Source organism: Erithacus rubecula, assembly GCF_903797595.1.
Source record: "Erithacus rubecula genome assembly, chromosome: 6".
Classification (NCBI taxonomy): Eukaryota; Metazoa; Chordata; class Aves; order Passeriformes; family Muscicapidae; genus Erithacus; species Erithacus rubecula.
The window spans coordinates 30,954,919-31,027,007 of record NC_136688.1 but is presented as its reverse complement, the minus strand read 5'-3'; positions in this window follow the sequence as shown (position 1 = coordinate 31,027,007).

Below are 72,089 nucleotides of genomic sequence, written 5' to 3'. Positions count from 1 at the left end.
GGAAGAGTGAAAGATGTCATATATCTAAACTCCTGTAAGGCCTAACATATAATCCCACATGACATTTTTATCTCTAAATTGGAAAGACATGGATTTGACAGATGGACTATACAGTGCATAAAGAATTGGCTGGATGGACACAGGCAGAGAGTTGTGGTCAATGTGTCTATGTCCAGGTGGAGGCCAGGGACAAGTGGGGCCCCTCAGGGTTCTGTCTTGGGACACTGCTCTTCAATATTTTCATCAACACCACATGAGCTGAAGTGTACCCTCAGCAAAGTTGCAGGTGACATGAAGCTGAGTGGTGCAGGGACGCAACAGAAAACAGGATGCCATCCAGAAGGACCTGGACAAACTTGAGAAGTGGGGCCATGAGAACATCACGAAGTTCAACAAGTACTTCAAGTGCAGGGTCCTGGACCTGGTTTGGGGGAACCCCACATGTGAGTAGAGACTGGGAGAAGTCAATGAGAGCAGACATGCAGAGAAGGAGTTGGGGTTCTCATGGATTAAAAGCTGGACATGAGCCAAGAGTGTACACTCAGCTCAGAAGGCAAACAGCATCCAGGGCTGAACCAAAATGTGAGCAGCCAGCATCTTGAGGGAGGTGATTTTCCCTCTCTGCTCTGCCTTTGTGAGACCCCACCTGGAGTGCTGCAACCAGCCCAGGGGCTCTCTACACAAGGACATGGAACTATTGGAGTGGGTGCAGAGGAAACCGCAAAGATTATCAGACGGATGGAGCATTTATTTTACAAATACAGCCAGAGAGAGCTGGGGTTGTGCAAACTGCAGAGGAGAAGGCTCCTGGGAGATTACATTGGAACCTTAAGGGAGCTGATAAAAAGGGGGGAGAGGGATTTTTGATACAAGCAGGTCACAGGACAAGGGGCAATGGCTTTAAGTTGGAGGAGGACAGGTTTAGATTAGATGTTAGGAAGAAATTTTTTCCTGTGGGCAATGAGGAACTGGAACAGATTGCCCAGAGAAGCTGTGGATGCCATATCCACATGTTCAAGACCAGGGTGAACAAGGCCCTGAGCACCCTGATTTAGTGAATGACATTCCTGCCAATGGAAGGGAGGTGGAAACTAGATGATCTTTAAGGTCCCTTCCAAACCAAGCCACTCTACAATTACATGACACAACCTGCTCTCATGTAGAAAGACACACAATATAAAATTCACATAGTATGCAGTATGAATGTATCTAAAAAATCAAATTATCAAGAAAGAAAAATGTGCTTCTGTTTTGCCCTGGAGTTGGCTAAGTGTGTCTTCATTCTATCAGCTTCAGTTAAAGAGATGAAAATTTTTAGAGGTACCTGGGGGGAGAAACCATGTAAACATATGGGTTGTAGCTTTAGATCTGGAAAGTAGAGGGAAGATATTTTGATATCATGCAGTTAGTATGGCATTCTTTTCCCCCCACAATTTGAAAAAAAAGTAGAAAGCACTTATCTTCGTCAAGCCCATCTTGAACACTGGCAAATATCATTGAAACAACTGGCTGATCATAGCAGACATAAAGGAAAAAAGGAATTATTAATACAAGTCTCTGACCAATGATGATGTCAAATCCATAACTTTATAGAATTTGGTATGAAACTCAAGAAAAAGCAAGCCTGAGGGTTATCTATGTTTAATTTCAAAGCAGACTGAATTTTCTAGCTTCCAGTCATTTTACTGAACTTCCATTTACATTTCTGTATTTTGGTAAAACAGTCGTTATTCAAGTACTTGCAAACACAGGAGTGTGAAGAGACCTAAGATCAATGTAGATTAAAGCTTATGTGAAATTTATGAAGACTCATTGACCCAAAATCCAGGTCCTCAGATTTGAGGCTTACTAAGGATCTTCATTGAAATATCTTTCATATTACCGATCATAGCTATTTTTCTTCACTAGTGTAAAGACCATTATTATTTTTTCAGATATATACTATTTTTGTCTACATCATTAGTGTTTCAGAAGAAAAGGCAATATAGGGTTTTGTTTGTCCATAGGTAGATGATAATGCATTGGACAAACATGTTGTTAAATCAGGTCATTTACTGCTTTTTTGGGAGGAGTGGGAATGCTCCTATCCCACACCACCATTAAACTGACCACAGACTCTAAACATAATCATAAGGCCCTTACTCATCAAGAAAGCATGTTAGGCTGTTTGAAAGATTGTAAGTGAAGGTACTGCTGTAATCCTCAACATCTCATCACCAATCCCCAAATTCCTTTATGATTCAACTAATTGCAGGTGAAAAAATAGTTTAGTGTTCTTTCTCCTGCCGATCCTTATTTTACTTTCCCCATTTATCCAAGAATGACCAGTGGAGAAAATTTTCATCAAGGGCTGTTTTGACATTACTAGCGTTTGAAATCATCTCATCTGTATGATTTGTTCTCTGGTCTCTGAAAATCTGTAATGAATTTGTCTTACAGAAAACCTTAATTGATCTTCTGGGATGTGTTAATTTGCTTCAGTTCTTACAACATATTTACTTATTTCAATGAATTTACCGCAGTAGACAGAAAAAGCTATTTACTTCTCAAATGTGTAATTGATTTTTTTTCTTTTTATAGATAAATGTGATTTCTAACTCAAAACCTATTTCCACAGACATAAAATATTTTCAAAAGTCTATTTTGCTTCACAACAAATGCATTTACTTCTGCTGGTGTGGACATAGTTCTACAGACTTCAATTTAGGTCATGTAGTGGAAAGTAGACTCAATTATATTCAAGAGGACAACAGACACCCCCAAAATACTCCAGGTCAACCAGGATAGCAATGTCCTGTCTCATGGAAACAGTGCCCTTCTCATGGTCAAGAAAGGTCACAGTTGATGTCAGTACAAGTTAAAACAAGGTAAAAAACATTAATAGTACATTCTACTACAAATAAATCTTGCTTTTAAAAAAAAATCTTATTTTGCTTGTTTTGTAAACAGTTATTTTGTTAAAAAAGGTGACCAACAGGGCATCACACAACCCATGCTGTGAACCAGATTCACAGAACATTATGTTATAGCAGAGACAAAGGTGCTAAACTAAGGAGCAGTTTTCTCACACATGCTATGCTTTCCAGGAAAGGGGGGTATCAAAAGATTCTCAGGAGGATTTTTTCTTCTTGCTTCCCTACTAACAGATTTTTAACAGAGCGCAGTGTTTTTCAGATATAAGTGACAAAAAGCATGCACAGGGATTCTCTTTAATTGGTAGAAATTAGTTGTTTCTCTATCCATACATTTTAGCACATAAATCAACTATTTTTAGGAACTGTTGGGAATGTAAAACTCTCTCCTTTTCTTCCTCTCCCCCCCACTTCTGCTGCCGGAGAAAGACCAGTTTCCTTTAGACATCCATTGCTTGTTAAATTCATTCATTCTGATAGGCTTGGCTAGTGTCCTTAGACAAAATATCTTAACGTACACATGTTTTTAAGCAATCACTTGCTTATCTTAATAACATCACTAACTCAATTTGTTCTTAGAAATATATGGAGACCAAATACTAATGTAATAGAAAGTGGAATTAAAAACAAGGTGCCAGGACTATGTTACATTGTTTGAAGTCCTGGTTTTGTCATGCTTTCTCCATCTCTCTCCCCTCCTCACCTCACTGGAATTCACAGCTGTTTCAGAGCAGTGTAAGTAGTTCCTTTGTTAGGTACTAATGACCTTTTCTTGATTTTGTAACTTACCAGAAGTTAAGCAACTCGTGGATGCACATGTGCATCCTCTCATAAGATCCGTTTTCTCCAGCAAAATGCATTGTAATTTTATGCAGTGTTTAATCATTATTCCTATTTTGCAAGAATATCAATAAAATGTGTTATAATGTTTAAATAAAAGACATTCTCAACCAAATGATCTTAGAAAGCATGTTTAAAAAGATGTCAGCTTACATTTTTACAAGTGATAGGAGCAACCCACACCAACTGGATGCAAACCACACAGATGGCTAGCAAGTTAGAGTATTTACAAACGCCTTGGATATTTTAACATTCGCACTCTTTCTACCTGCCACAGCAAATTTGAACTAGATTTTCCAGCTGCTGTCAGATCCAAATGCAAGAGTGTCCTTCATTACAAGCACCCCTACCAGGAATCCTTGGCAGTATGTGTCTATCTTCCCTGTGTATTCTCTCCCCTGTAGCTTGCAATTAGTTGATAGAGTATAAAAAGGAGGACTGCAGAATGATAGAAGTGCATATGCTTTGCCTTGCCTGGTGGAGTATGAGGGGTTTTAGAGGCAAGTTGGATGTCAAAAATGAAGACAACCCCTCCCTTGCTTAACGGAACCAAAGCCATTCAGGAAACTGTGCATGTTCAGCTTCAGGCGTGTAATTATGTAATAGACTACAGTGATGAGTAACAAACAGCTTGTATTTCGGTGTGGCAGAGGTAGTGCAATACAATGTTTGAAAACATGGTTTTCTCAGTCCCATCCTAAATCACCACCTTCCCCTACCCTGCTTTGCATTTCATGCAACCTTTCTGATTAGGCTGTGCTTTCTTCCTGCTTTAACAATTATAACAACTTAAAGAACCTAAATTAGGCCTATCACTGTTGTGTAGAGTCATAGCATTCTGATGGTATATATGAGTGTTTTAAAAGCTGTAATTGTTTGGGTTACTAGAGGAGTCTTATTTTCAACCAAAACCAAGTTTGTTGACTTCATTACTTTTGTAAACAGTTCTTCCAACAACTCCTTTACTTCTGACATGTATCATCAGAACCTTCTGCTGTTGGCAAACCATCATTTAATGAAACATCGGGAAAAACGCTATAACATTCATCTAAATGAATCTCTCATGTCTAAATGGGTAATATTGAAACATAAATATTTTTGCATTTGGGAGACTTTCCCTTGAGAAAACCACACATAAAATGGAAGATCTGTGAGTAATGAATGACAGTTTCTTAAAAGTTAATATTTTCTTTAATCTATTTCCATAACAGGAGAAAAGAAGAAAACACAGTGCTAAGCATAAGGTGTGCTTTTGGGATTAGAGAAACAATCTCTGCTAGTATGTATATCTCAGACCACAGGGAACAATACACACACCACAAACACATTTTTATTTCATTTAATCAAATACAGAGGTGTCTGAAATATTTTTTCCATGTTATTAAAAGGATTGAAGGTTCCTTACATTTTCTTTTTTCTTTTTTTTTTTTTTTGAATAAAGAAAAGTAAAACTGCCCTAAATGCTGGACTAGACTCTGTGATTGTCATGTAAGGTAATGAAACCATTAAATGCACAGTATTAAGAAGAGACAAGATGCAATTAGCCAAGAAATTACTCTGATCTCAGTGACATTTTCAAAAAATCATAATACAATATACATTGCAGGACATGATTGACAGTCTAATCCAGTTTTGATGGAACGTAGTCCACATACTGAAAGTAAAGCAGTACACGGCCAGATAAAGCTCACAGCTGTGAATCCCTGATATGTCCTTACAGTCTTGTCACCCAGGAAATTCCTCAGGTTTAAAAGATGATGAAAGTATCGACCATTAATGACAGGATCATCTCCTACCCTGAAATAAAATGTACTAATCCCTTTTGCTAGGTCTATGAATTCCTAATATAAATTATATAAACTGTAGTAATTCATCTCTGTTAGCACAGTTGTGTTTGGAAATTGTACAGCAGTCTTTGCCCTATTTGAAATGCCAGATGAAAGCAAGACATGTTCGTTTAAGCTGCAGCATAAAGTAATTTAACACAGGAGACAGAATAACTTCTGGATAATGAGCAGTATATATGTAAAAGAAGGAAGTTCTGAAGTTCTAAAGTGGCCTGATGGATTTATGCCTGATCTTAGAAAGAGGCCAAAAATGTAAATATAGGAAGTATTGTTAAATGCAGGTGCTTTGTTAGACATTTGTAAGATGATTTAATGATTGAGTCATGCAGAATACATCCTCTACTTCAAAGAGACATACAATGGTCATTTATGTCTTACAAATAATTTAGATGGTAACCTATCCATCATTTTAAAATAAGTAATGTGGATCATACTGGATTATACTGCAAGGCAGAAAAATAAAAAAATTAATCTGAAGTGACATTTACAAACACATTTGAATTTCTGTAATCCATTTTTGATAGTACATGGGCTGCACATGTCTATCAAGCTGGATTTGCAACCATGTGCTCATGTGTCATTGACACCTATGGCATTGGCTAGACAAACAGTCATTGATGAAGTCAGATAGTTAACCATCTAAAGGGCATTCAAGGCATCTGTAAATATTGCATAGCACAAGGCTAGATCTTGGATACTCTTCACATAAGTAATGGCAGTACAGAAATGCAAGGTTATTAAAAGAAATATCTGGGATCCATGGATGTAAAATTCTTAAACAGCAGTATCTACTGGTTTTAGAGTAAAGCCAGTAGAGAGAGAATATTTTTAATGAATAAGATTTTCAAAACTCCACATTTGTTCTAGATGTAATTTTTCAAAAGGATTCCATGTTTGGTAGCCTTTTGACATCGTGCCTCTGACAAAAGTCAGCAGTAGAAATCATTGCACTGCACATGCACACAAAGCAGACTCCAATGTTATAAAGGGCTCTGAGAGCACTTCAGGAAGCAGAACATGAGAGAGTCAATTCTTTTATGTCTGGCTAACATTGCTTTTGCCAGTTATGTTCAGAATCATTGCAGTGAGATCAAAAGCTAACACTACACTTAACTTTCCACAACTTGTGGGATTAAAGATATCCCACAGGTATGATGGACTACAACTGATTCAAACTCTTCAAATTTCAGCAGGTTTCAGCATAGCTTGAAATATGAACCAAACCAAAACTGATTGCATGCCATTCTCAAATCACCCAGAGAGCCCAAAAACCAGTCAAAAGCAGCAGAAATCTATTAGTCATTGGAAATGTTTGAATAAAAATTCAATAGATAATGTCAGACCAAAACCCAGAACTCAACTTTGAACATCTACCCAAGCTTACATGCAAAGAGGTGACTAATGCATTATGCCACTTTGTGAGTCAGACTTAGAAAAATACTGCATTTCTATCCTGAAGATTTGATTTATTCAAGCTGGATAGTACTAGAGGTTAATACAACTAAGGTGTAAGTAGCTTATATTAAATTCAGGGGTTTGTTTGAGCATTTTTAAAGTTTACTAAAAGCTGCAATATAATGTTAAATTCTATCTAAAAGATGTTTGAATCCCAAATAGCCTCTGGATAATTTTCATTTGTCTATGTTCTATTTATACCATTCAACACAGATATATATTTCTTATTATCTTATCTATCGAGATCTTGAACATTTGGAAATACTATTGACATAAAGCAGAATTAGAAAGCACAAAATACAGCATTTAATGACAAGATTTTATTGCAATAGTGCACATACAAGAATACACTTTAGATTACTATCATAACTAATATATTGCACTGCTGATAAGAAAACAGTAGAAAAAGAATGCTTTATAATTCAGCATCTTGAAACTAAGAATGTGATGATTATCTTTGATTTCACTAAATTTGGTTGTAATCAGGGGTCGTCAGAAGCTCCTGAGGATCTCTGCACATCACAGCAAATGACCCTAGTCCAGGAACACTGCAAGTTACAAAAGTGTATATAAAGCAGGAGTGCTTATACTGCTCACAATATCTTCCATGAGTCTACCATGAATTACTTAGAACTCAGCAAGGCTTCCTCAGGGAAGATTTTTCTGTTTCTGTTCTGAGTCAGATACTGTGCAATCTTTACTCACTGTTCTAAATTAGCTGTGAATGTGTCTTGCCTACACTGCTTCATGTCAGTAGGTTCTGTCTTTCTCCTTTTTTTTAAATGAACAAAAACTGAAGTAGATTTCATTCCAAATCAAGGAAAAATGAAAGAGCACCTGTATTTCAAGGTCTAGTTTTTTTCTTGTAATATGGGTTTTCCCAAGTAGAGAGGCAGAGGAATGAAAATGAATGTCTTGTGGGTTTGAATAGTAGGTGCTTTTATGTTCAACAACAGTACAATTGTATTCTTTGTTTTTAAGTATAACTGTCTTTATTTGAGGTAAATGAAGATTATCGGCCCAAATTGTTTCAAATTGTTTTTGATTACCTCTGCTATAATCTTTAGATGAACAGATATTCAGAGCTGCCTTTTTCTTTTCCCATGTGCACAATATGATCACGGTTTTCTTTTATTATTACTTAGGGAATATAATAAAAGAGAATAACTTTTATTTTAACTGTTTCAAAAGAAAACAAATATGTTGAGCTTTTTAAAAATAACAAATACATTAACATTTTTGGATGTTTTCCTAGGTTTCAGTGCTTTGCCATTTATATTCAATTTTTAGGCAATCAGCTTCAATTCTGGCATAGTAATTTATTAGAGAATCCAGAATCCTTTGAAAAAAGTCAAAACTGATGATGCCAGCAGACTCAACATGAGAGTATAATGCAAATGCAGTTAGTCTGCTGTATGAGCATTTAAAGGGAGAGAAGAGGAAGATGCTGTGAAAAAATGAATATTTTAGTGTGCGAAATGCTAATCGTGCAAACTTTGTTTTTCATATTTGTCTTGGTAATCTTAGATTTTTTAATACATATAATATTATATGTTGTGTTAAATCCTAAAGTTCTTTTAAATATAATTGTTCACACTGCAAGTTAAAGGACTGAATCTCATTTTGCATGTGCAATTCCAGCAGCAGCTACACTAGATATCCTTTTTATATTTGTGTATCTTTTTATACAACTTTTTATATTTTTCTGCTTTTATTAGTCTTGTATGATCTGTTCTTACTTCTGCTGCAAAATCACAACAGCTAAAACCATTATTTGTAAGTAGTTTTATAAGACCCAAATTTCTGGTATTAATAGTCTGATAATAAAGAAAACTATAGATATTGCTACCATCAGTGCTGAACTAAACAAACTTACTCCAAGGCTAAATAAAGGACAATGAGAAATGTTTATATTTTATTCAGAAGGTAATACCCAAAATCCTAAGTAACTCCAAATGCTATTTTTTTGCTTAAAAACAAAGAATTATGTATTTACTGTGTTCTGAAGCATCAGTGATGTCACATATTGTACTATAGACTTGTTGATGTAATATTTAAGGTGGGGAAAAGACTAGTGATGGTCTCTAGCCAAACACAGGTATTAATAACAATTCACAGGGTATAGTGCCTGACACTTTCAAAGCTCTGCATAGTCATATGAAAAACATTAGAAAAATATGGAAATAATAAATCACTCTCAGTCTAAAAGGATCCTGTGTGCTTCTACAATTAAAAGAGCATAATGGAAGACCAGAACACTGTGTTTGGAGAACACGTGTGTGGTGGGGGAAACCTTGTTCGCTTAAAGGCAATGTTTAATATTTTTCAAGCTTTGAAATCACTTTTTGTCACATCTGTTATGGCTAATTAATTACTTTAATTTGCTTTAAGTTGTGTACTTGAAGATGAATAATGCACAATAACAAGGCTGGCTTTGGGAGGAAGACCCTTGGTAGTCTATACAGTGTGCTGCCTCATTACGGAGCTAGTTATCCGCAGGAAGTCTGACATTGAAAGGTACTACACGTCCCATAACACCCTCCCTTAACTGTGATGATTGTAGTTTCTCCCTAAAAGTGATGATTAGGAGAGAGAAAAACAAAACTGAAAGCCATATGAATATTTCATGTAAATGTAAGCAGGCACTTACTGGACGCAGACCTTGATTGATGCCAGAGTGCCTCTAAATGCCTTGACATTGAAGGGTTTAGACTTCCCTTTCCACAATGACTGCTTCAAGAGCTGCAGTTAATAGAGGAATATAACTGTATTTCACTGAAGAGCTCTTTATTACTGGCTGATATTAAACAAGTCCACAAGCCTTACGTTTGAGTAAGTGAATCTAGATACAAGAGTTAGTGGATATCTAAATGAGAGAAGATAGTTAAGGTTTCTTCTCCCTCTCTCTTCCTGTTCTGTAGCTCAATTGCTTGCATCAGTTTTAAATTCCTTCCTATGAAGAAGTGAATCAGCAACATATGAGGAATCAGCCATAAATTGTTTCGGAGCACCTCACCAACCTGTTCAATAAAGCACCAAATGGAAACGTCTAAACAACAAGGAGGCAGGTTTTTCAGCCATATTGAAATTAATCTAATTATTCAGATTTTAAAACTTAGAATTTAAGATTTTTTCCCAACAAGGGTTTTGAAATGCTGCTGAAACATTGGTCAAAGAGAAAAATATATATTCTTTCAAGGAATGGTTTATCTTTTGTTTTCATAGGGACACAAATATTTCTGTGCATATGGTATGTAAGAGCCCAATTCAGTCATACTTTTGAAGTGGCCTCTTGGTAAGAGAGGGGCCTTTCTAAATGGAATAGTAATGTATGCAAATAGTTTAGAAGCTGAAATCGGTGTTGTAAAGGAATAGTCTTTCAAAATCAGTCAAATGAAGGAACCATATTTTGAAAGTTGACAGTGAGATGTTTCATGGTGAGTGTGAGATGATGATCATAATATGTGTTTACAATGTTTTATTAATAGACAAACCACCCTTTTAAAAAAGCTCTGTGACTACCATGCAATTTCATCAGGATTGTGGACTACACTTTGCAAATAGTTTTTTAATTTTTTTAAAGCCTGATTCATAAAATGCCTTATTTACAGCTCTGATTAATTTAGGCAGAAATTTTAATTAATATGTTAGTAAAAGAAATGGAATGATTCCTCACCAGGAAACATCCATCCTTCTGTTTCACACATTAAAAGGCACTTCTGTTTATACCTTCTGAAATCCAGTACAGCATCAACAGAAGGACTGTGGGATCACATTTTCATTCCCCACACTGGTTCCCTCAGGTGCATATTGGACTGGATTGTCCCTTCCCAATCATCCACACCCTATGCAGGGGTGTATTCTTAAAGCTCTATCCTTCTAATAAGATTGTTCCTCAGGTGGTTTGAGGAAAGAAACAGCTAAGCTGGTTTTGTCCACTATTGTCACAGAAGTTTAAGTAAGTTTGCCATACAGGTTTTTCACTTAATTGCTAACCATACTAGCAGAAGAAAATAATTTTTTTTTTCCTTTTAATCATTACAGTATATCATCTCCTTTCTGCTAGATTTGGGCACTTTCACTTAATTTGTGTTTTCATATGAGATATCCAGTAGCTAAAGATAAAATAGAATTAAAATTATATTTTAAACTCTTTTTTTTTTTCTTGTGGCACACTGTAAAAATTAAAGCAAAAATGAAATAGTTAGGGTTTCTTCTAAATGAATGTGTTGGACTTTGGTTGGCTATAGGATATTAAATTACATGTAAACAGAGATTTTTAGCTGCCTTTATCTTATTGATAACATCTAGTTTTGATTTCTTCTGAAATAAAGGACCTGCATTCATTTCTGTTGAAGTAAGTACGACTTTTACCTATTGGTCTAGCAGCTACTGGCTTAGTTATACAGGCTAGTATATTTTCCAAATTCTCACATATTTGCCTCTTACTTTAGGAGTTTCCGTATTACCTAAAGCAGAATATGAAGAGAAGAGAAGAATATCTCCAAGGTAAAATTGGAGGAGATATCACATGACAGCCATTGCAATGTGATTTCTATTTTACAATAATACTCTTAAATTGCTGATAGTGGTATACCAGTTAACAAGGTTCTGAGCACATTCCAGCTGTGAGTAGTCCTTATGTGCCTGCTCCTGCCCACATCTGATTTTGTGTTACTGAGCTGACCATGTATTTTCAGAACACTAAAGCCCATATGCACACTTATGCCCGTAAAAAAATGTCATGCAACACTGATTTTTAGCTTGTGCAGGTGGATCATGACCACAGAATGAACTAACAGAGCAAAAGTAAGCCTTGGTAATGTTACAGCCTGATTGCTTCTAAGGAGGTGTAGTGTGCCAGTATTTTTTATGCACTAGTGAGAGGGAAGACAAGACCAGGAATACAAAGCTGCATGGAAGGACTTGAAAAACGACAAGTTAATGAATACTGGATCACTTTGTTATTAAAAATAAAAGCAGATTTAATCTTAACATTTCATAATCAGTCATGCATCTGACTTTAATAACTGTAAACTTGGACTCACATCTTTGTGCACGAAAACTAAGGCTCTAATTACCTACAGATGCAGCCTGTTCCCGTGTGTCTTGAGCAAATGAGTGAAGCCACTCCTGCTACCTGCTGGAATGACAGGTAGATGGTTATTCAGCCAAGAGCAGTAGAATTTTGATGCCACTGTTAGATATTTATGAAAAGAGATGCATTGAATTTTATCTCAGTAGATCAATTTTCAGGACAGAGTTCTTAACAGTGTATTCATAGGCTGGGTACAAAACCAATTTTATCTGCTTCACTGGTGTGTGAACTGTATAAGGAAAGACATCTCTTTACTCTCTGATAGCTTATCTTCCCTGGTGACCATTTATGCGTGCTCTTGTAAATATACATATTTTACAGAAAAAGCTCTTTAAACTATCCTTCGAGATGACCTTGAAATAGAAGCATTTGGATCTTCCAGGAAATTAACACGAAAGTCTCTTTTGATAATGACTGGTAGGGTGGGAAATGCCACTCAAAGCAGAAGTAATAATCAGTGCTGCAAGCTATTTAATAGTACAGGCCTATAACAGAATAAGATTTTTACAAGGACACGCACAAAAAGAAAAATATGCCTACTCTTCCATCCAAAGTTTCTTAGGAACTGATAGATTTTTTGAAAATTGTTTGGCAAGGTGGGGCTACTCTTTAAAAATATTTAAAGTAAACAACAAGAAAAATAATCAGTGGGGGTTTTTGTCCTGCTGCATACATAAATATTAAGTAAACTTAGTTATATTAATAGAGAAAATAATGATACTTTTGCATGTGATACACTGAAAGCATGAAAATATTTATCATGGCAACATAAGGAATTTTTTATTATATCTTAGTGTGTAGTTCACTATCTTTATTTCATTCCCTTTTTTTTACACTTTGTTTTCTCACTTTTCCACCAAAAAAAGCTTCTTAGAGATGAATTCCCCCAATTAAAATTACAGGTTTACACATTGTAAATATGTATGTAGAGTGAACATTGACATCACCTCACTTATATCCACTGCTTGACTTCTAAATAAATCCATATATTCTCCTTTAATCTATACATAAACAGACTTATAACTTCACGCTCAAATTTCCTCACACAGATGCACACTATAAAAATACTCCTCTCTATAAATGTCTTCAGGCATACGCACTCTTGTCCCTAACAAATGTATGCTTTGCATGTGCACGTGCACATTTCACAGAGCACACTTCCCTCTGTTCCTCGCCAGCCCACATCAAATGCCTCTAGTTGCTTTTTCTCATGCTGTCTCTTCAAAGATGCCTATATAAAAATTCTCTCATTTCTCTATGTCTATAGCTTGTACTATTCATAGAAATATTCACTTTCTGCACACAAGCACACACAATCCTTGCAGCATGTACATGTGCAATCTTTTGTAGTGGCAGCTTGATTAACCATGGACTCCTGTTAAAATTTTATAGGTAGAACCTTGAAAGTCACCCCTGCAATACAAGGTATTCCCTTTTAACTTCACTAACAGTGTCAAAATAACTCATAAACAGTTTAGCAAATGCACAGCAAAGAAACTAAAAGGTAATTGACACAACAATAACTCACTTATTGCTGTTTGGAATTTTAAATTGACACCATTACTGTTAATTTTACTCATTATCAACATTTTTGAAAATATGATAAATCAAAGACATGTTGAGCAGTGACTTTGGGACAGGCACCCAGAGAAGAACATAGAAATATTGCTTGAAGTTGTGGGAGAGACAAAACTTTGACTAGAACTCGAACTTGCAAAAAATGCCTGGAATAACAAAGAAGACATCAGTACATGAGCAGCAAGCCAAAGTACAAGATGTGGGTCCATGGCTGAACAAGTTAGTATAAGCTGACAGGTCAATTAAACATGGTACAGAAAAAGCTGAAATACTAAAAGCTTTATGTGCTTTGGTGTTCAAGGGTAAATTTAGCCTCTGGGTCTCAGTGCCAAGAAGCAACAAGAAAACAGTGAACTAGTTAATGAAGAAGAGAGTTAAGAGCTATCTGCAGCTTTTGAACATATGAAAGTTTATGAGATGGGTCTGAGGGTGCTCAGTAAGTTGACCAAAAGTACAGAAAAGTCCCTCTGTTTCACTTTTGGAAGGTCATGGAGAACAGGTCAAATTCTCAACGATTGGAAATGCTCAAATATATCCCTGTGTCCCAAAGGGGAGATCTAGGAAATAACAGAGGAATCAGTTTCAATCAGGCACATTATGAAACAGCCACATTATGAAACAGGCCCTCATGGAAGCTGTTGTCATAAACATGGAAGACAAGACAATTGGGAAGACACAACATGGGCTGGTCAGTGGCAAATGATTGATCAAGTGATTGGCATCAGTGATGGAGTAACTTGCTCAGTGGATGAGGGCAGAGCAGAGATTGCCTGGCTTCATTTCAGCAATACAATTGGTGCAGCTTCCATAGAAAATTGCACTATAAAAGGATCCTAGCCTATAAGGACTATGTCTTTCACATATAAGAGAGTGGTAGCAACCATCTAAGAAAGGAAGCAAAATCCATGATTTTGTGTCAGGTCACTGATATATCACTGATATATTACATCTACCTAAACAATTTGTTAAAATTTTCTAAATGTTTTCTTTTCTATTCTTATTTTTAATAAAAAGCTGTGGAGTTTTCATGCTATTCATGAATATAGATACTAGCAAATGTACTAATCAGAAAGAAAATATTGGGGGAAGAACACTAGATAGTTTGTTTGCTTTTATCAAAACAGCTAGCTATTAATCACGTGATAATATTTTTATTTTTAGTGAAAAATTCTGATATATCTAAGGTGAGTTGATGGGAATCCATCAAATTTAATTATGATTTGGTTGGCAAGGCTTCTTTAGCTGGGGATAAGACACAACAATTCATAAAAACCAATAATCTGGTTATTGAGGAGCAAGGGATTCATACACAAGTTTTTATGCCAAATCAGTCCTCAAAGAAGGACTTTTACTTCTATATGTACAACAAATACATTTACAGTTGTTTAACCCAGAAATAAAAATATTTTGTTTCAGCTGGTTCTGACTTCAATAACTCCCCATGAAAGATAATGGTAGCTCATTCTCAAAGGGTAGGAATAAACAGCCCTACTGCAAAAACAGGCACTAAGAGAAAGTGAGTTTAGGTTGTCTGTGCTGCTCTGAGTCTTGTTCAGTTACAAATACCCCTTTCTACTGATCACACTTCTTCTCTTCAAAATGCTTATTAAAATCTTCTTTCTTGCTTACTTTTCATTAACATCATTGTTTTTCAAATTTCTGAAGTAAAACTCTCACTTTGGCTATTTCAGTAACAAAGCTCGTTGACTATCAATGAAGACCAGATTTTGGCTCAGTTTGGACTAATGGTTGCACACTGGGTTCTATAAGCTTTCAGAAATGTTTTGATGCTGGCCTCAGACTAGGCTTACACTGTGCAAAGTAAGAGCAGAATTTCAGTCAGCTTAACTTAAAACACTCGAGAGATAACCATTGCAGCAACATTCAAACAAAGGTAGAGTGTCTCTAGATGAAGCCAGAGTGTATGAGATGTATTTTCTCTAGAACTAAATTCTGAAAGATTTCATATTTATATTAATTATGAAAGCCCATATTTTTAAAGTCTGAATCCTTTGTGACATTCAGAAAATTATTAAATTTCCATAACTAGAAGCGATGAACACCACTTTAAACTGTAAAAAAATTACTGCTTTCTGACATCTCTATTTTGAGATGGCATCAGCAAATATTCAGGTATAGAGGCAGAACAGGTTTTCTTCATTAGCAGTTGCATGGATTATCATAGACTAACTGTCATTGCTGTGTTATTTGGAAATTTGTTTTTAATCCAGCAGCACCATATTGCTAATGATTGAAACATCTACCAGAGGCATCTTTCCTAACAGCAGAGAAATGCCATGAAATTGATTTTAATTAGCCTTTGGAAAAAAAGGAATTATGTAGAATTCAAAATCCATTGTTCAAGTCATATGCCAGCCAAGCTGTGTAAGAGGTTTATACAGCTAACTGGACATTAGGGACCCATGTTTGTGTTCAGAAATGTACTAACCATTTAATAGAAAAATGTAAGGGATATGTTCACTTACAGCATATCTGTCTAGGTAGTGATTTAATTATGATTGTAATTGTAACCAAGAAGCAGACAAAAGCAGAGGCCAAATTCTGTTTCCAGAGCAAAGTTCAAAAGGACTATAGGGATTTTTTTCAGAGATGAAGAACATTTATCTGCATCATATGTTAAGTATGTCTGCATCACTGAATGTGAGCATTCTACAAGAATATGGTTGAGATATTCTTAAAATGAGGTCCATCCTCTGCTGAAAAATAAAAATCAAAAAGCAAGTTGTTGACAGATATGTCATGCCAGATCCAGAAACCAAAACCAGATGCTTTATGTATTTTAATTTTTTTAGTAGCCTATGAGAAAATAAGCAAATCTCCATACAAATGCTTTTCTTTGGTTAAATGGCATGTATCTTTAAGTACTAAAATGTTGACATTAAAAGTTGAATAGGAATCAACTTTTCTTGCTGAACTACAGATGTAGGAATAATCTGACCACAAGGAGTGCAACATTAAGAATTCTGACATACACAGCTGAGCTTAAAGAATTTTAAGTTTTTAAGTGAAGATTTAAAAAACTTTCTTTTAAAAATACAAGACAGTGCAACTGCTTGAATGAAGAAAATGTTCTGAATTGCAATGGAAGAGCCAACTTAGTAAGATTTTTCTCATTGAAATGTCATTGTTATTTAGGAGAATACTGAATACACAAATTAAATTTGTTGCATTTATGTTTAAACAATTATTTCCACTTCTGATGGTTCAGAAACTCTGATCCCAGTTTTTTCTGCATATTTTGCTACAGGGTCTTGCTGGAACTATGTGGAAGATTCGCATTGGATAACCAAAGCTAAGTTCAAGATTTATTATGTTTATTAGCCATAGTTCCTGATAAACAAAAGTCAGTCAATTATGCAAGAATTATGTCTTGTGATCTGGTGAGAAAAAAATTTAGACTACTTCATAAGAAAACCAATGAAGAAAAAAGTTAGACAAGGACAGAAGGCAAGTAAAAAATAGAAGGCCCAGATAGAGGTTAAAATCATCACCCAGTAGAGTGAAGATCCAAGTATTTAAAGATGGTAATTTCTTCTGATCTGGAAAGTCAATTGCATACTGAGACTATTAAAAGCAGTTTTAAAAGTTCAAGTTCTGAACATCCCCAAGGATGGGATTTGCTGAACCTCTCTGTACAACCTGTTTCAGTGCTTCACTTCTCTTACTGAGGGCTTAGTTTCCCATAATACCCAATCTGAATTCATCTTGCTGCTGCTTCCAATTGCTGTGATTCATCTTTGTGCCCATACCTCTCTCCTCTGACAAGTTTTTCTTCCTTTCTGCATAACTCCCCATAGGGCACAAAAGATTGCAAAGAGAAGCCAGTGAGCCTCTAACTGCATATATGGGTACAAATCATACAAGTGTGTGTACATGGCACATACTCCAGTCCCATGCCTGTCCTGGTGGCACTCTGCTGGGCTCTCTCCTGTTTCTCACTCTCAAGGGAACAAAACAAGACACTGCACTCCGGGTTCAACCTGGAAAAGGTTTCAGTAAGGACTTCCTCAGTAGGTCCATTTTTTTTCTTGAAAGAGTCCTATAATATCCTTGAATTAAGACAACATTGTGAAGTCATTTGGTATCAGCACCTAAAAACATTCAAGGCAAGTAAGCCTGTGCTCTTTCTACAAACTTTGACACAAATGGTCTTTCTATCATTTTGATATTTTACTTAGCAAAGCTTTGGGAGGGATGTAACAGAATATCTGATTTTAGAATAATTGATTTTTTTTTGCTTTTTTTATTGAAAAGGCTGTCTTCTTACAAAAGCATTTAATCCAATATTCCAACCAAGGGTAGCCCTTTTTAATATAACACAGACAGGCAGCTGCTGTTTTAAAATTCAAGTTTTAAAACCATCTGCTATCAGTGACATCTGCCCATGTTCCAATTGGTAAATGCTCTTCCTTTTTTTATGGAACGATGCTGCTTTTTCTCACCTATTGCAAAAATATCATACAAGCCTGGCACTATAGAAGAGTTTCCCATTCATTTCTATTGCAAGCCCACAGGAACCCGTGGATAATGTCACTGTTTGGCAGCTGGCTTTGCATATTTACATATATATGGAGAGATGGATTTTCTTTTCAGTGTTAATTTGAAAAGGAATTTAGAGGACTGACACACAGAACTTTGGTAGTAGTTTAATTTAAATTGTTGGAGCAAAATAAAATAGCAATGTATCAAGTCAGTCCTCTTAGGCAGATTTTTCCTTGGAGCAAAAATGACCATCTTGGTAAGTCAATAAAACAGGTCTCAGTTCAGTCTGTGCAGACTCTTTGGAAGCAGCCCAGTTACACAGGTGAAACTGAGGCATCCCTTAGGACTTAGAGCTTCTCCTGAAAATAACAAGGGAAATGCTTCACCAGTGTTGCACAATGCTGCAAGATAGGGCAAAATACATTTCTATCACAAGGCTTATATCAGTATGACTTCTGGTTGCAGAAGCATTTTAGTCCAAAAATGTTGGCATCAAGAAGCACATAAATCACTGAGAAGAGGAAGCAAAATTCTCAAACACTGTAGATCAGAGCACTTCCATGATATTATGAATGAAAGGGGAGGAGATTGGGAAGGTGAAGCAAAAAAACCCAAAAACCTAGTATCTTTATTTTGATTGTGTCAGTAGTCATGGTCCTACTTAATTTTACCTTAGGAAATAGATAAAAAATTACACAAATGATGAGTATTTCACCCAACAAAGACAATCAAAGCTTTGATGCCAAGATCTCTTCAAGCTGCTTGTGAAAACCCTTAAGAAGGTGATTTATTGGCCTATCTCATATTTTCAAGATTCAGCTTTCCAACTTGCTCTACCTTTCTAAGAACTCTTTAAAAATCTTTCTTCTGTTTGCTAATTTGATAATTAAATTTAAAAGTCAATGTATTACTTCCACTTCTCAGTGTTTTACCTCATATTGCAAAGACTGTAGTCAGAGGTGAGTAGAGTGTACAAACATTTTCAAAAAAGAAACGGTTTCTGCCTAAATTTAGACCTCTAAAAGAACCTTGAGTATTTTAGACTATATAACAAATTACAGGTTTTACTTTGTTGACCTGACAAAGGCAAATTATGAACAAGTCCAGAAAAAAAAAAATCACAGCAGGAAAGATGAAAGACCCCTGAGTGGGAGAGGTACTAATGGCCTTTACAGTAATGCAACAGAAAGAAACTTAATTCAAGAGAGCTTTTCACAATTCTTTTAATATTTCTTTTTCTTTATCACAGCATAATACCTGGCTTGACAACAGAAATGTTAACATTTGGGGCTCTATTCTTCAAAATGTCATGCTCTATTAACACTGTTTTTCTCTGGGATTTACCCTGTCAAAGAAGGAATCACCAAGGAGTAAGGTCTATGGTTGTCTAATCACTAAATCCCTCTTCTCAATGATGCACAAATGACAAAGTACTTTTGGTGCCATTTCAAGACAGAAAGTTAAAACAGGTCAGTCTCAGGGTAGGGTAGTAAGAAGCTTTTCCTGCACATGCCAGGTGTTTTACATGCAAAACAAACACAAAACACTCAGGTGTTTAAAAATAAAAAAGTAAGTAAGCCATAAGTGCGTGAGGGCAGCTCTTCCTGCTGTCATCTTGTTAAAGGCATTTGGCTACGTGTAGTTGTAGATGAAAAGTTCCTCACACAGACACCCTTGTTTTACCTGCACTGGTGATATACATTAACATGGGTGCTATTCTTGCTGCTCTTTCCAGAATGTGCAGCTGTGCTTTGCTGGAGTTCTTCCCTATGCAAGGCATGCCTCACACCCAGGCAAGGAAGGGGATGAGACTCCTGAGTGGATCACTCTGAGGCCCCAGTATTGCCTTGTGGCTGCTCTGTGCTTGCACTGTCACATACCTGGGCTGCACACACTGCTAGGCTTACACAGAAACTGGCTGTGAGACTGTCCTGCTCAGGAGTATCTGCATATTAACAAAAGGACCAGTGAGGTAGGGCACCTTGTGTGCTGGGCTTTGAAAGGACTGAGGGAGGCTATTTTTGCTGGCAAGTTGAATCTCACCTTTCTTCAGGCTATGCACATCCAGTATTTGAACTGGCAACTTGGGATGAGAATTTAACCTGATCTGCAGCACACGTGGAGGAAAAAAATCGCAGCAGAAGTGAAATTAGGAGGAATTTATTAATGATGGAGAATGTTTTATAGAGTGCTGAGCAAGTACTGGGTTTGAAAAATGGAGTTGGAAATTTTACTTTTATTATCATTTGACTGAGTCATATGGGATCACGTTTAGACAGAGGCTCTTGTTCTTCCTCCAGTAACTATCAGATATTAGGAAAAATGGGAAACATGGATGTGAACCTGTGGGGGAAGCCTATGTGTAAGCAGATACATGCAAAGGTAACTTTCTTCAAGATAGGGACATAATTGTGAATACTATCTGCTTAAAACTTATTCCCTTTCCATTTCAATCCTTTAATTTTCTATCTTTCAAAATATTCCTTCTCCTTAAAACATTTCTTTGTCTGCAATCTAGAATTCAATAGTTACATGGAGGCTTTGAAGGTTAATTTTTGAACACCTAATTTCCCCTACTAAGTAGCAGTAAGAATCTCTTTCTTACATCACTTTTATACTGGAAAAATGCTGAGCAACAGTCAAAGTACTTCCTGTTTTGTATAAGTAAGAAGCAAATTGGACCAGCTATTTAGATGCAAAGATACATCTTAAGGAGAATATATTGGAATAAATGGAGAGACTCTTAATAAGGGAAGAGAGGTTGCACTTAATAGAAAGAGCATATAGAGACCCTGACTGTGGCTAATGTGCATAAAAAATTCAGCCTGTCAGATCCTCACTTTTCTAATTCAGTAATCTAAATAATTTATTTGACATTTTAGCTCAAGATGACCTTTCTTGGGAAAAAATTACTGTTTTAAACTTTTAGCAAGTGCAACCACTGCAGAGGAATGCTGTTGAAGTCTGCATTTTCCCAAACGAGTAAAGGTTAATCTTGTACAGCTCGAACACATTTTTGACCCTTTTAAACAAGTTCACAAAAGTAATTTAATTTTTTTAATATAATTTCAATTATATTGCAATATTTGTGTTAAACGAGCTTCCTCTCTTCCTCCTATTTTTCTTTTTTCTGTTGCTCAGAAGCCATTACCCATGTGTTCTGATGGATTTAGGCAAAGGGCTTGTTTTGAATGACTAAAGGTGCATTCTACCGAATGTTACTTGTAAAGTTCTATATAAATCAAGTGAAAATATACGATAGATTAATAGGTGAGTAGGTTAAAACAGCCACTAGTAATAGCAAAAAAGATGACTGTCCAGAGGTTCACAGCTCCCAGATTGGTCACTTGACTCAAGTAATCAGCCTCTGAGCTATGCCACAAAATATGATTATGTCTGTCTGTCCCTGAATTCTCTTCCTCTTACTAAACAATTCTATATTTTGCAGAGGGCATTTCAATGGTTCTACTAAAGGACATTTAGTGTAATTTTACTTGGCCATTTCTGATAATTCATCTAACTTTCCGACAGGTCACTAAAAAAATCTTTCAAAGCAAGGATTAATATACCCCCAATTGTACATAATAAAGGCTATAATTCTCTCAGGGTGTTCAGGTGACTTTATAGGGGTACATTATTTATTGTCAAAAATGTGAATTTCCTAGAATAGCTGAAATATCACAAAGGTTTCAGAGTCCGTGCAAAATCTGCAGTGCAGCTGTCAGCTGTGGGGGGACCTAAGTAACCAGCTATCAAAGAAATGGATGACCAGCTCTACTAAAGCCTCTCACGAGATAAAAATGCAGGGTTTAGTGTTGTGTTCAAATTAGATCTTCTTCCCCACATTATTTTCCTCCCCTAATTTGCATCATTTGTGTGATTTTAGTTCATCGTATTACTCATACTGGTGTGCAACTGGAGTAGTTTCAGTGTAGTCAGTATAAAGCTAGTGAAAGTTTGATGTCAGAGGAGAAGCAGTACACTCATCTCTGCTGTGATATTCTCTCCTCATGTCTCACTGATGTCAGTTAGTGCTTTCTTTTCTGACATAACAGTGGGGGTTTGATCTGATACGCCCGCACATACCAGTCAAAAACTGCTACAGAAACAGGGAGCTGATTGATCAGTGAGGCTTATGTTCCTAAGGCATTTTGGCAGTTTTAAAATCCAATGTAAATGTATTCAGCCTCTTACAGGCTTTCAGTATTATTAACTCTTAATTAACAGTACTGGGATTATCTATTTGCAGATAGTGTTAGAATTGCAGATGCAACTTAGTTTGCAGGAGTTATGATGTCAGGTGTGATACTACATGGAAGACTCTGAATCACTTCCAGGGACAGCCTGTCACTAGAAGTGGTGTGGCTGTTCTCATGCCCCACATGGATAAACCTAGTGAACCCTTCAACCCTTGGTACCATGCTGAAGCATGGAAATTCAGCCTACACTGCTCTTCCACACATTCCAGTAACAGGAAGCACCAGGCAAAGCCACCCCAACACAGCACAAGACAGAGTTTGTTAAAGCTCTGGCTAATTCATGAACAGTAAGAACACTGCATCTGTGCTCTTGTGTTATTGTTCTTCAGTGCATCTATTACAGTTGCTCCATTAACCAGGAAAATGGAGACTGGATTTACATGGGAGCTAGCCATATTAACTTAAGGCATACCCACTGGCTGCTTTAAGGCATCTAAGTCTGCAGAAGGCAAGCTACTGGATAGGCAGCATTTTATGCACTGCTTGTGTTTCTCTATCTCACATGCTTTTCAGCCTTCTCGAGCAGATGACCAGAGAGCAAAGCCTTGTGCAATGGAACAGCACCAGGCTGCATTTTGTGCAATTTGTGTAGTGTTACTGCACCATATTTGTGGCACGTGGATGGTTTGCACTTCATCAAAATGTAAAATGTCATGGAAAAAGATGAATAGTAAGATTCACAGCTATTAGGTAGTGATCACTCTACTGTTAAACATGTCCAAGAAAATCTTCTATTGCACAGTTTTATTCAGCACTATTCATTCTGAAAACTTAAAAAGGGACTGATTTTGAGTAAATTAAATTGGACTAATAGGATTAAATTGAGAATTCAACACTGAACATGTATTACTAACAGGAGAAAATGTATTGAGCACTTTACTGGGTAAGACTAACAAAAGGGAGCTGAGAGCAGTAAATTGCATACACTGCCATATGAATTTCAGTGCTGTTTGGCTTGATTGCAAAGTGAGTGACTGTATGAAAGAGCACTGGTGTACTAGTTTCAAGAAAAGGGGAGTCCTGCTCTCTTGCCAAAGCTGACCTGAACATGATGTCATTGATTTCTAGTTGCTAGTCCTGGTTACTTGTTCTGTTAATCTTGTACCATCTTTGTGTCTTCCTTTCTACATGTAGAAATAATGTAGTATTATTTCCTAAATCAATGGATACTATTAGATTGTATTAGAAGTCTCATTAATATTTAAAGTGTCCATAAATAAACATTAAGTCTCAGACAAGGTTTAAGTTTAAAGTTATTTGTTCTTTAATTTTAGAATTGTGTTTTTTACTCATGATTGAAGTATGAAGCCACTGTAGCTCTCTGTTAGGTAAATACCATGATAAGAGCACGACTACTAATTTTTTTTTGTCTAAGCTCTGACAGGTTTTTTTGTCATGTAAATGGTTATCCTGTAGTCCATAGGGTGAGATCTTAATGATTTCTGAGGACCTCGAGTCTGGATCTGAAGCAAAGATTAAATGCTTGTTCCTCTCATTACCAATTGTCTATAACATCTAGATTTTCTGTGTTGTAAACCTGTTGCTGTTTCTTACAGTATCAAGACTCAGGGAATGACTTCATGATAAAATGATAATGAAATTATGTTTAAATCTCCTTCCTTTTTTCCATCCTCATTATGCAAATTACATGTCTTAAAACTGTCTACTTATCACTTATAAGTTTGGCTAGTTCTCACATGACTTTTCTTGAAAGATGTTTCTAAACATCTTATTCCAAATTGATTTTCTTTACCCTTGTTTATTTCTTATGCATCTGTGATGACCATGAGTTAAGTAAAAATGTCTTAGGGACTTGGTGGTGATGTGGCAGATGGTGATATTTATTCTGAAGTTATTTAATAGACATCTCAACAGTCTTCACTGGGAAATACATGGAGAAAAAATACCAAGATATATAAGGACTGGTCTGTAGTTCTTTTGGATACTGATGGTCAGGAGCACTTCTTGGTATTCCTGTATCCAATTAATTTAGCTGTGCAACCAAGACGCATTGAGGAAGATGCCATTATTCAACAGGTTTATTTGAACACACAATGAAAATACGGAATTCTCTACTGACCTGCCATTAGTTTCCATGCAGTGTTGGACTCCTCCCATTCTTAGAGGAGATAATAAAAAATGCAGATAAGGCCATTTGTCAGTTGAAAAAACAAGAACAAAATATTAGCATTTGGTACATGGACTCACAAGAAGGAAGCCAACAAATCTATTCTGTCCCACTGCACAAGAGGGAAGGATTTAGTCCTGGTTTGTAACAGGGACACTATGCATTTCTGAACATCCATTAAAATCTCTATTGTCCCTTAGGTGTAGGGCAGAGATATGACCTTACATCTGAGGGCAGTATAGTGCTCAAAGGTCTGGCATGAAGGACAGTTAAAAGCACAATAGATTGTTATCTGCTGCTCCCCAAATCATTTGGTTAAGGTCAAGAAGCTGCTAGTAAACACATAGTATGATTTCCTAAAAAGGCATCTCATTCTTTATGCCACTGAATGGCCCCGTGACACAAAAAGGTCAACCTTAGTGACCATTAAACGAGCAGCTACTTAAGGCTGAAAAGCAAAACTGCTTTCCAGATGCAGCTGGGGAAAGGCTGTAACCAAGAACTCTGAGCAGTCCTGATGTCTAGGAAACACAGGGGCCTTAATCAGATTCTGAATCCCAATAGTGTGGTTTGAGCTACACATTGTATGTCTACATTGTATATTTCAAACAGCTTATCAGGTTAATATTGTACAGTATTAAAAATGCTGTTCTGTGTCAAAATGGTCATAAAAGTGATAGGAATCTGAAAATCGTCTTAGATCCAGGCTTGTCATATGACAGTGTCTCCTATAATGTGAAAATTCAACAAAAGAATATATTGCTCAATTTTCAGACACTGTGTTGTTTTTATGAAACCATAGTAAAACTAATTTGTGGCTCAAATTCCCAGAATATTCATAAGTAACATGTCTGTGGAGTACAATAGGGACATTCTTGCATTTGTGCTGTTCATCAGTAAAGAACTCTATCATAACATCTCTACTTGGTAGGGTGGGCACTGCTGATGCAAAATATGAGTTCTTTCACACAGCTCAAATTTAGGTAGTTATCCTGGATACCTCATTTAGGTAGCTGGCAACCGTAGTCAAAAGAGAAGAGTTAATTAAGAGTACCTAACATAATTTCCACCAGAGTTTCAGAGTAGTGACTCAAGTATTTACAGTGCAATATTAACAGCCATCCAACAGTCTGGGAAATATCCACTAAAGGTGGCTGTCATTACTGAAAACTTTTGTCTCTCTGATACACATGAGTCTACACATCTGTGCTGTCACTAAGAAACCAGAATTGTTGAGCATTTGCTGTTTCTGATATGTGGTAGTTTTGATAGTAGTTTTTTTTGTTACAGTCATCACAACTTGAGACTGTGGGACACAAAGCATTAACCTCAAGCCCTGCCTGAAAGTTATTTACACACTGTGTAAGTATCAAAAACCAATTTTTATGAGCAGGTTGAGTTGTACTGTTGTCCATGAAAGAGAAAAAAATTTTCTGGATTTCAACATCTTAAATGGAATTACCTGAAGTGTGAGAGATGGAATGAAAAATAAATAGACAATGTGCAGCTAACTAGAGAAAAGAATTTACAGTCTCTTATACCTAAAGCATGTTTAATTTCAGTCCATAGTGGGAGCAATGTCAATTTATTATAAACTGCTGACTTCCTGGAAAGCTGGGTGAAATAAATCTGGTGACCTCTGTCCAATTTACACTGCCAAAAACTGTTCCTTTTTCACGGAACTCACACCTATTTTAGATACTCATTGGCACTCTTCTTGGAAATCTCCTTGTCACACAGACTGGAAAGAGCTGAGCTGGTTAATAATACGTGAAAGTGCATCCTCCTTTTCCAGCCCCTTTGATAGGAGTCTGTAAAAAGTCAAAGAAAGTTTCCTCCCCAGGGATATTAAAATGACACTTTGCCTCAGCTTTCAGGGGCTTTTTTGTGCACTAAGTGCATAGCAGTCCTCATGTTCAAATACAGACACTCTGCCTGCATATGTTTCATTCTTTCCTGAGAATTATCTTCTCATTATTTCCCTGTCATCATTACTTCTTCTTTCTTATTTAATTTATTAAAAAAATATGGTGGGACATATTGGTTCATAGGAAGTTAATCTTAAGGCTGAAGTAAACCTTTGGCCTAAAATTCTCTTCCAAAAAGAGAAACACAAGGCTCAGATGGCTGCTTGGGCTTTTGTGCAGCTGTAATAAATTATTCACTAATTTACTGGCAATCAGACTATCTGATCTGCTATTTGATGGATAGTCCAGTAGGTAAAGAAAACCACAGAGAATAAGAATTTTATTCAAATTTGTTACAACAGGTCAGGCACCAAAAATGAGAACGATCACATGATTTCTATTACATTGAAAAAGCTTGTACTCTATTGTGCTATACTTTCCAAAACTCGTTAAAACCACTAAGGATGCAAACATCACAACACCTGCCACCTACAGCTGATGTTAGCATTCCTTCTTTGCAGATTATTGAGTAGGAAAGGAAATCCAGCAGGGTGAAAATTTGTAGACAGGCTTAGTGATTGCTAAGGGATAAAAAACCCCAAAAAGACAGACACAGGCAGATGCACACACCCTCCCAATACCTTCCTTTAATTTCCCTTGTTTTGGTTTATTTTCATTCCCCTATCTTGTCTTATATGGCTACTTGCTTTCCTTTGAGAGATGGAATTGTCTTCCAAGAAGCCAATGTTTTAAAGCAAGAGTCGCATCAAACCAAGAACATTTTTGAAAAATATTCCCTGTGCAACTTGTTCAGGTCCTCCCAAAAATTCACATAAGAGGTAGTGTGTGTTTACACAGCATTTTTCTCTGAAAAAACCAACAGGACAAGCACATGGCAAAACCAACCAATACCAAAGCTTTGACATGCATTTGGAGAAGATGGTTTTCACCTGAAGACATTACAATGTGTTTTTAGACTTTTGAAGGCGTTCAGCTCGTTGTTTGTTATTCAGAAAGAGTAATATTTCTGGTCCACCCTGCAAGCTGCTTCTCCTCCACATGGCACTTCTCCTTCTACACCAAAACCCCCCTCTCCTGCCAGTCACACTTTGCTTAAAAACAATTCGTTGTGGTTTGCTGTTTTATTTTATTTTTTCAGACAGAAAATGTACTGTTGTTCTGTACATGTTTTCTTGCTGTCATACTTTGCAGACGATTTTCTTCCTATTTTCGGAGGGCTGAATCTGCCTTTGGTCACACTATTTGCTCCTCTATGGTCACCTCTGAGAAGATTAACCCTTTCATTAAAAAAGCTTGGCCAGGGTCAAACTACCGCCTGGCTCTGGACTCCTACATCCCTTTGATCTCCCAGCTATGGAGAAATTATTAGCAAATTCTAAGCCTTCCCATGTGATTTGTTTTTGTAAATTTGTAGAAATTATTCCTAATCCTATTACGTGGCCGAGGGCAAACCTGCATTAAATATATGAGACTTTTTGTTATGTGGCAGATGGATAATAAAGGAATGCTGAATGCAGCCCATTCCAAGTTATGGGAATCTGGACACTTCATCAGCATTCACTTAATCCTCTGCCATGGCCTACGCCTTTGATGAATGCTCTCATTTATGACCACTGATGCCACTCACTTAATTTCAGGGAAGAAAAATAATACCTAGCTGTTAATGTGAATATTTGAGTTTATAGCTGTACAATGAATAATTGTGACATTATCAAGGGAACATCTTCTTATACATTATTCACTTGTATAGACCACATTAACCAGAGAGAGGAAACTTTCAGTTTTGCATCTTCCATCTTCTTTGGAAGGTAGGCATCACGCAGACAAAAGTCAGTGTCTTAACCCAAATTCTAGCTGACAGTCCGTATCAGCCCTCACTATATTTTGCTCATTGTGGTGCCAATCTCCTATCTCACCAATGACATTTTTTCAAAGAAAGAGTGGATTTCCTAGAGACTCTACCCCATGCAACTTCCATGGCTTTTTATTGAATAGGAAAATGTATCCCTCCTTTTCTGCTTTAATACTGTTGCCATGTAGTATGTCTATAAATTTAAGCTGAAAATTAAGACAGCACACAGTTTTTGTTTGTACTTTATAAAAATATGTGATTCCATGCATTTTAAAAATAAAACTAAAACTCATAAAACCCATAAAATTCATGAAATGAAGTCTTCAGAGTTTCTCATTATTCAGCTTACAGCTTTCCCATTCAGAACCACAAATACTAAGGTTTGTAAAATATATTATTTTATTTTGTAGTAATCTGTGTTTTCCTGAGGTAGGTGGCTTTTTTTAAAGGACATTTATAATACATCTGATCTCTCTTCAGGTTTCCTTGTTTCACTGGAGAGAAAAATGTGATTACAACCCTAATGTAAATATTATTTTTAACTGGAAGTGCTTCCATGTTTTAAAGTGTTTTTATTTACTTTTTTGAGTGTATAGCAGAATTTAAGAGTAGGAGTTTGCTATGTTTTTATCCTCCTTTTCTGCAAGTGTGGTAATTTTAGTTGGTATTTAATGGTGCTAAAATTCTAAATGTAGAACCCTGCTGTCCCTTTTAGTTTGCATGTATAAAATTCAGAGGTAAATTGAAGTTCTGGTAAATCATCAGTGTGAGAAATGTTTCTAGATATAGTAAACTGTAATAAAAAAAACCCAGTTAAACATCTTTTCCTGGTGGGAGTTTTCACACACTGCAACTAATTTGCTTGAATCAACTAGAATATTCAACGGGAATAAAAATGTGTAGTTTATTTATTTATAGTAGGTTTATTGATCACTACTTTAAAATGTAGCATAGCAGCCTAACAGGACTGACTGCTCCAAAATGAATATTCATAGAGGTCCCGTGTGGAGTAGCTGCTTCACTTATCCTCTTCCCCACTGTCACCTTCTTTAACACACAGGCTGCACGAGGCACATGCAAGATTCTGCACACACGTTTTATTTTGTGTGTAACGAGGTGCCTGCCAGAACACAGAGCACTGTCAAAGTGGAGGGTTTTATTTGGAAAAGGGATTGTAATACCTCGTGCAATGTGTCCACATAATTATAAGGATCCAGGATCTATTTTTTAAGGTAGAAAGAAATGAAAACTGTTCTGTGATTGTAAAATGATACAATGATGAAAGACTGCAACTTAATTGACTTCAGGGAGAAGAAGGCATGGCATTAATTTAACATCATAATGGGATGAACTAAATTCTCACCTACTTGCATCTCTACACTGATTTCAGATGCTTTTGTTTCCCTCTTCCCCCCAAGAGCTATTAATCTAACTATTTCTGCAAAATCACAGCATTATTTCTAAAATATTCTATCTTCTCTTTGCCCAAATTCTTGGTAAAAAAATAAAGGCATAGATTTACACAAGTAGAAAACAAGAACATCAAGCCTATTAACAGTGGGTCAAATCTTCCAATTCACGTTTTGGTGAAAATCTCTGTAATTCTGGTCAGACATTTTACTTGATATAAATAGCCCAAAAATTGAACTTCCCCCTAAAATTATAATATAAACCATAATAAAAATGCTATTATAAATATTTATATATTTATTATTATATTATTTATATATTATTATAATATTATTATATTATATAAATATAATATTATATATATCATATTACATAATTATATAATATCATAATAATTATATTATTATATTTATATTATATATTATAGATATATAAATATTTATAATATAAATAATATAAATATTTATTATAAAAATGCTATGAGAGCTATTGAAGTGCATCTAAATTGAAAATGAGAAGTGGCAAAAAATACACATGAATGGTCTTTAAAGGTGATGGGTCATTATATATTAATAGTTACTTAGATGATTTGATTCATTCTTGGTAGAAGTAATGGCCAAGTAAGGCAATCCAGATTGGATCCAATTTTGGAATTTTCTCCCAATATATGAGATTTGAGAACTAAAGTCACCACATATTTTCCTCTCCAAGCAAGATGTCAATGGAAACCTGTAACATTTACCTGTGGTGGGGCCAACCTCTCTGGCAATAAATGTCAAAAAATCATCCTTTATTACTATAATAAGAATATAAAAGCTTCATTACATATGATGCATGATCAGTATCTGGGGATTTCTTGCTGTAGCAGTTAAGGCTCTACTGAACAGCCAGATAGTGGTCAAACTCCCTGTTTGCTATTAAGTGCAGATTACTCTAAGATCACACTGTTAAACCTAAAATATATTAAACATCTTCCATAAACTATACACTGGAGGCGATTATAAAAAAGAGCAGGGGCAATGTAAATATTTTTGTTGTTGTTAGTTCCTATCATTCAGGCTGACAGCTAGAACATTTTATTTTTCAGAAAGTGCAGGGGGCAGTTTGCATTCTTTTTTTACAAGTGGGCTGATACAGGCTGGAAGGCTGTTCATTGAGCTTTTCCTTATGACTTTAATGCTCATCTTACAGGGTTTCTTTGAAGAATTTTAAGTGACTAACAAAGCCCTCACCAAATGTAATATTACTGTAAATCAGTGCATTCTTTTCATATCTGGAATAAGAAGGTAATGGAAGCATGCTGGTGGCATGGCTCAGTCTTGCAATTACTCTCTTCAGTATAAAGCATAGGTAGGAAAGAGAAGCTACAGAACCAAGAGAAATCTCACCAGCTAAGGTACTGGCTGTTCATTACTGGGCACTGAAAGCAAAGTGAAAATGGCCTGCTGCCCACATCTGTGGGTTTTGTGATCGCAGGTTAATCCTCCAGACCCAAAGACTGAAACTGCTTTACTGGAAAGTGAGACACACTTGTGGCTTCTTTCTCATGAGCCTGTTTTCCAGTGTGATTGTCTTTGAAGCATACAGCCTTTATCATGTGCAATAAATTATACTTTGCTGTACTGTTACCTTGCTAAAATATGCTAAGAAAGCTTTGAGCAATATTTACAAATAGTTTAAGTGTCATAACAATACACCCACTACTCAGGCTTCCATCGATTTTACTGTAATAAAAGTTGTAATAAAGGATACCACTTTTAAGTATTATGAAAGTATTCTGTATAAAGAAAGATAATTGGAAGAAAAATCCCTAAAACCTATATCAAAATCATTTTGCAAATTCTACAATCACAGCTGTCAGAAAAAGTAACCACAATATCTCTTGTCTAAGAAGAATTATCTGGTTCTGTGCTGCTGCTGCTTGTCTTTCTGTCCCATATAAGTCATTAATTTACTTAAAAAGATCAAAGCTCAGCTACTGCCACAATTTAAAAAAAAAGTTACTATAAATAAATTTGTCTTGTGCTACTGAAAAGAAGAGCAGCCTCAATTTCCCATTGAGGCTAATATTCCATCCTGTATATCAAGTGTTAAATTCTGCTGCCTGTTACGAGAGTGTAAAGCTGGTGTAATTCTCTGCCACAGAAAGAAGCCATTCAAATTAACATCAGTTCAAAAGACAGAAGACCCAGACCTTCCCTCAAGCATTAGAAAGTCACTCCAGTATATTTATTAATGAATACTTCTATTGCATCCAACTTTATGTTTTTAAGACCTTCCTTAGGGAAACTAAGAAAGGTATTTGAAAACAAGCTAAGTCTTCTTTTTTCCTACCAGCCTTATTCTTATTTGCTGTTTTTAATGGAGTGTGGAATATGCCTGCTGCTCTTGTCAGTAACAAGGGCCTGTTTCAGCCTCCTGCATCAATGAGTGATGTGGGGTGAATTTTGCTTAGTTTTCTTCTAGCAGGTTACTATAGCTGTCGATCCACACCACTTAGGTCTTGACAGAAACATAATAATGTTATATGGGTATATACAGAATGAGTAGTTAAAGTATATTAGAAAACATATACACTGAAGTGGATCATTATTTTCAGTCTAAGAAAGCAAGGCACCAGCTGAAGGCTGCTTCACTAGTTGATGCTTGGTGTTATTTGGTTAACCAAAAGGAAATATGGTGTAATCTAGAGAACCCATGTTCCACCTCCCAAAGATACTGTCTGCTTTTCTGCTATAACGGGTCTGTGGATGCAGTGACTTCTTGAACCCTCTCTCTAAAGCCAGAAGCAGCACTTGTGAAAAGAAAAGCCTAACTGGCCACACCAGTGTCAGGTTCTCAAGTCTGACACTGCCAAGATGCATTGTATTTTAACTGCAATTTTAGCATAACAACTGGGGATAATATTTTAGAGGAAATCTAATCCAATGCACCCCACAGTCAAAATTTTTCGAAGACCAATATGTGTTTTCATATAATAGCAATGTTCAAATCCGCTGCCCTCCTGCCATTATACTGATATATCGGTGGAGATTATTAATTTTTTATTTTCTGAAAAAAATAATGCAAATAAATGTTTTGTTTTGCAAATTAGGTGTATAAGCAGGTTTACTTGCAGTAAGCATAACTTTTGGAAGGAAATAGCCCCTACATTTAATAAGCAGCAGACAAGAATTGTCCAGTAAATTCCAGGGCAGAGTGTTTGTTCAGATGAGCTACAAAGCAAGCTGTGATGGAAAGGAACTTGTAGGTCCCTGTCTAGTATTAAATTTTCAGTCTTGATGTGATTGTATTATTTTATCTCTGTGAATTTAGCACATTTGATATATGGTTATAGCCCAATAAATGTAACAATAAATATCACATTTGTATTCAATTTCAGAAGTCTCCTTCCCTCCCTCACACCAGCAGCAATGGGTGTGATCTTATAAGGCTCTGACTGTAAATAACCTGGTTAAATACAAGGTTACTGATGCACTGACAGTATAGAGAGTCACGGAGACTGTGGTAAGATTCAAGCCCCCAGATGTGTCTCCTTGCCTCAGTCAAAGCAGATGTATTTGATTCTGAAAAAGCAATGCATAATCTATTTTTGTTTGTTCAATAAAGGAACTGTATATTTACCATATCTTTAGGGATTACTTTTTATTGTTTTCAAGGAAATAATTTCAATGCTTACAAATTGTTGGATGACATTCCCTTGTACGTTTTTAAATATGATATGCAGGGAAAAAATTTCTTGTTCTAATCTTTTTATTTAGAATAGAAAAACTATGTGTAATCTAGGAGATGAAATATGATATCTTTATTAAAGAGGAACATTCTAGCTCTATTACACTTACAGGTCTGCCAGTATATCCATTAAGGAATCCATTTTTCAGACTTTTAACACTTGTCTGTATTCATACTGGAGAGAAACTTGGCACTCAGGTTTATAGCCCAGGAGCAATTTGTGCTGCTATTTACAAATGTCTCTTGGTATTCATTTAAAAAAATGTTTTTCTATTAAATGCCTGAAAACCATTTGGTTATTTAAAATGCAAATGGGAACAATATTAAAAAGAGCATTGCTGACTATTCTAAGAGTCCCATGCTGTTGTCTGATAATACTTCTGCCATATGAAGTTTAACATATTAAACCATTTTAGAATGAGCTGAAAGTTAGGAGATGTGGCATTTTTCTACATTAGAGAGCTTATGTGCCAAAAAAAGAGCTACTTCTCTTTACCATTTGGCTAATACATATTTTAAAGACTGTGTATGCACTCATTTGCACATCATAATCATCCAAAGATCCTCATAAAGGTAAATCACAGAATGACCAGGTTGGAAGAGACCTTCAAGATTGAATTTAACCCATCCCTAATACCTCAACTAAACCATGGCTACATCCAGTCTTTCTTTAAACACATCCAGGGCTGGTGTCTCCACCACCTCCCCAAGCAGACAATTCCAGTATTTTATTATTCTTTCAAAGAAAAGCTTTTTCCTAATATCCAACCTGTATTTCCCTTGGTGCAGCTTAAAACTGAGTCCTCTGGTTCTGTCATTTGCTGCCTGGTGAAAGAGACTGACTCCCACCTGACCACAGCCACCTTTCAGGAAGTTGTGGAGAGTGATAAGGTCACCCTTAAATCTCCCTTTCTCCAGGCTAACAAGTTTTATAAAACAAAGGCAAAACAATAACCTATTAATTTATATAATGCTGTGGCTTATTTCGGTGCCAAAATTATTAATATCTGACATCATAGCATACTGCAGTTTATACTAGTAAATGTAGGTTTTTCCTGGATTAATTCTAACTTAAAATATTAAAAATTTAAAATTAAAACAATAATAATAATGATTCTTTCTAAGCACATCATTTTATCAGGGAAAATGTGGTTCACCCGGGTAGCACAACCAACTTAAGTCACATCACATCTTCCAGTCTTACTGTCTGAATGTAAATTGACAGGGATTTAATGCAAATGCATCTTTGCTTGTTTGTTTATAAATCTTCATTTTAATTTGTTCTCCAGCAACAAGTCCAGTTCTTCTGAAATTAAAATCACCATTTTATTGTCTGTACTATGTTTGCCAGGAAAGGTTGGATCCTTGAGAGCCCTTTCTGAGCTGGTATTCTATGATTCTATGATTTGTTCAGAAAAAAAAAAGAAAAAAAATCTTTGTCCTCACCAGACATAAGTTAAGACCTCTGATGACTTTGTACTGTTCTATATGAACTGAGAGATTACCCTGGGATCATAATAAATACATTTAAAGTTGAGAAAGGTTGGAAGCATAGCATCCATAAATTATTGATAACAAATCTCATCATAAATAAAGTTCTATTCCTGCTTCCTCATTTTAATACTTTTTTTTTTTTTTTTTTTTACAATAAATAGACTTTAAATGATAAATAGAATTTTAATAACTTCTTAACAGACTGGATTTCTTAATTTTGTGTAAACTACTCTAGTCTGAGCTGGAAGCATTGAAGAAAATATTACAAAGGAATGAAATCCAAAGTCAAGTGGTCTTTTTACCTTCAGGTCAATTCAGATTTTAAGGGTTTAAAAAAGGCCCATCAAGCTCCATTTAGACTTCAGGAATAATTCCTTAAAGAATTTCTGTAAACAAAATGATTCATAGCATAGTTTTTTTTTTGTTCAATTTTGTAGTTGCTGTTCCTCAGTTAAGTGTACAGGGTTTTTTTTTTCAAGACTGTACTTTTCACTTCTGCAAACCTAATTTTTAGGCTTGGGTTCTGAAAAATCAAAGGCTATTTAGAATACAATAAAGAATAAAAATGTGATCAATTGTAAGAAGTATTTCTGTGAAGTCTGAACAAAGTGGGAATCAGAATTGCAGCCCCAAGTATTTAAATAAGCTATTACAAAAGGAGTGCTAGGAACCATTATATGCCATGATTTCTTGTGAATAATAGAAATGCTCTCTATCAAGTATTTTTGCTTAAATGGAATAAATGTTTGAGACAGATGGTGTTCATCCATTGTAACCTTTCATGCCACTACTGTTGGTATTGTTGCAACTTCTTCTATTAAAAACATGCTTCAAAGCTATTAAAAATACTCTAAAACCTACAAGAAAGTGTAGTTTTAACCACCATACATTAGTATCTCCATCTTTCAGTAGTGTGTCATTTATGCTTTAATGACATCAGTGTAGAATTTCAGCATTCTTGCACTAAAAATGCCTGTCATATACAAACAACATTATGGCACTTTCTGTATAATACGCCTATAGTAGTGCTATTATTTAATGGTGTGCTTTTATATTGCTCAAGTTTTAAAGGATAAATGTGCCTACATCATATACTTGTGCTGAGGATAATAAATAGGATTGCTTGCTCTTAATGAGGTGACCAGACCTTCACCTCTAGTTATCATGGTCCAGTATGATAGAGAAGGAAAAAAGTCACATTTATGACTTTAGCAAAGAGCAGGAACAATCTCTGAGTCCCAGTTTATCAAACTTCCTGTTTATGTCTGCAGCTGTTTACTGGTGGAGCACAATCTTGTGCTGTAAGAATTTGGCTGAGCAGGGCTGGGTTTGCCCAGTTTTCATTTAGGGGCATAGAGCTGTTCACCATTTGGGCTTAATTCCAGCAAGCATCCCCACTCCTCTCACCATACTCCAAGGAACAACCAAATTAAGTATTTTCTTGGACTTCTATAGTTAAATTTAGGAAATCTGTCCGTTATGACCACACCGTGGTCGAATTAGCTGCTTAGACACAGGTGAGAATCTGTCTCAAGTGGGAATCAGCCAAGAAATAAAGAGAGGAAAATTGTTTGTTTCCAGGCATAGGGAGCCATGCATGCTATTGCTGTTTCCATGCAGCACTGCTACATGAAATAGCAGTAACTTTTCTGGTAAGGGCAGTTTATTGGATTTAGTGAGATCTACTATCCCAAATACATCTGCTTCTTGTTCATGCAACACGAGCAATGTTTATGAATTCAGGAAGAAATATATCTTAGAGTGTTCTGTAAGACTGAAATATCTGCAGTGGCTTTTCTAGTGTCCTAGAAAATAGGACAGTAGAAAGATTATTTGTGTGTGCCTAATTAGTGAACAAGGCAAAAAATATACATTTTCTCTTTGTAGTACTGAGCATAAATTTAGATTATTTTTTTCTGATCTAAGATGCAGTTTTATGAAAGTAGGTTTTTTATACTGCATTAAAAACTTAGAAAAGCATTCATAATACTGTTTTTAAATTTTTTCAATTATGTGTTCTCTTTAATTTTTGTACATTTACAGTTTGTATATTTTTTCAGAAAGTGCATTTACTCACTGAATTAGCAAAGTGGATTTTCAGATAAAACATGAGATCCTTATCTGGCTACACATAATCTCTATATATCCTCTTCAAAAAAAAAAAAACTCAAATAAAATCTTGCTGAGAGAATCCTTATTATTAAAATATCTATTACATTTACATATTAAATACCAAAAAAAAAAGCCTGAATTTAAATTGACTGGATGTGTAGGGAGACTTTGGACTATGGTGAAATTTGAAAAATGAAGGATAGGTGAATCTCTCCCATCACAAGAGTATGTATCCTTTAATAATGACATCAGTTTCACATTCACTAATGTAGTTAGAGTGCAGTAGGTTATTTAACTTCAATGACCCAAGCTTTCAAATCCAGTTAAATATCTCCTTGACTTTCTTTTGGGAATGACATGGCACAGTCTTGGGAAAATGGAGCCCTTTTAATTCTGCTGACCTCTGTCACTGTTTGTATCCACCACATCCAGGTCAGTGCTGGCACTGCTGCAGGAGTCCTTGTCACGGTGTTGGTCACACAAATACCTGGTCCCAGCTCAGGCCTGCAGCCCATCTGCTTATTGCTACAGACTTCCATTCTTAAAAGAAAGTCTTAAAGCTGTTGCTGTAGCTTGACATTAAACCTTACTCAGTTTTAATAAGGAGTATTAATTGGGATATATTTTCACCGATTCTAGGATAATTTATTCTCATAAATGAGAGGATGATAGTTCACTAGTTAGCATGCAGAAAAACTCTTTTATTCATTTAGATTAATTAATGTAATATGATAAAAGTGCAAGTCTGCCACTGTTAGAAATAATTTTATATGCATTTGGAAGAAGATGCTGGTTGTTCAGAGGAAGCAGACGCTTTAGCTGAGATTCTGGGATTCTGATCCCATGACACTTAATAATAATTACTAACTATACATGCAAACAGAAGCACTACCAATTTTGGTACATTTAAACCTCCATTTTACCTGCAAACTTACTGGTCTATAAGCTGAGACAGGTGGGATAATCAGGTGAATAGAAGCCCTTCAGCTAATACGTGCTGTTCAACACACACCTGTGTGTGCACTTGGAAAAGAAAGTCTGTCTTGTTTTGCTGCTGAGGCAGCCACAAAATGTCAAGATAATCTTAATTTATCCATTAAAAATGTAGGCCCATATTTAAGAGTCATCAGCAATAAAGGAAAATATACTGAATCATTTCAAGTGCATGCTAATCATTTAATGTAATAAATGGAGCAACTCTAATTATCTCCCGAGGAAATGATTTCACACTAAAACAATGGAAATGAAGAGGTTACTTTGGGAGCATTATACACAGCTGAAAATTACTCATCTGAATCTAGAGGATATTTCAAATAAATAGAAAGAATTGCTTATGCCTTTTCAGCAATCATTTAGTGCTATGAGAGAAAGAGAGAAGGATGGCAAAGATATTTAGTGATTTGCACACAGGCAGTGAGGCTTTCACAGGTACTGTTATACAACCAAGCACTGCTCCTTTTCACTGAGATACTGGTTAACACAAGATCACTGTCAGAACTACAGGTTCAGAATGTAGTTGAAGGGTGAACAAGGAAAGTAATACAGTTGTCTTTTATATTTGTTAATTAGAGTCTGCATTAGGATTTGTAGATTTTCAATTGATAATATCTATGAGCCTTTCCCTTGGGGTCTCTGTGACTTTTTGTTTTTTAAAGGGATAAATAAAAATATTTATTATTTTTATCCCCAAACTAAATCCCATGAAAGCTTATTTTGGAAATTCTGCACATTTTTAGACAACAACAACAACCAAAAAAAATAAAAAGAAAACTTTTGAATAAGATGTAAGAATTTCTCAGGGAGTGGGGTTAAAATTGAGTTTAATGATTCAGTCCATTCCCTCCAAGGGAACTGATTTCACTGCAAGCTAAAATGTTTTGTTAAATTATGTACTTCAGTTGCTTGGGTGTTATGTCTCTCTTGGAGAAGCACATGAAATGAGCACTATCCTCCTAGGCATTTTAAAAACACATCCACATTAAATAGAATATATATACAGTGGTTGAGCATACAGTCTTTTTAAACTAGATAACAAAATGATTTTGACTTGTTTTAAAAATCTTTTTTCCTTAAATGGCTCTAAAGCTAAGACTAAAAGATAGATAATGTGGACTGAAATTTTTTCCCCTTGCTTTCAGTTTCTTGGAGAATAGCACATTATAGGTACTTCCCTTTGTGCAAGAATCACATCAAATACCAGGAAAAATACATCTATTTTGGCTACATATTTAACAGCATGCTTTCCAGAACCATCAATTTGTCTTTATTAATACATCAAGTGCAGTTTGTTTAAAATGTTTGTCCATTCTACTGCTGTGCTACTATTTTTACCTTATATTTATTACTAAAACTGGATAAGATAGAAGGGAATACAGCTCTTCTCCACAGTGAGGGATATGACCTAGTTCAAGACAAATTAGTGCACAGTGATTCTAGAAGCATAAATAGATGACTGCAACTTTTTGAAGGTCTGAATTTATTCTGAAGCTGACAAGAGTATTTCACAAGAGACTAGACAATTGTTTTTTTTATCATAAGATTACCGTTCATCATGTACAAGAAAACAATTGTTATCAGGTATGAAATTAATTGGAATCAACTGTAGCAGTCTTTACAGGAATTTACTGAAATATCTGCCATTCAGAGCTGGCTTACCATAATATTCTCTATGGAATAGTTGACCACAGGATTCTCATTCACAAACAGCCAGGTTAAACAGTTAAATGCTAGCAAATCCTGCATAGCCCTGTGGGAAATTTCACTTTAATCCCGAACTTATAAGAGGACAATCAAAGCCCAAAGCCTGGGTAACAAATCTGATCCTCTGTTGCAATCTGTGTCCTCATGGGAAGGAGAGAGATGCTCCCTGTACAAGCCTGAGATGGATAAATACCTAAATGATGAGATAGATGGGGAATGCAGAAGAAGCGTCTGGCTTCAGCCATTCGCTTCCAATTTCACATTACATTGTGAAAGGCAATTCTTGTGCAGCTTGGGAACAGCCAGTCCTGATTACTATAAGTTGAAGTGTGGCTTAAGGAATGATTAATGACAGTGTCAGGAGAAAACAAAGCACAATGAGAGTTATCTCTAATCCACCTGCTTGCAGATGCTATAGTAAGGGAATGAAAATGGCCCCGGCGAGCCCTGATAATAAAAAAATCAAAATAGAAAGGTGCAAAGCTGTAGATATGTATTAATCTGATATATAAAAACTAGGTCTTAGCTTGAATAAAGCATTAGGCATGAATGGAGCCCCATAGGTGATAGATATTAGAGCATAGTGGACTTCACATTGTCTGTTTTTTTTAAATCAAACAGAACTGTTCCCTTCAGTATTGCCTTTGACATTAATAGGTTGGTATTTGAAAAGTCACAGTTCACTAGATGAGCAGGCTTGTGAGTTCAAGCTCATTAAACAAAACCTTTTTGTTGCTTAAAAAAAAAGTGACACCATACCACCACCTTGTGGCTTGTTGATGCAGAGGCCCGCAGAGGAGAGAGCTGCGTTCCCAGTTCCGCACACAGCGCAGGCAGGCGAAGCACAGTTAAAATATCTCCTTTCCTTTTGAAAGGGAGACAGCTCACGAGCTCTTTCAGCAAGCACAATACCTCTGAAAGGTATGTGGGCCATTTCAAAGAGTTCTTGGCAAGTTTCCTAGACAGGTTTGCTCTGATTCAAGGCTGGGGCAGTTGCAAAAGGAAGGGTAGCCACAGCTATGACTGAATATGCACATTATGGTGGTTTCTTTCAACTTGATTGCAGCTACTCAGCTTCTCTCCCTTCCTGACTTATCCATCTTCCTAAACTTCACATCCTCTGGGAAATCTTGCCCAGGCTGCGTCGAGAGCTGAGAGCTGGGAAGTCCCAGCAGAGCTGAGACAGCCTGGCACTGCTTGCTGGCTGGTGTTCATCAGACAGGGCACGTCCCTCCAGATGCGCAGCCTGTACGCCGGCAGAAACTCCAGCGCTCACAGCTGAGCTGCGCACCGGCTCTGCAGGTTTCATCTGCTGGAAAGTAGATTTTGCATCATTCCAGAGAGAGCACCACCGTGTCTTTCCATGAAGTAGAATTGTTAGAATTCTAGGCACACTATAAGGTTTCCTAAAACATTGAAGCTACCCAGGAATCTAAACATTTTCCCTCTTGTTCGGGCACATGTTCTCCCTATGTCGCCAAGGATACTTTGAAAATTTTAACCATCATCATGTTAGTCAGGAACATAAACTGAAACAGGATATTTCCTGAGGCCTGCTACTCTGCCAGATTTAAAGGTATTGCCTCTTGTCAACAGGGAGGGAATTATTTGGCCCCACTGAGTCCAAAAACAAAAGTCTCATTGATTTAACTGAGTCAGGATTTCAATCCCAATGGGTTTTACCCCCTCCTTTTCCTTAATATGACCAGAAACAAGTTAAATGTTAATTTATATTTCATGGAAGTATTCTAATATTGGAAAATCTAATGAAGATTTAGCACTTGGCTTTTAATGAGGCTGACATAACTGTTGAAAGAAAGCAAATACATTATTTTAATTGATATTAATTCATAATTGCTCCTGATTTATATATTAAACAAAAAAGAAAGTGTCTTGTCATGCACTACAATTTATTGTGTATTCAGCCATCATTTACTCAGGATCTTCTCTCTTTCTTCTTTTTTTCTTCCTCATGTGAAGGATATGATGGAAGCTGCCATGTAGAATTGTACAGCTGCTGCATATGCTATAAGTACTGTGATCACATCACCCTTATTTTCTGATGACGTGCCTCAAGTCAATTCTATCCATGTGTCTTTGTCTCCACCTGACATCTCCTGCTATCATAATAATCATGCTGTATGGTTTGAAGCTTAAAGCTTTTGTATACTGTATTTTCTTAATAATGCCAAGGAGCCAGGCAGTTTCTGTTCTATAAAGATACATTGCTATAGGCAGCAAAGGGTCTCAGTTGAAAAATTTTAAATCAAGAATTGACACCAACAAAAATCAGGTGTGTTCAGCTAAAGTTTTGATTAGTCAAATTTATAATCTGAGGGGGAGGTGGGGGGGGAATAGATTTGGATATATATTTGGGTCCTGAACTCCTTTTCAGGCATTAGAGTCTCAAGGTGTTTATTCAAGCTGATGTTTGGAGTGGAACAAAGCTGAGGTTATGAGCAAATTAAAAATGGGTTTACCAGAGTAACAGCACAGATCATGTATCTGGGTAATAATTTAGCCAAGAGAAAGTTGTGTTACAGCTACAATACTTTAAATAATCATGAATGTTGTTTAGTAAAAATTTGAAAAGTAATGCATCGGTGTCATTAGACAGATATTTTACCATGAAGATGTGATAGACAGAAGCTAAATGCAAAAGCATTTAAGGGTTAATTTGTGTGCTCACATCCTAGTACTGAAAAAATGAAGTTACCACTGTCAAATGCTTGTCTGAGATGCCTTTATACCAGTCTCATTCTCTGTTTTCCTCTTCTTTGCAATCAAATGTTTCATTCTCTTCAACCTCATCCTCCCTTCCCATGACATTAGTTTCTCTCTTGATCCTGAGCAGCCTTGGGGAACCTGAAAGGTTTCCTTTAAAAGATTGCACTGAGCTTTCAAATGTCTCCTCAGAAGCATGCTACCTTTGGATGAAATTCTGGTCTTGATGCATACTCTATTTTAGGTCTGTCTTCTTGCTTTCTTTACAATGTGTGCACCCAGGGATTTTCAAGCAGGATTCTGTTCTGAATGTAGAGTTCCTGAAAAACATTGAATCCTTGCATCACACCCTGTAAGATCTGAAAGCAGGCGCAATCTCAGCAGAGATTTACAGACTATCACAAAATATATTTTAACAGAAGCTGAGAATCCTGTTACATAGTGTTAAAGGCAAGGGGTGAGAAAAGGTAGAGGATTAGAAGATCAAACTCCTTAAAAGAGGGTTCAGATTGGTTTTGAACACCTGACAGAGATTTAAACTCACTCTTTCCAAGCTGTTTTTGTGCAAACAGTTTCATCTCTGAGTTGTTAGGAGTGACGTCTTCTTTAATTCAGAAAGCTCCCATACCAGTTATTTCAAAAGATTTTATGTGAATGTTCTTTCTGGCCAAAACCCATTCCACTCTCCAAAGTCAGAAACAAGCCAAAAACAAGAATGAATAATATACAAAGGGCAGCTGGTCTGGTTCTTGCAAAATCAAAGTAGTCTTGACTCCAACCCTCCTGTAGATCCAAAGCTAAGCCCTGCAGCTCATAACTATTTCTACACTGGGTTTGCATATCTGCCTAAATTCCCCACCTACTACTGTGTGTGTACCTTGGGTAAGGTCTTCTTTTTCCTCTCATGTCCTATCCTTAAACTGGGTAGTGCTATTGATTCAGTTATAGTTATTTGTGATAATATGCTTGAAGAGTAGGTGAATATTGAGTGCACCCTGCAGAGAAGACTCAAATTGGCACCTGATGGGGAATTTAAAACTAAGTATGTTAAAATAGAGCTACATTCACTTCTTGTAAAGCGAAGTAACATCCAAATTCTTGTGTATAATTATGGAGTCTTCATACAGGTTCTGTAGTTTATTAGTAAGTCATGTTCTCACTGATGTCACCATCACAGGGAGCATTCTGAGGCAGGACATGATATGGTACCAGCTTAAAAATCCTGGCAGCTGTTGTGAGGTAATCTAAATTGCATGCTAGGATTGTTTTCAAAAGGACTTAAATATATTTCAAATTTATCACATAGTGACTTTTAAGCCATCTCCTTTGACATACACTAACCTGCAGCAAAGTAGATTCCTTCTTAGATTTAGACTAGACGATATAATATCAAGTTCAGTTTTATTTACCTGAATTAACAATAGTTTTAGTCATTTATGTGGACACTGCTTCTGCTGTGACTGCATAAAGCAACAAATAATTGAGCCCTAGAAACAGAACACTGGAAACTGGATCACTCCTCTGTATTCAGTAGGTGTTGAATCTCAGTATATTTCAATTCTAATTGGAGTGTTGGTTCTTTCTGATTTGAGGTTGCATGTGTGAGTGTTCTTCACAAAGTATATGATACTGCAGTATAGCCTTTAGAATTCTTTTGCAAGAATCCCAACATCAACAGCAGGTACATATGCAGTTGACAATAGACTGAATGTCTTGGCTAAATATGTGGCTTTCTTTAGCAGTGCATCCACAACATGGACACAATCTTCAACAAAGTGTCAGTATAAGGGCTGGTATATTCCTTGAGAGAATCACCTACACCATTGTAAACACATTTATGCTGGTAACAGTCTGTGTTGTAGCCTTTTGTTTGTTCAGAACATTTAAAAGAAACTACATTTTTAAGGAATGAATTGAGGTGTGCAGTCTGGAAAAGAAAAGAAATAGAGCATAAAATGAGGGTAGCTCAGATGCATTTAGCATCTATAAACAAAAATCAGCATTCACTCAGATAAATAGATTTCCATGTGATGTTCCTTCTTTCTCTCTTTCTCTCTTTGTTAATCATGAAGCTTTTTTCATTCTTTTTTTTTTTTTTTCTAAAGCTAGTGGTAGATCTGCTCCTGGCAGTATGTTATGTTCAACCATTAGTTTATTTTTTAAGACTAAGAAGAGATATTTCTACATTATAAATTATTTATAAACATAAGAACAAAGGGAGGCTGTCAGGGCTGCTGGTACTTTGAGAAAACAGGGGGGGAAAAGACGATGAATTTATGAAGAATACAATTTTTCGAAGGAAGGAGGAGGGAGAAAGCAACTACTAATTATTAACATTCATCTGCAGACAAATCCTGAAAGAATAGGATTAGAGGGATACATTTACATCTGTCTGTCACAAAAAAAAAGAATTCTCATTAAAGGTTTACTAGACTGTCACAAAACTTCTAATGTTAAACTTGAGGGTCTCATGGGGGAGAGGAATATTTCACTTTTGGCCCATCCAATGAAGTGATATTAAAACAAACCAAAAAAAAAAAAAAAAGCAAATAAAAATACTTGCATTTTTAGTAAGAGCTCCAGCTGAATCTGCTTAGGTGACACAAAAGTTGATATGGCATGGAAAAAGTTTTACATGTCAGAACAAGTTTCAGCAGTTTCTATTTACACAGCCATGTGTACTTTGAGACATGATATGACTGCCACAGCAATCACTTTGTGAATAGCATTCATCATCTGGACGCTTCTTTTCATCTATAAAAAGAAATCTGCAATAGGTTGCTTTGACAATTCAAGATGCTGAGCCACAGTTTCTCTGCTTTAAAGAAATAGACATTAAGGTTAAATACATTAAAAGTGCACAAAAATAAACACACTGTGTACGCACAATATGTTGACAATTGCAAACTTCAATCTACTGTAGTTTTTGATCAAAGAACTGAATCTGTGGAAAAGAAATCCTGAATCTAGCTAAAGCTGTCATTTTCTTTTTCATAACAAACTAATTTATATTGAGCACACATCACTGAGGAAAAATCCAAAGCAGTTTTATATTACTTGAGCCATTGCATGTGGCTGTATTAGTAGGCTATTCAGACAGCTAGTCTTAGGATCATACATATCTTTTACTGGAACAGTATTCCAGTTAATTAGATTGTGGTTTATGAGCTGGTTTAATTAACGTATGCAATGGCTTGCAAGGGAGAAAGTTTTCATCCTGAGCATTTTGTTAGTGGTAATCAAAATTAGTAAAGAAAAACATCAAAATTCCTTTAGATCTGTCCCTTGCCGTGATAGCACAATACTCTTCATTGTAGCCAGCCAAAGCCAGGTTAAAACTTTGAAACACAGCCATTCCAGTTAGTATTTCTTTTCAGATATTGGGTCAAATTCAAAGAAACTTAGAACTCTAATCTCTGATTTTCTACACGCTTATTTTTCTCAGTGCAGAGTGGAGAACATTCCCCAACATGCATTTTCAAATCTGATTGATGATTATTAGTGACTACTTTTACGAGAAAGAATTGAGACAGCATAAAAAAGACCTGGTTTTCAGAGGCTAGTTCCCAAGGTCTGCTGAAGTTTCAGCTCTCTAGGTCTCTCAGCTTGGGTGCCCAAAACAGATGCATCCAAATGTAGGCCCATATGTTTGAGCATGTTGCACCACTATATATGCACTCCCTGGCACTGTTGAAAAGCATACATTCCCTGCAATCCTCCTACGCTCCTCCCTCTGTTCTGCTCCATTTAGGTCTGTGCACACAATCTAGATTTCAGGTAACCCAAATGAAAAAGTTCTTTTTATTCTTGTAACTGAAAAATTAGACAGGCAAGCCTGGAGTCTACAGGGTAGCCCATCTTTCAGTTTGTGAATCCCCTGAGTATGCCATAGTTGCTTACCTTCAAAGGCACTGACAGGAAATGCAAAAAACATTATAAAACAGGAGTTGTATAAGCAATAGTAATAGTAGCATATTTATTCTGAATTATCTAAAAAAAATGATTACAATATATTTTACTGTAAAATTATCTATTTCTAATTTTTCCTAAACTCAAAGCTTCCTTCACTGTCTGTAACAGTATAATCCACATGAACTATAAAAATAAGAAAGCAAAACTATCACTACAACTTTAGGAAATACCTTTATAGATTGTCAAATTATTTTTTAAAAGTAAACTGAAAAACATACAATGGTGTCCGGCAGACAAACTATTAAGTTAGAGGGAAAAATAAAAGCAAAACAGCAAAAATGCCCAAGGAATATGAAATTAGAAATGTCAAAACAAATTGGATTTTATTCCCCTTTCTAATCACATATCTTCCAGACTGCTCTTCTTTATGTTTTTGGTTTTTTGGGGGTTTTTTTTGAGTTCTTGCTTGATATTTTAGGGCAAATAACTCTGGCTTAATTAAATAAATATTTAAGGTGTGCAACTATTTTGTTTCTTGTGTTCCCTGTCATACAGTCAATTATCACTAATAACATTCCAAAGAACAATCATTTAATAGGGGTTTAAATTTCCCATTTTTACAGCTGGATATCTCCTTTCCCTTACTCATAAAACAGACATTGGAAGGCAATTGAAGAGGCAAATGGTGAGACATTTAAACATTTATATTAAACAGCAGTTTATTGTTTTTTCTAAGATATGTACACATCTGTACATATCAAAGACAAGTGGAAAATGAAATCCTTGGAGTTTTTATTTTAATTTTTGGCCTTTGAATTAAGTGGTATTTATTTTTGCATTTGAAATAAACATCTCTGAAAAGGATAACTATATGCAATATCTTTACAATCTCCTAATACATCAGAATTGATGAAAAGCTTCTTATAACTTTGGATTTCTGTTAAATGCAAATTTTTCTAATGAATGTATATATTTTTTTAAAAAACACTCTTGTAGGTTAGTAGTATTTGTTGGTAATTGTTGCGATGCAGTTCAAGTATTTTTGTTATGACTTAAAGAAGCTATTTATCCAAGTGTTTGTAATTTCAGAAAATAGGAAAATATGTAGCATAGACATATAAGTAAAAAGATAATTGCTGAAAGTCATCAAACACACAACTCTCAGAGGACAATTATTGACTTACAATAAAGTTTGGAATCTGACCCAAGAAAGATTTGTGTGCAAGCACCTATGCCTAACTCCTCTTCTGAAATGACCCCTTTTCTATCTCTGTGCAAGGACAAGATATGCACCTCTAGAATTTCCTTTCTGTTTGCCAACTCAAACTTGTGGGCACATCACACAGCCTTTCATGTTTAAGCCTGACTCCACAGCAGCCCTAACTGCGATTACATGGGGATCTGCTGCCTCCAGACAGTCCACTCTTCTCTGCTAGGAAGAAGTCTGCACAGCTGTGATGCTAGGTCATCTTTTCTGTATCCTGGCACCAATTGCTTCTAGTCAATTTTATTGCAATTTTCAGAAACTGCATGTTTGCTCTTCTTGTTCTACGATTTACATTAACTTTTGTGGATATGTGAATGTATCGAAATGTTGTTTTTCCTTAAAAGTAGCTGTATAAATTTTGCATGTTATAATTCATTGTATAGCGACAGACTTTATATTTCTGCTTAGTATGCTGTAAAGTGGGAGAAGATTTCTAAAATATTGTTGGAAAGCAATCCAAATTCCAGCAGATTTCTTGGGTTTATACCGAAAGCCTTAGGTGCCCTCTTTTGGCACACTGTAGGAATTGCAAGCAGGCTTTAAATAAAAAAATCTCTTGGGAGAAGCACAAATCTTCACTTACAGTAATCCCGTGCTGAAATCTATACAAATGGAATTTGCCCACAAAAAAAAAAAAAAAAAAAAAAAAATTATATGAGGTCCTACTGTATAGTTTGCTTCAGTATACATATGCATGGACAGCCATTCTTTGACATTAAATTCTCAAAAGTTTGCTCTTTGTGATTGCTCAAGAAGAATTTATACTGAAAGTCAGCACACCTGATATGCATGGACATGGAAAGAACTCCAATTCACAGAATATTTTCTGCTGAACCGAACATTGTAGTTATAGCATACTCTCTCTATGACTTTCAGTGGCATGGAGACTCCCATAACACTAGCTAAGTTCTAGTTTCAACATCTACAGTGCAGTAAAAGGTCAAATTAATTTCTTTCATATGTTATATACAGTTACAATTGTGGAGTTTGTACAAGTTTAGCTGATATGTCTGTGTTGGGCCATCTAGCTTTATGTAATATTCTATCCAGGTGACTGTCTAGATTAGTGATGTTTTAAACTGTGCAAATTTCTTTTGTGCTGGTTCTTTTTGGTTTTAGTTTGGGTCCTTAATCTGTTAAAAATTCTTAAAAACAAAAGAATATATCTTGTCAACTCCTCTTCCTCGATAACACTTCCTATTATGATAATTTGAAATAAATTCAGAGTAATTTGTAGAAGTTAACTCCAAATTAGTGCTGAGAGTGAATCTCATACATCATTAACAAAGTAGTTAATTTCAGATTTAAGTAATGTGTAAGTAATGCTTTCTATCAATTTCAATAAGAAAATCAGTAGAAATTGTTGATTTAGAGGACACCAGTTTGGCAATTGTCTTTTCTTTAAATTTTACATTTCAGAAAAAGGAACACTGGCACTGCAGGAAAGAACAGATGCACTGAAAGTACATGTTCAACAAAACCAGCAAGAAACGTGAGTTTTGTACTGGGCCTTAGACATTCTTCTCAGATAGTCTTATATTCTTCTGCAGAAGTCAACCTCTGTTTCTTCAATCACATCAGCACTGATGCAGAGGTAGATGATTCAACCTTAGCAGTCCTAGAGAGTAGCAATTTCTGTTCTTGTGAGGGGTGCTTGAATCAAAAATCTCGTCCAAACAGGTATGAACATTCTAGTAGGAAGTGAATACAGCACACAGCATCTGTTTTCAGCCCTTCCTCATGAAAGAAATGGTCTTTGTATCTGCTTATTGCTGTTGGTATTATCTCTAAAAGCATGAGTTGCAATTTTACCTAGAACTAGCTGAACAGCAGTTGAATATGAATGACTGTAACTTTGCAGATGTACATCAGTACTAGCTTTATGTGCAGACTGAGGGCAATAGGGCACATTGTCACATCAATTTTTAATCAGGATTCTCCAATTAAATCAATGGACTGTACTGTTTAAAAGTCAATAATACAGTAAAGCTTGGTACTTGGCTCAAATCGACAGATTTAGAGGATAGCCAAATTCAGGATGACTGTAACATAAATAATGGAAGTTGCTTTCAAGTGCTCTCAATCAGTTAGCTCATTCTAAAATGCAAAGTTACAAACTGCACATCTGATGATGCAGTTAGACTCCATTTGTAAATACATTTCCTATAATGTGGGATGCAATGTATTATTCATAATATAATGAAGAGCCAGGTAGTATGGAGCAAAAGAAGGAAGTTTTGCAAGTAGGGAGGAGACAGAGGAGTCATTTTTAGTATCATTGTTAGCAAAGCAAGAAATTGATATATGATATGATGATATGATATGATATGATATGATATGATATGATATGATATTCTGTATTTTCAACAGAATTCAGCCCTTAAAACTTATAATAACAGGAATATTTGTCTGCAGACTAAAAGCAGCATGTTCCAGCCACTAATTCTAAAATTGAACAAACTAAAATGAACAAAAAGTGGTCCTGAGTGTTAGTCTCCAACACCAATTGAAAAATTATTAAGCATACATGCTTTCATTGTGAGCTTCTTTCATTTAGTCCTTCAGAATTATAATCCCTTTTCTTGTTAGTCTTTTTCAAAGGACAACTTCCTGTGAGGAAGACCATGAAGTTTTTCAGAAGAATCTGTATCTATATACAAATTGTTACCCTGAAATGAGGAATAATCTAGAATTGACAGCTTAAAGCTAGATGGACTAGGTATGTTTCCTTCTATATTTCAGAAAATGCAAAATTCTCGATAGTTACCAATTCAGTGTCAGAGGCCTGACTCATTTGATCCCACAGATATAAATACATTGCAAGTTTTCCTGAGCATCTCCAAAAATGACAAGGGTTGGGGTTCAAATCTGCTGATTTTGTGAAGACTAACAAAACTTATATTCCCTCTTTTGGAAGCAATATTAGTTTTATCTACACTGGTTGATGTTCTCACAAGACCAAGTCATGATTAGTACAGAGTGTCTAGCTGCAATGCTGTTACTTCTTGCCCTTTGCAATTAATTTAGCTGTTCTGGCTACTCCAAAAATTCAAATGTCTCGATAAGTCACTCACAAAATTGTGAATTACATTTACACTGCATGTGGAAGGTTATTTATCTTCTTATTCAAAGTTTTAACACTTCATATTCTCAATCTATTTTGGCAACTGTGAAGTCTAAAAAATTTTCGTTGGAGTGAATGAAAGCCAAGAATCTCATTAAGTCACAATTTCCAGAATTAGACTTTTCAATAAAATGAAATTTTGATTTTGGTGAAGTCCAGGAAGATTTTTATGCTAATGTCTCACTGTACAAGATCACCCATCAGAATTGTGAGGAATTTACAAAACTGGGAAACCTGACTGAAGGCAAAAGTTTGGTGTTAAAGGCAAGAATTAGTTGCTGTTCTCTGTGGCTTCTATGACTTGGTTGTTTGCATTGAAGCATGGGGTTCTTGGGATCCAGTAATGTGCTTCAGTGAATTACTAATGAAGGCCAGAATTCTCATCTGGTGTAAATTCTAAAGAAAGTAATAGATTTACCTAGAGCTGAGTGTGGTCTTGAGAGTAAATATCTATTTGTTATATAGCAATTGCATGGAAAAATAATTTTCCTTGAAATGAAAGATTTATAGTCAGGCAAGAGAGTGATGTGCCATATACCTGACTTCAGGGTTCACTCAAGGGGGACTACAGGCTTTATGCATCCTAACAAAGGATACTGCAATTGTCTGCAGCAAGGATTACAAAGCATATGATGACAAGAAGAAGGGACATTTAAGAGGAGACAGAAGGGCTCAACACTCTGGATTCATTCTTTTTATCTCAGAATGATAAGACAGCAAGAGAAAATTGTACTTTGTATTTTACGAAGTCAAGAAAGGGAATGGTGCAATACAAGCTAAATGCAAGGAAAAATTACGGAAGTGAGAAGGCATCAGTCACATTTACATCCCAGTGTCTCCATCAGGGTTGATGGTATTGAAATGCAACAGCATTCCTTTATGACTCTGTCATGGATCAGAACTTCAGAGATCCCCAGTTTTTAGCAATACCATCTCAACATTCCCAGTTTAGATTTTACATGTTCAATAGAAACCATGCATCCGAAATTTTTTCTGATGTAATAGTGCCCCCTACACCTTTACCAACTTATCTAACATACTTTATATTATTTGAAACATCCTACATCTTTCTTAGTCCCTGATATTTCCACATTTGACTTCGTCTTTCCTGTCCATGTGTTTCCAAGCCTCCAATACATACTGTAGGCCTTACCCATTCTTCCATCTCTAATTCTCTAATCTATCCTATTCAAAATTCATCTGAAATGAGATACAAGATAATTCTGTGGTATCAGAATGTTTTTGCAGGGATTCCAGAAAGATATGGGATGTACATATCAGAAGTCCATCTCTAGAAAACTATGTTGTAGCTAGGAATGAGCAATTCCTAGAAAATACAGAAGTATGGTAGTTACAGCTTAGAAATTATGGCTTTGTTACAAACCCTTCTTTCCAGCAAAGATTTAATCATTTTAGTCCCTTCATATATCCCTATAGTAAATTAGTACAGTGATTTGAGTACTCCTGTTCAATAATTAGTATTGCTTCTCCTTCAAACCTCAATATCAATTCTGCTTCCCAGACCTCACGGCAGTCATGACTCATTCCCATCACTATGATGCCATTTCAGACCAAAACCAGCAGAGTCATAGATAACCTCCAAGTGGTTTGGCTTTTGATAAGATGTGAGAAACCCACATTCTTTGATTTGATTTGAGGGTAGAAGAGTTTTGAACTCTAATGCAGTAGGTTGGAGATTCCAGTCACTGGGAAGCCTGTTACAGGTTTCCTTGATATGAGGAAAATTCTTGAAATCTCAAACATTTTAACAGGCTGAGAGAATTGTTTTCCACTCAGTTCTAATTAGATCATAGGCTCAATGGAAATTGTAATAATTTCTGACTTTGAAAAATGTGATGTCTCATTGGCTTGAACAGCTAATCAATGATTGAATTCACTCAATAGAAGTTTACTTAAGAAACCAGAAAACAGATGTTATGTCGCATTCATTTTGTTATATGGGCTCAGAAAGGTAATTACTACCATGACTTGGAAATCCTGATCTTTGACAACTGAATTAAGTTCCTGTGAGTATATACTGTGTGTGATGAAAAGCCCAGGAGTTGTGAGTTACACATTCAGGAGCTGACCTAAGGGAGCATTTCAAGATTTTTGAGATTCCTGCAGGGGTCAAAGATTATTCCCAGCTCTAGCCAGTTAAGTACTCCTTGTGAAAATAAAATCAAATTTATAAAAAGCTATTTTTCTATCCTTTTGCATAGAATCAAAGTGGAGATGCTGTTAAAATTAAGAGAAAAACACCAATTTGGTGTTAAGATAAATTACCAAAGATATTTCTGGATCTTTAACTGTCTTTATAATAACTTTCTGCTTGCATAGTCAGCAATTTTATTTTCAAAATATGAGATTGGAGTTTACAGTGGACATTCATGTGTGAACACAAAAGAGTATAAAAATATTAAAAATAATTATTTCTATATATGATCTCTTTTCCTCATCACATCTTATGACAAACAGTGCTAATGTTGTATAAGTCAGCGAAGGTCTTCCAGGAAAAAGGAAATCTTGTTTAGAAGGGAATTTCATATGTTATATATCTGAAAAGTGATTAATTTGATGTCTTTAACAAAAAAAATCAATGTTTATGAATGTTGATTAGAAAGAAATCATTTGTCAGTCTAGAAACTGGTGTTTGCTTTATTTTCATCTTTAAAAGTTGGTAGAAGGGTATTATTAGTGGACTTTTTTTTAATATACCAGTTGAATTCAAGTCCTGCTTGACAATTACAATGATATATGAGATGTAATATCTGCTATGATTCTTTTCCTTTCCTGAACACTTTTGAAAGAGGCTTGAAAAGAGGAGGAAACTGTATTTTTAGCACTCCAGTGAGTAAATCAATTGAGTAAGAAATTGCTTTTACACAGTGGGTTTTTTAAGCCTAAATGTGATCTAAGCCATAATATTAGTAAAAAAATTTTCATTTGTATTGGAAGGAATTCAGAATCTAGGTAATCCCCAGCAACTTAGAATGACTTCCTGATTAAGCACTAAGTTTTCATTATGTCAACTACCACTTAATCTTGTTTATAGAGACAGTCTTCTGATCCTTTTGGAATGTCAAGTAAGAGGGCATTTTCCAGAGTCTTAAGTTATTCTGAGATGAGTAGACTCAGTGAATTACATCATGATATTTGGCAAATCCTTTGACCTTCTTAACTCTTTCATTGCTTTGAGATATTTTGTTTTTCTCCAGAAAAGTACATGTAGCTCACTCACTCAGTGAAATACCACTTCATTTATGAATATGGCACAGACAGAATTATAGCATAAGTGACTTTTGTCAGCCCCCAAAGAAGAATTTTCTTTTAGAGAGGAAGTTGATGCATACTTTATCATGTGGTAAAACAGCTCTACATGAGGATAGGAAGCCAGGAAGGGCTGTTGTACATCAAATGGTTTGAAATTGCTGTTCAGTTTCTCTGCTGACACTTCATTGTTTTATTTTGTTCCCTTGATGAAGATATAAATGATTAGATGCTTACAATTTCTTGCTAAAATTATTCAGTCCAGACTCTACGCAAAAAGTTTTCCAAAATGTCAACGTTGGCTTATATCACCATTACATTGAAATAGTACAGCTAGAGAATGTAAAAAAGAGATGTGTTTTTTGTCACATGTCTGGTATCTTGTATGCCACTAAAACATAAAGAGCCTTGCAACTGAGTGGAACAAAAAATAAATAATTAACTGATGAACAGTCTTTTTCCTTATTAGTGCATTGATTTTTACTGTATAAGCTGACAAAAACATTTAGGTGATAATGCAGTAATTTCACAGATTTTATCCTAATATCCTTTAGTATCTTATACTTGAATCACAGATTTCTGTTAATATTCAGTGTTTTCTATCCATACCATTTTACTCAAGAGTTAGTGATCAAAGTGATACATAGCTGAGTGGCTGCACTCAAACACACCTGATTGAGACTGTTCCAGTCAGGTCCTGCAAAGATGGTCTTGCAAATTCTTAAGACAAATCTTGTAATTAAGAGTTAATGGTACAGAGGTTGTAAGGAAAGTGTCTGCAAAGTGAATGATATTTTTTGAAAAGGAATGACCTTTTACTGCTAGAGAAACCACACTGCAGGGATGGTGATTTCTGCAGTGATCTATCTGTTCTGCTTCTTGTCATGAAAGCTCTGATTTGGAATGTTAAAGAGGTTCACAGGGTAATTTCTGTCTTTTGACTGACACTTGCTGAAAATAAAGTGACTGAAGAAACCTGAAAGAGAGAGAATAAAGATTTCCCACCTAATTCCTTCCAGCCCAGGGAGCATTCAATAAATTGAAAATCCAAGAACCAGGAACTGTTACTCTAGTGTTTTATAAAAACTTTTGCTAATGGTTTGATACATTCAATACCAACTTTGCCATACAATGCTGAAAGCTTTTCCACAACAGAGGCAACTTCATTCCCTTTGCCACCACAGTGGCAACTTCATTCCCTTTGCCACCACAGTAAATGCACTCTTCCTGCAACCCACAGTGATACAATCAATCTTTTCCAAGTGTTAGTAGAAGAGTGATAATCTCTTCATTATTATCTCATATTGCATGTTGCCTGTCTCTCAGATCTCTCAATTAAATTACTTGTATGAGGATTCCTTCATATGCCATGATAGTTCCATTAGGTAACTTGTTCTAAGGGGAACAACAGTAGCTCCAGCATAAGAGTGCCCACCTGGCAGACCTGAGGACAGGGATAATCAGGAGGGAGCAGTGATAATCAGATGGCTATGGCCATTTCTTTTTCTAGCAGAGAACATGTTACAAGCTTCTCTTTCATTGCCATGAAGTCTAGGCTACCCAAGAAGTGTAGCTGTCATCAATTCCACAACAAAAATCTGTCTCTAACTCAAACATCAGGGATTTTCATTTAGGGATGCCTAGCTCAGGCACCACACGTGAACCAAACATGAGCACTGTGACATTTAGCTGCACTGTCTGTAGCCACTAAACTTCAACCTGACATGAGCAGAAACCAAAATACTGAACCACTCTACTGCTGTTACCCATGGAGTGATTGGCAGAGCATGGACTTGGTTTTCTGCAGGCTTGCTACTCTTGCAGTGCTCCTCAGCATACCTAACATTTGTAGGTAAAGCAGAAGAGATTAACAGTATAAATTTGAGGAGTTTGGACTATGATATATAAAATTTGAGTGAGGGTTTTTAAGTTACCAGATTAACTGGGGTTTAGGTGAGATTATCTGCTTCAGTAATATTTTTCAGTACTTTTCAATGCAAAGACTCAAAGAGACACAGACCTAGTAGACCAGGTATAACAAGGCAGTACCAAAGACAGAAATTGTGCAGTCACTAATTGATGAGCTGATAAACATCTCCCAGGTATCACATTAGAAAGAGACAACCTGGATTTTGCAGCTGAGAAGGGGGAGGAAACAATAAGGATTTGGGATATGAGGGGATTTTCTGAGACTATGCAAAATTCATGCAAGAAAGTTTAAGGGCAGAGGTCTAGGGAAAAGCAAAGGTTGAAGTAGACCAAAAGAGGTATAAAAACTGCCACGTGAAAATTGTTGCTGCTCTATTAGTCTGTTCTTTAAAAAGTCTTAAATACTTTTAAAACTCTCTCTCTGTTCAGTAGCACTCTGTGCCCAGTGAGTGTGTGTGTGCTGCAATTGCTAAGTGGCAGTTACTGGTGAAACAGACCTTAGAGTGGATTTGGTGGCAGCAGCTGAATCAGAGCAGGGTGTAGGTGCCCCTTGTCTCTGCTGCAGCAGCCAGAGCCAGTGAGAACCTCAGTTCAAGAAATGCTTGGACAGTGGTCACAGGCAGATGGTGTGACTCCTGAGGAGTCCTGTGCAGGGACAGAAGTTTGATGATCATTGTGGGTCCCATCCAACTCAGGATATTCTATGAGTTTATGATTCTAACTTCTGAGATGGGAACTGTGTATCCCAAGGGCCAACTACTGCAGGAAACAGCATGAGTGAGGTGGCTTAGCTTCTGGCCTGAAGAAGATATCTCATCTGCAGAAACTGTAATCAAAAATTCCAGGCTTACAGGTGGATGCTCTCAAGTAAATCTATAGATATTCAGAATTTGACATTATTTCCTTGACTTTGAGATCAGAACACAGGACACAAGAGAACCAGAAATGCACAAGAAAAAAATTTCTAGTTTGTAATTGCCACTACAAGATGGAAAATGTAGATTTTTGAAAGGGTTCATAATTTAAGTGAAGTAATGTTTTTGGATATTTTAAAGGATCATTTAAAAAGTGCCATTCTAAACTTATTAGATTTTAAACTTATGAGATCTTAAGACAGGACAAAAAGTATCATATACATATATTTTCTGTCTGTAGGGAAAAAATGTTTTTCTTTCAGGGAGATTAAAGTATTAAATAAAATTATTGAATTACATATTTTCTGCAATAATTTAAATAAAAGTTTGGAGATAGTATTTGCATTTTAAAAACAGAAATATTTTAAAAATATTATATGTCTATTTAATACTACTAAATATTGCCTAATGAAACATTAAACTGAGGAAAATACAATTGTTTTACACAGTGTTTATTTGAATGAGATCACAATATATGTATCTAGAAGGGCATTAATTAGGCAGCATGTAATAGTTTACAAGAGCTGCTAATATATGGGACTTCTGGGAGCTTTTTCAGATTGCAGCAATTGATTTTGTCACAGAGCCAAAAAGTGAAGAGAACTTGTAATATTTTTTTCCTCTTCCCGAATCATACCTGATAAATCTAATGGTGGCCTTTCTTTTCTTCCCCCCCTGTTCAAATCAAACCTTAATTGCTCTGGCATCAAGGTCAGACAACTTGGCTAGCTCTGAAAGGTATCAGCTGTTTTTCTCATCCTTGCTGAACCTCTTTTAGACAAATTTTGCATTGTTTTTTGTGTCAGTTTTATCGTGGAACATCGTGCTGCCATCTGGAAAGAAAAACACCATGGTACAGGAGCAGCTGGTGAATGAGAATGGCCAAATAAACATTGGCACTCACTCTGCCATTAGGTGAGATAAGAGGATTGAGGCCATGCCAAGAGAGACAGCCCAAACTGCTGCCATTATCCTTCACTGTCCCCTTCCCCCTTATCTCTGTTTCAAAACACAGCTATCATTCATCTTAGAGAAGGGAAACCAAACCTATCAGGTGTTGGACATACCCTCCTGAAGCCTGGAAAACAGAGATATCCATGCTGAAAAGCATCTGAAACATCTTGCAAATTGGCTGATTGAGTGGATACTTTTATTCCCCTAGAAAAATAGCAAGAACATTTCATATTTTTGTAATGATTTCTGTCATAAGAGCTCAAAGCACTTTAGTTGTAAATTAGCTCTGCAGGTACTTTGAGAACGGGTAAAAAGATACTAGCTTTATTTTCATAGGTAGGGAAGTTGAGGTGCAAAGAAATATATACTTGATTTGATAGATATGGAAGTTGGTGTTAATTCCAGGAATAAACTTTAATTCTAAACTGCTTTGCAATTTTACATAGCAACAAATCAATTTTCCTTTCAGAGACTTGAGGCTAGAGCAGAAATTCAAGGAGACTATGGACATACCCAACCTTAACCTCCAGAAATACAAAACATAATCACAGAATCATAGAATACCACATTGGAAGGGACTTCAAGAATCATCTGGTCCAACCTTTCTTAGTAAAAGAACTGTCTAGACAAGATAGACAAATGCATTGTTTAGCCAAAATTTAAAATGTTGGGGATTCCACCCCTTCTCTTGGGAGATTATTCCAATGACTTTCTGTTCTCATTGTGAAAAGTCATTTTCTTGGGTCCGTCAGAATCTCCCCAGGAATAACTTATACCCATTACCCCTTGACTTTTCTGTGACTCTTGTGAAAGAGAGTGTCCATCTTCTATGGAGTCACCCTTCTAGTACTGGAACACAGTGATGAGGTCCCCTAAGGCTTCTTTTCTCAAGGCTGGACAAGCTCAGTTCTCACAGCCACTCCTCATATGGCCAGATTCCTAGTCCTTGGATCACCTTTCTGGCCCTTCTCTGAACCCTCTCCAGCCTGTCCACTGTTTTTGAATAGTGGGGACCCAACTCCATGCAACATTTCACGTGTGGAGGAGAGTGGGGTAGTAGCTTCTTCATCTCTGTTGGTGATGCCCTTATTGATGCAAGCCAGCATCCAGTTGCCTCTCTTTGCTGCAGCAGGACACTGTTCACTCACAGTGAGCATGCTGCCCTCCAGGACCTCCAGGTCCCATTCCACAAAGCTGCTCCCTAGCCCAGTAGATCCATCCCAGTCTGTGTTAACTCCCGTATTATGTTTTTCCATGTAAAAGAACTTATATTTGTCCTTGTTAAAGTTTTTAGGGTTCTTGCTTGCCCGCTGTTTCAGCCTACCCAGCTCTTGCACAGAGTGGCTCTATCAGTCAATTCTCCATCCACTTGTCCAGATTCATAACACATCAATTTCTCTGGAAGGATGCTGTGGGAGACTGTACCAAAAGCCTTGTAGAAATCCAGGTAGACAGCCTGCTCTGCCTGCCACACATCAGCCAAGCAGATTACTTCATTGCAGAACACAATCAGGTTTGGCAGGCAGGATTTGGTGAACCCATTCTGTTTTTTCCTAATCACATACTTCAACTGACTTGTGATAGGATCCAAGAGGATTTGTTCCATAAGTTTCCCAAGGACTGAAGTAAGACTGACAGGCTTATGACTTCCTGGATCTTTCTTTAATCTCTGATGTAGTTTTATTTACTTGCTGGAGGGCTGATTTAGCATTTCAGGATTCCTTTATTTTCAGACACACATCAAGGTAGTGGACAGAGGAGCAACATTCAGCTATTCATGCCACAAACTTTTTAAAGGTGGAAAGACTGATCTAAGTCTGAATCTTAGCTCTTAGACAATGAGTAATCAGCAAGTTTCTCATTTGAAATCAGAGTATGTTACCTCAAATTTGCAGCTTGGATCAGTTGAAAATCTATTTACATTTGATACAGACTGGACATATACAGACTTGCAGTCATTAAGAGGGCCTAAAATTTCCTATAAGATAATAGTTCTGGGAAGTCTTACTTAAAATGCCACTTGTTATTTTAATAATTAGTGTGATTGGTTGTGAGACAAAAGTCTGGACATTTGAAAGTGAGAAATTAAGGGTGAATTATTCCTTATCATTATGTCTGTTTGCTATATCCAATAAAAACCCAGTTGTCCATGCAAATTTGACTGCCAATAGTCTTTACTCACTGATGGTTGTTTGGAGGAGAGTTTAGTAATCTCAATACACTTCCCAGTGATAACAGCTGCCTTCCTCACAAAATCCCATATGGTGCTAAGTGGCATGCCTGTCAGTTGTAGTATGTCTAACATCATGGTGTTTGCATTGCCTTTCCTTTGCAAAGAACACCGTCACTGAGGTACACTAGTGAGGCTTTCTAGAGCAAGCAAAAAGCAAATTACCCCAGAATACTTGCTCTGACATAGTATCTTTCACTATTATAGAAGTATAAGCAAAGATCATCCAATCAAAAATCGTATTTTGATCTCTCATGTCTTTTATGCAACTGCAAAAGATCAAACAGCCACAATTCATGAGCTTTTAGAAGCAGGGAAAGCCACCAATACCTCTGATCACCTCTGATCTCAGCAGTAGCACAGGCCACAAAACTTCACATAATTTACATGGACTGGAAGCAAAACCAGTCAGTTATTCAATCAGGGAAGCAAAAGAAGCCTTACTTCCTTCACATATGTAACTCATATGCAACCTGCCCCCTACTCAGCTCCTTCCACTTCCCATGGTATTGGTTCATCTCCTGCCCTACTGAGCTTGTTCTGAGGAATTCTACTGGCCACGTCTATTAATGTTGTTTCAAATTTCCCTGTAAGTGTGCACTGTTCAGCTCTCTAATACTACTCTCTACAATGGGCTGGATTCTGCCTGTCTTTCTCACAGCAGATGCTCTGGTTTAGGTTTCTTTCCTCTGCTGCTCTATTCAGATGCATGACCTTGTGCCATTATGCCTTTACAAAGTTGCTGGAAGAAGAACACCTTACAGAAGGGTGTAGTGTGTTGTTACATTGGCCTCATTTCTTTAGCAAGCTAAACTACTTACCAAACATCGACAGCTTTGGGGGAGGCCACTGTCATGGAGAGTGAGCACCCAGCCCCACAAGATATGAACATTAGGCAGTGTTTTTAAACTGACCAGCTTAAGGATGTTGTACTATCCTTACCCCAGAGGACTTGTCCTCCATTTGCTATTATCCCTGGACAGCTTCTAGACACCATGGAAAATGCTGATATTGTCAGCTCTTAGCTTTTCCACCAAAAGATTAAAAATAAAAATTGGACAGTGAAAGCTGCAAAATACAGTGCAAGGAGTTTTAATTTGTTCAAGTTTTTTGAAAATTATTTAAATAATTGGTTTGACTCTCCCCATGCATTTGAAAATTAACATTACAGGTGTTTTTACAATTCTCCTGCCAAAAAACTCAAATCCTAACTGAAAAACACTTAAAACCTTCACAAACAAACATAAAAATTGAAAACATGCTGGTGACTGAGGCAGTGCCATGTTCCAAGAGTAAACTCAGAATTATAGTGGGCTGATTTTTGATGTGAATTATTCAGATAGTTGCTAGTTACTATAATATCTTAAAGACATGTTCATTCCCCACAAGAGAAACCATTTCAGTGGCATGTTTTGCCATCCAGTATGCTCTAGAACCATTAAACTATATAATTTCAGATCCTAAAAGTAATTTATCAGTTTAGTATTATGCCTAGATTAATTAGCCTTAATAATGTTAATAATAAATGTAACAACTTTGCAATAAATCTTGTCCTAACATAGTCTAATTCAGCCTTTTTTGGTATGTTAACTTCAACCTCTTTTAGTAAATATTTGGGTTTTAGGCATACAAACAACATGATGCTAACGAGCAGAGACTGATAAGGATTATTTCTATTTTGAATCCTTAAAAGCTAATTTATTTGGGGATTAATTTCCTTTTTCCCCAGGTGTTCTACTACCTAGTTGGGAATTCTGAAATTTTACTTAACAGGAACACTATGTAACTTATATCACTAAGAAAACCTTTGAAAATTCCCTTCCACACTTTACTGTGTTCTCAAGCTTTCCTTTGCTTTTAGTGTATGACTGAACTTAGTAACTCAATGAAAACAGCACCAAAAATGGTTACTCAGCAAAACTCATGTAAAAACCACATCACAGGACAGAGAGGAGGTTGTAAGGATGCTAAGGTCTTACATAAATATGGCTCTGGGCTTTCAGATAATATAAGACAATAAAAATTAGATTAAGATGCTAGCAAACAGCATTTATCATATTCCCCAGCTGCAACACCAGTTTTCTACTCAGAATCATAGATCTGATGGTTATTTGTGCTTGGCCTACAAGAACTGATTAACAGTGAGGTGCGCTGCAAACATGTAAAGCACAGTAGCAATGGTTGTAAAGTGCCATGTGGGGGCCAAAAAAAAAGGAATTTATGCTTTCTGTGCAAAACATGGCATTGAAAGGGCATCCACAAATATCAAAGAGCACTTAGGAGACACGAGGTGCTGTGGATGTTATTTCTCTTTAATGTTCTGGCAAATCATCATATCTCCATGTTTAGTCTTGACTCTGTGACACAACAATGGTCTCAGTAACTACCCCAATAAAATTCTGTGGATAAAAATGCTTTGAGGTTTTTTTTTTGTTTTTTTTTTTTTTTTTTTGTCAATGAAAACAGTATGCAAGGCCTATGTTTTCCTCTTGGCTTTGTTACAAACAATTCAGTGTATGTTATGATGAAATTGTTCTTAAAATTGTTCTCTGGCGAGGTTGCAATCTGCTTTTCCCACCAATTGTTTATCACAGCTCCTGCAATTAATCCTACAGACAGGTCTTTTTAAGAAAGTACTAAACTTAGTTTTCAGTATTTTTAATCTAAAGATGCAATGAGAAACAAAAATAAAGAGCCCTCAATGTGTAACAGTCTCTCCCAGACCATATCTAGTCAACAAGTCATATGGAAAAAAATAAAAATTTTAAAAATTTTTACTCTAGGTTCTGTCATGGCAAAGGATTCAGAAGCTCCACTATCTCCATACAGTAACTCAAGGCTGCCTTGCTAATCGTCAAGTCAGATAAGTCATTCTGGTGGAAAAAAACAACCTAAAAATGATTCTTTAAAGTAAAGACCTGCAAATGCAGCTAGTGTGGAGCCACTGGAATCTACTTTGCACTGTTCCCTTTTCTTTCCTGCAGATATTTTGCACAGAGATGGAAGGACTGAACGCATCAGAGGAAAGAAATAATAATGATGGAGAAACAAGCTAATTCCTGTAAGTAAAATTACTTATTTGTAAATAACAATAATAACCTGGCCTTCCAGAGGGGTTGAACTGAGGTCTTTGCCTGGTTATTTCATCATGAAGATGCCGCAACTGTGTTTTCTTGGGTTCCTGCACTGTTTATGCTATATATTGCATTTACATACTGCCACTGCTTCTGGAACCATCTTTATAATGGTGTCCAATTTAGTTTATCCACAGTATCCCAGGTACCAGTAGCAGTGTAGCAGCAGTAGCACAGAAATCATTGCAGTCTGCAAAAGAACCCAAACAAACTAGATAGATAAATACACAGAAGTTTTCCTTCAGAAGATGTGCAAAGATGTACTGGGAAGACTACTCAGTCTTCCTAGTATCAAGATAGGTAGCTTAAGTTTATGTATGTTTTCAAATAAAGTGTTTAAACGGCCATAATGTAGCCTGCCAGTAGGAGCTGATGTGTTATATTCTTTTTGACCACGAGATGTCAATGTACCCTAAGAATTCTAGGGTATGTGGCTTTGTTTCTGTATAACCTAAAGTCTGCCTACACAACTGGTCATTATTGGTCTAGTAAATCTCACTGCAAAATTAACAATAACAACAATAATAACAACTACCACAGAGATAATTCTGTCCAACAGAAAGAATTCTTGGTAAAGGTGCATAACTTGATTAATTTCTTATGCCACACAATCTCCTTCTTGCTCTGGATAGACACCTGAAGTGGGTTGTGCAAAACACCAGGATGTGGTGGTGAGGGAAGCATACATGACAGAAGGAGAAGTCTGTTAACTTAGGCACTGTGCCTATTAGCTTGAACTCCCAAATTGGAGCTGCTCAACATCTGACTTGCTCACAGCGTGGGTGGAATGAGTCTATATGTATCAACAGCTGTCTGTGTTTGCTGATACATTAGAGCACTAAAAATTATTAGAATTAGGATTATGGAAATCCACGTTATTGCCTATCTTTACTAAAACTTTAAATTCGCTGTAATTTACATGAGCATATCATTGGAATAACTTGAATGCATTGAAGTAAAGTTAACTAGTTAAGGAATAGAAGCTATTCCTCCTGATTATAAAGAAATACTGAGCTCTTAGTAGGCATTTGACATATGCTAGATTTTACTGTGTTTTACTGCCTTTATATTTTTTGATATATGCTGCAAATATAGCTGAAGAACAAAATATACCTGCCTGCTAAATGAAGTCACAGATATTGGGCTGGTGTGGTCCTTACTTGCCCTATTTCAGAGTGAGTTAGGGTGGCACAAAAAGCCTACTTTAGAGCGAATTTTGATGTATGTCAGCACAACCTAAGAGTGGGGATTGATGTATCTGGAAAGGGAGACGCCAGGGTGGGTACTTCCCTGGCATTCCTCCAGAGAAGAAGCAGCCAGCATTTATGAATGGGTTTCAGTAATGCAACAACTGCTGCCAGTTTGTTAGAAGTCAGGTTTTGCCAAATGTCTGTTCATTTTTTTTCCATAGACCTTTAATATTCTTTTTCAAAAGAGTAAGATGGAAAATTAATTGACTGTCTTTTTCTTTTAACAACAGAGAAGTTAAACTTGCTCTTTCTTGCATATTTTAGAAAAGTGTATCGTTTACAGTAAATTTTAAGTAGTGCAAACTACAATTCATGCACTGTTATTTTCTCATATATTAAGAAGAAGACTGATCCCTTCTGCATAAATATGTTCTGAAATCAAAGCAACATAAAATGTGTTCATACCAGTTTTATGTAATCTCTTTCGGTTTTAGGTATCTAATGCACGATGTCTTGATTCTGTTTTCACTGGGATAAATCTGGGGTAAAATTCATTATGATTTCATTTTCTTCTAACCAGCAAAGAAAGATGGGGGGCCTTTTTTTAGTCTGAAGTAAATTTAACCAACCGAATGGAGAAGGAACAGTTAATATCCTTCCCTACAAACATAAGTGAAAGAACTCCAGCTGGATGAGATATGTAGAAAACTACATTTCTTTTCCTCCTGTCAAGAAAACAGCACCTTCTGGGAAGGGTTCAGCAAAAAGGATGCTCATGGGACCTGGTGTTCTTAATGCCAGGGTCCCACCTGTGGGACCTGAGCTCCCTTCAGGTATTTGAGTCAAACATTTAACTGTTCTCTACAACCTGGTAGCTGCAATCTGTAATGTGTTATAAAGGATGAAAACCTATTTTTTGTAAAGGATGATAATATTATCTTCCAACCCTGCAATGTGTTATTACTGAGTTTTTTTTTCCTGGTCCTTTTACCCATATGCATTATAGATACAGTGCTGCCTATGAATTGATTCCCAACTGCACCTTCCTAGAACTTCTTGGTTGTGCCAAAGGTTGTGCCAAAACCAAAGGGCCTAAAAGTCCAGGTTAGGTCCTTTTCTTTTGAGCTGAACTGGTAGAAGATTTGTCTAATAGACCATAACAAAAATAGGTGATTGAGGACTAGAAATTATGATAAGTGAATCAAACCAATTTTCTTTTGACTGTTTCATAGCATTTAAATCAGCAGTACATTGATCTCTCCTAATTAAGAGCATGATCAGATCCACCTCTGGCAACCTCTGTACTTGGTCTCAGTCTCATCTATTCCTCTTTCACACTCTTGGTGTCCAGGAATATTTCTGAAAAGTCACCACAATAACAAATTATTCCTTTTCTTTTTCTTTCTTTTGTTGTTTTTGCTATTATTGCTTTTATTACTTCAATAATGATGAAATAACAATGTGCTGTCCTTCAAAAAACTTTTTCCTCAGTATGAGGTAAGAGCTAATGGGACAGTTAATCTCTAAGAGTTGGGGTTCCAGGCTTTAAGCAAATACAAGCATTGCATCACTAACACTCCCTTCACATTTTGATGATCTTCATCAAGACCACAAGTTTCAGAGGATTATTTTTTTCTTTAAGTGAAAACTGAGTGTCTAAATAGCAATTTTAAAAATGTACTTTTTCCTAATCTCATAAAATTATTTTGTACCTTGCTTCTCAGGTATGTGCCTTCCTTGCACCTTTGCAAATAAAAAGGAAGGTGAGGTAGTTTATGAGCTTCAAGTGGAAAAATTCTGTGCTCAATGGGAAAGACACCTGAGAAGTCACAAAACAACCCAATGGAATCCTCATTTAAAAAAAAAAAAGAATAATACACCCAAAATGAGAAGCAGAGTAAAATCTACATTTATGCACCCACTAACCTGCATATGGACTCCTCTCAGCAGGAGAGTAATCTTTAAGGAAGTTATAGAGGTTGTTTTCATAGGACAGTGAAAGGCAAGGATAGCTTTAAACTGTTTTTAGACTGCTGCATAAGGTAGAGGTATGCACGATTTCACTTCCTTCCTGCAATAACTCATTAAGACATTTTTTATTTAACAAAAAGACCTTCTATATGCAACTTCTGAATTTGTGGCAATTATAATGGTTGTTCATTTCCACCAGACTGGAAAGACAGATCAATAGACAACATTTTGACCTGAGGCTTGCAAGATGCAGACTTTGTGTCTGTACTGTGTGAGACCTCAAACAAATCACTTTGACATAGATACCTTCAAAAATACCTAGGCATACCTACCGACTTTAGTTTATTTCAGGTGACTGACAATGACAGTGGATTTTGCAATGGCAGTTCTTACAACCAGATTAGGGCATGAGAATGTCTAAACAAATAGGGTAAGGTTCTCAATCCAAATAATTGTCTGGATTCTCTATGGCAAATTAAGAGAAATGGGCACTAAAGAATGTGATTCATCTGTTCTTCAAGCAGATGATTCATGCCCTAAAATTGGCTATTACTCTCCATTGACTAGTAAGGAACTTTTGTATAGTCCCCTGTACTTGGATAAGAGGCTGTGGGCAGCAGGTCTGAAAGTGTGGCTTGGAACACCTGGATAGTCACCCTAAGAGCACACAGTGTGTCACATAACTGCTTTGATTCTGTGGCTTGTTACAGTCACCAAGGCTGTCAGCAGCTGCCTGAAGCTTCATAGCTTTACAAGTTAGCTCTGAAGATGTGAGAAAAAGGTGATTGCCATGTTTGTAGCTTGAGACCATTCTTACAGAACGTGCAGAATATAGCACTTCTGTATTTCATTAGAGCATTGAGGAGAAATACCCAAAAGATTGTGAGGAGCTTAGCTACTATAGTGTGGCAGGCCATATAAGGGCCAGCTGAGATAGATAAAGCCTGCTGTTTAGAATTAATGTGGTTTTGTACATCATGATCTTCTCATAGTACTGCCTGCCAAGTGTACTACAAAAGCATTTCAAGTACTGGGGCATTAAGAAAGTCACTCTGGAAGCAGCTAAATTGTTGCTGATCAGATATACATCCTGAGAATTAAAATATTTTTTAGATTTTGGGGGTTTCTCTTGTTTGTTTTTTTAAGTTTTTTTTGCAACCACCTCCCCAACTCAATCTTTTTTCACTAAATTTTTTTCAGATTAACAGAAAACTGTTCAGCATGTAAATAGTGATCCAGAACCATTAGTAAACATCTGTTAAATCGGGCAAGAGCCAGGAAAAACTTCAGCTGGATAACAATTGTTCTTGAGAGAGTTTGCAAGGGAGTGAGAAAGCACACAGAGCACAGGAGCCAGCCAGAGTGTGTTCACATTTGATTTCTTTCTCCTCCCCCACCCCTGGAACATTACTGATAGAAGGAAGCAAATAGCTGAGGCCCTCATACCCCAGCAGATGTAATGCCCTACAGACTGGGTAAGACAACTAACTTATGTTCCACCCCTCCCATACTTTGCTGTTTTGTGTAGTGCACAGATATGAAGAGTGTTATCGACAACACAGTAGCTGATGCTTTTGCATGTTTTGACAAAGTGCCCCATAACATACTTCCCTCTCCAAAGTGGAAGTACTACATTGCCTATCCACTGACCTAGAAGCTGTTCTTATCTCTGTAGAAGGAAGCTATTAACATTTAGAAGTTTGAGAAGCAAGTTCTGGCAAATCCTTCCTCTGAAATTAAAGATATTTCTGCCTCCAGCTGTCCATCCCATTTCTGTGCCAGGAGTTACCACAGAGTCAGTAGAGGGGAGATGTGTAGCACTTCCACTGAAAACGCCCAGTGTCCTAGGATAAACCATTGTGGAATACAGATGTCAGCTGGCACCATCTAGATGGAGTAGTTAAGATTTATATGTTATTTCTGCTGACTTTGATCCAGGAACTGTAACCTTTGACTGGGGGTAGACAGATACCAGTAATGTCTTAACTCTAATGCAGCTCAACTATTACAGCTCCAACCAACTTGAAACTTCAGTAATGGAAACTACCATGAAATCTCCATACACTCATGCATAGAGCCTTAAATGGTATTTGCTTTCATAATGGCACAGTGTCTATCCAAGTGTGAAATCTGAATGAAGCTATTGCAATATAAACTGGAAGCACATAGCTGTTCATTCAGAGGAGCTGGGGCAGAATGCTATCAGTCTGGCTGAATCTGTTCACATGGAGTTGCCATCTGTTATCACAATGCCATGTTGCCCAATTAAAACAATATGACTGGATTACAGTATTTTGAGTAGTATTATTTGCTAGATTGTCTCTGATTCTAAAAAATCTATCATTCCATCTGACTGCCTGTGCACATGCTAATTCAGACAGTGTAAAGAAATTGCAAGCTTCTCATTTATTTACTGCATGGCTGTGAGCTACTTCTGAGCCTGAAAATATTTCTGCATTTTAAACTTTTTCTGACTTTGTCCAGTAGTCATTTCTCCAGTTTTTGAGGAAGTGTGTATATTTGGTATAGGAAAAATTACTGCCGAAGTTCTGTATATATGTGGCTTCTAAGAAGATGTAAGTTAATCAGGGTAGATGAAAATCTGTTTTTAAAAAATAATTCTTTTTACTTTTAAATAAGAGATTTAGACATAATGTTCTTCATTTTTTTTTCTGGTTTGGACTCCTAATCTGATAATTATGAATGTCTTTTATTAATACCTTTAAGTGATTATGGCAGAATTTCTGACTTTACAGAGTTCTAAATATAATAATCTTTTCTGTAGCATGCAGATGAACATGAATTTTGGGGTTAGTAGAACTTTCATTTTTGTGTTTTATTCTGTAAAATACAAGTTATATCAAATGCAAAACAGATACTATTAACTGAAATCTCTCTTCTTAGGAATAAAAACAACTATTGACAGGAGAATTAACATGATGAATTAGAGAGTTAGAGAAGCCTATTAAACAAATACTCTATTACTTTAGATCTCTGAAGCACATTCATTTTACTTAAATAAAATATTCACTTTGATAACTTCAGAACTTAAACTAGTGCTGGACAAAAAGCCTTTCAAAATGTGTTTTATAACTTCACATTTTTTAATTTAAAGAAGCTAGAACACTCATCAAGTTAGATTTCGAAGTTGCTATCTATTCCTGAATGGCACCATGAACAAAATATACCAACTTGAATTCTCGCTCTGTTTAAGCACACTTGCTCATTGTAATGTAGTCTATGGCCTCTGATGTGTCCCTCTAGAACTGCATTAGTCACTCTTGGGCCCGGCACAGGGATGGATTGCATACCCATAAAACACCCTCTCCTGTGATTATGAATGTATATGCCATATCATACATAACGTATCAATACTGCTGCTGTAATTAATGGAGATAGCCATGACATTCACTTTCACAGATATAAAGTATCACTGAATATCCTAAGTTGGAAGGGACCCTCAAGGATCATCAAGTTCAACTCCTAACCCTGCGCAGCATCATCCCCAAGAGTCACACCATGTCTGAGAAAATTGTCTAAAATCTTCTTGAACTCTGTCAGGCTTGGGGCTGGGACCACTACCCTGGGGAGTCTGTTCCAGTGCCAAACACTCTCTGGGTGAAGAACCTTTTCTTTATATCCAAATAAAACCTCCCTTGGCACAACTTCAGACCATCTCCTCAGTCCTGCAACTGGTCACCACAGCAAAGAGATCAGTGCCTGCACCTCCTCTTCCCATCACAGTAAGCTGTAAACTGCAATGAGCTCTCCCCTCAGTGTCCTCTTCTGCAGGCTGAATAGACTAAGTGCCCTCAGCTTCACCTCATACTGCTACCCCTCAAGGCCCTATACCATCTTTGTTGTTCTCCATTGGGTACTATCTAGTAGCTTAATGTCTTTTTCATACTTTTGCACCCCAAAACTGCCCCCAGCACTGAGGTGAGGCTGCCCCAGCTCAGAGCAGAGCAGGACAATCCCCTCCCTTGCCCGGCTGTGATGCTGTGCCTGATGAACCCCAGGACACACTCGGCCCTCCTGGCTGCCAGGGCACTGCTGGCTCATGTTCAACTTGTCATCAGCCAGGAGCCCCAGGTTCCTTTCCATGTCAGTGTTTCCCAGCCTCTCATCCCCCAGTCTGACCATACTTCCAGGGTTGTCCATCCGAGGTACAGAATCCAGTGCTTTCCTTTGCTGAATTTCATTGGTGATTGCTGAGTTGCCTAATTTGTTGAGGTCTCTCTGTAGGGCCTCTAGGCCTTGGACAACAACAGGGAGTCAACAGCTTCTCCCAATTTTGTATCATCCATGAATTTGCTTAGTATCACTTTTAGTCCTTCATCCAGGTCATTAATTAAGATGTCGAAGACCACAGGGCCTAGGAAAGAGCCCTGCAGAATCCCTCCAGTGACAGGTCACCAGTCTGATGTCACCTGATTCACCACAACCCTTTGCATCTGACCCATGAACCAGTTGCTCACCCATCACATGATGTGTTTATTCAGCTGTGTGCTGGACATTTGATCCAACAGGATACTGTGAGAGACAGTGTCAATAGCTTTACTTAAATCTAAAAAGATTGCATCAGCTGGCTTCCCTTGATCAGCTAGGGGTGTTACCTTTTCATAAAAGGAAATCAGGTTTGATAAGAAGTACTTTCTTCTCAAGAAGCCATGCTGGCTGTGACCAGTGATTGCTTTCAAGTGTTTTTCAACACCTTCCAGAATTGCCTTCATAACCTCTTCAGGCACAAAGTGAGAATGACAGGTCTGTAGTTTCTGGGCTTCTCATTCTTGACCTTCTTGAAAATCAGGATGCTTGCCAGCTTCTAGTTAGCTGGGACCTTTCCGAATTCCCAAGGCTGATGAAAAATCAAGAGAGGTTTTGCAATGACATCAGCTAGCTCTTTGAGGACTCTTGGATGAATCCCATTAGGTCCCAATGATTTGTAGGGATCTAGCTGGAGCAGCAGACTCCACACAATTTCAGGGTCGACTAGGAGTTAATGATTCTTGCAATCATGGTCTGCCAGCACTGAGAGCCCCTTGGTCCATCATTCATGTTGAAGACAAAGGCAAAAAATGTGTTAAACACCTCTGCCTTGTTTAAGTCCCTGTTTATGAGGTGACCATCCTCAAGCTATTATGGGACAATACTCTTTTTACACTGCCTATTGCCATTAATATATTTGCAAAAAAATTCTTTTTATTGTTCCCCACAGTTCTGATTGGCTCCAACTTCAGCTGAGCTTTGGCCACATGAATTGTCTCCACACAGTAGCAAGCATTGCATCTACTCTGCACCCTGCTATACTTCTGCTTTTGTTCTCTATCACATCCAAAGATCTCCAGCGTTACTCATGTGGTTTTATTATTATAGCACTGAGAGGGAAAGGAACCAAAGGTTGGTCATGCTCTATTTCCCTTCCTCTTCAATCAACACTCCTTTAGAGTTGCCACATGTATGGGATATGGGAGTACCAGATAAGGACTGAATGAGGAAGAGGGATTGGATAAAGTGTTCCTCTGCTTCCTGTGCCACTTTGCTCTGAAATCATCCCCAGACAGTTTCGACCTCCAACAAAGCATTAATATGCTCAGATTAGTAAATTATGAGAAAATCCTC